This window comes from Manis pentadactyla, chromosome 2 (genome assembly GCF_030020395.1).
Source record: "Manis pentadactyla isolate mManPen7 chromosome 2, mManPen7.hap1, whole genome shotgun sequence".
NCBI classification, from domain to species: Eukaryota; Metazoa; Chordata; class Mammalia; order Pholidota; family Manidae; genus Manis; species Manis pentadactyla.
In genome coordinates this window covers 10,971,714-11,043,333 of record NC_080020.1, presented here as the reverse complement: position 1 = coordinate 11,043,333, position 71,620 = coordinate 10,971,714, and the positions used below count along the sequence as shown (strand labels likewise).

The following is a 71,620-nucleotide window of genomic DNA, read 5'->3' as shown; positions in this document are numbered from 1 at the left end:
TGCTTTTTCTGTTTGGAATGCCATACTTTTGCCATAGAGAATTTTATTTTAGCTTTTGCAATCAAAACTATTGAGTTTGTCTCTTTTTAAATTGTTTTTATGCTTAACCATTTTTCTCCTTTTCTGTCCTCTTCTTTGTTACATAAATTAGCCCATTTATTATAAGCTGGCAGTGTTTTGAGTGGTGGAGCTTCTATTGGTCTTTCAATTTCTTCAGCCATCTGTGTGTGTGTGTGTGTGTGGCAGCCTTTACAGTGATGGCCATAATGGTGTAGGTCCAGGCACCACCAGCTACCGTTTTCACATGGAAACCACACTGCCAGATCCCCACAGCCCGCCTCTGCATCTTGGTTTTGCCACAGAAAGAGCAAGTGTACTTGGCATGCTGGCTTGTTTCAATTTTCGTCACCATTCTCTGGAAGGTGTCCCATACTTACCAAAGATTCCAACCTTCTCTGTGCATTTGGTAGCATAACTGCAAACTAAGTGTGAACCCGGAGAGCAACCATTTCTAATAATACTGCATGGCACCACAGAAACTATATATACTGCTTCTATTTTCCAAAGCAAGTTGGGTGGCTCAGAGCCCTTTATTTAGATAACTAATCTTCCTATGAAAAGTAGTTCTTACGTCTTGCAACTGCTGTTATTTGTGTCATCATGGTGCAACAGGAAAACAATGGCTCGGAGAATCTAATTTACAATATTGATTCAAAGTTATAACGTGTAGGATTTATACTCAGTTCTGAGTCATCTATTCATTTATAAAACACAAAAGGATGGTGAAGTTGATATTCAAGAATCAGACAGGAGCATAAAAATTTATGATAGAATTTTACAAGGAAGAATAGTTTAATTTGGATCGAAAGTTCACCTTACTAATTGTTCAAAATGGAAATAGAGACATGTGTTCTCCTCTACAAGAATAACTAAAGAATGAAGGGATTTAGTAAGAACAGTTATTTTCATGTGCCATCCATCAATAGAGTCTATTGAGTCTATTGAGTATTGAATTTTCCAAAGGTTGTGAGTCTAAAAGGAGCTTTTTAAAAAAATGTTAATCTGTTTATAAGAGTGACACTAGAGAGTCTTTAATTTCACTTTATTTGTAGCTTAACTCATGTATAATATCTCCAGGTTAATAGCTGATAAATTACTGTATTTTTATCATACCTTATGTTCGCCTGTCTAATGAGTTTGGACCTGAGTCAATAAGACAAAATGTACTTCAGAGAAAGTATTTTTCAGAATTATTATAAGCCTATGATGAATAAGGTTTTTTTGATACCAAAATTCTCAACATATAACAAAGGGAAAGTCCAGATGAAGCAATTTAAGAGAATAATTTAGACAAAAATACAGAAAAGAGTACTTCAAAAAGAATTCACCTGTCATCACAATGTCAAAATACATCAGTGTGGCACTAAACAGCTCTGCTGAAAGGTGTTCTGAACATGTAAAGACTGTAGCACAATGCAGACCCCTAGCTACCTGGCTTTCTTTGCTTCCCCTAGAGCAAGTTCAGCCCAGCCTGTCTAGAATTTGCTTCCTGTACCAGCACAGTGCCTACCTGTGGCAGGGCCTCAGTGAATGGCAGCTGTTTTGAACACCTTTCTGGTAGGTCCATAGGGAATAGAATCAACATCACAAAAGACTACCAAGGGGGCCCAGATGCAAATCCTGGATCTTCTGTTTACCAACGGAGTGACCTTGAATATAGTTGCTTAACTTCTGAGTATCAGTTTACTCTCATTTAATATGGAAATAATAATAGCATCATAGGTTTATGTCAGGATTAAATGAGACAGGATATAAAAAATACCTGGTATACAGTAAGCATTTGGTATACTTGAGCTGTTCATACACAGAGGAAAGAAAAACACAACCAGCTAGACAATTCCTACTTTTATCATCCTATGCAAGTAAAACAAAACATATATAAGCACATCCAAGGGCCACTGAATCAGTTAGCATTAGGTTTAGCTGCAAGAAATAAATACTCCCTCCCTGCACACATACATACAAACCAGCAGTTTAGGAAAATAGAAATTAGTTATCTCTTGTGCAAAGCAAGCCAAAAGGCAGGGCTGTTCTAATGGATACGTGATTATCTAGACTGAGGTTCCTTTCTGCGCAATGCCCCTCCCTCCTTAGTGAGCTGTCCTGGAAGGCAGGTCCTGGAAGGCAGCTTGACCCCTACCATCTCATCTCCTATTCCAGACAATGGAAAGAGAGAGGAAGAAGGACCTGCTCTTACCCTGTAAAAATATTTGCCAGTAGTTGCATCAAACACTTCCATTAACAAATATTCCATAGGTCAGAACTTGGTCTCAGAGTCCCGTCAAGCCGTATACGTGGGAGGCTAGGAAATAGTCTTTATTCACAGTGGTCCTGTGCTCAGCCAATACTTGGGGGTTCTGGTACCACAAAGGAGAGAATAGGTATTAGGGTGGAATGTAGAGTTCCCTACCACACCCCAGTGGAAAACAAACTGGCCCTGAGAGAGAAACATGGCAATAATATTCAAGAGAAATGAGGGCAGCCCCAAGATTTATGTATTTGCTTATTTATCTGTTAAGGCACAATTGTCAATGGTTTATTTTATTGTGTTTTATGCTTCACTGCTAAAATAAAAAGGATTATGGTACCAGCCTTCTTGGCAACGGTTATCAGAGAACCTTTCACCTTCTGACCTCTGCAGCTTCAGAGAGAGAGAAGCACTGGGGGCGGATGTCAAAGGTAAGCCCCCAGGATGACTAACACCTCCAAACAGGAAGACCTAGGGCAGACCTTTAAGGAACAGGAATGAGTCAGATGGAGGAAGAACGTGACTAAATAATGATGTCCTGCCATATGAAGGACCCTGACACAGAGGAGATGGTGGGGAGGGCGGAGGAGGGTGCTGGCTGCTCGTCTCCACTACGGACTTAAGGGGAAGGGGAAAGGGAAACCAACACGTGACACGTAAGGAGCAGCGGTGCTGATGGTTGGCTGGTGAATCCTGCAGGTGGACGTTATTTGCTGGGATGCTTGAACGTGCTCCTCCCGAGGGCGGGGATGGAGACCAGAGGGAGAAGGCCCAGGGCGAGGGCAGGTGAACCACTTGAATTTACACAGTTTCCTTTCCTGTGCCTCCATTTCCCTCATGAAATAGCTGTTTTGGAGTTCAGCAAATACCCACTATGTTGATTTGGAAGATAAATTCTGGTTTTGCATGGGTATAAAAAAATAATAGTATCAGTACACTGCAGAATAGATCCCACAAGGAGGAATGAATTTTCTAGGATTAAGATACCACTTCTTAAATTATAAAAGTAATACAATAGTTTACCCATCAAAATGGTACAATAAGCTGCATGTCATCCACTGCAAACATTAAGCAATTCCAAAGGAATATATACAAAGAGAAAATTGAAAAGATACAGCATGGCTCAGAAATGGGATACTTACAAGGACCAGAAACAGTAAGAGCCCAGGGAGGTGGGAACTGGGACCTGGGCCATGGGTCTAAACACAGGCAGGGGGTGCTGAGAATCCGGCTCCTGTTAAGCACTCTTGAGACCAACGGCTAAAGCCTTATTTAGGCTGAAGCCAAAGCCATCAAATCTCCCCCCTCCTTGACCTTTCCCTTCTCCAAATCCCACTCCCAGGGGTAGCCGCTTGTGCACCTGAGCTCCTGTGGTGGCCACTCTGTAAGATGAGGTCGTCATGGCCTCTGCAGGCCTGTCCACTCTTCCCCTTTCCCTATTTCTGGTCAAGTCTGGGGCTGCTGTTCTCACATTTTCACTCAGTTCTATAACCGTCACTCAAGTCTCTTGTGCTTTGAGTAAGGTTCATTGTAAAACACATAACGAGACTGAATCCACAGAAAAGGAAAAGTATCCTATGTCCTTAAACCTGTGTCATGATTAAATAGAATATCTTCTGAATTCTATATATAGCTCAGAATCATGTCATACCTTAGCTTCCTACTTCAATGTTTTTCTTATACATTTGTTTTCCCCAAAATTTCTCGTTTCCTTGTGTGTGTGTGTGTGTGTGTGTGTGTGTGTGTGTGTGTGTGTGTGTGTGTGTGTGTAGTTATTGAAATGTCTTCTTTTCATCTTTAAATACTTCCAGGTTTGTAAATATTCAGTGTGTGTCGTGAAACCTATTTTTCTTCTTAGGGGCATTCCTCTTAGAGCCCCTTCACTTCCTGATTAGTTTGAACTGACAGCTTTCTAGGCCTGTTGCACAAACGACCCCCTGCAGTTTTCTCCTCTACCATTTCCTGGGCTAGTTTCCTTGGTTCTCGACTCTTGGTATTCTCTCTTTTGGATTCCTCAGTGTGGGAGGAGCACCTCCTCAATTATTTTCAGAAAGGGTATATGTAGAAATAAGCTTTGTAAGTGCTTAACATTTTAATTTTATCCTTACCTTACTTGTTTGGCTAGATACAGGATTCTAGGTTGAAATTTTTCCTTATAAATTTTGAGTCATTGGGCAAAACTGGACAGCTACATGTAAGAGAATGAAACTGGATTATTGTCTAGCCCCATATACAAAAGTAAACTCAAAATGGATCAAAGACCTGAATATAAGTCATGAAATGATAAAACTCTTAGAAGAAAACATAGGCAAAATTCTCTTGAATACAAACATGAGCAAGTTTTTCCTGAATGCATCCCCTGGGGCAAGGGAAACAAAAGCAAAAATGAACAAATGGGACTACATCATGCTAAAAAAGCTTCTGTACAGCAAAGGACAGTATCAGCAGAACAAAAAGGTATCCTACAATATGGGAGAATATATTTGTAAATGACATATCTGACAAGGGGTTGACATACAAAATATATAAAGAACTCATATGCCTCAACACCCAAAAAGCAAATAACCCTATTAAAAAATAGGCAGAAGATATGAACAGACATTCTCCAAAGAAGAAATTCAGATGGCCAACAGGCACATGAAAAGATGCTCCACATCACTAATTATCAGGGAAATGCAAATTAAAACCACAATGAGATATCACCTCATGCCAGTTAGGATGGCCAACATAGAAAAGAATAGGAACAACAAATGCTGGTGAGGATGTGGAGAAAGGGGAATCCTCCTACACTGCTGGTGGGAATGTAAACTAGTTCAACCATTGTGGAAAGCAGTATGGAGGTTCCTCAAAAAACTCAAAATAGAAATACCATTTGACCCAGGAATTCCACTCCTAGGAATTTACCCTAAGAATGCAGCAGTCCAGTTTGAAAAAGACAGATGCACCCCTATGTTTATTGCAGCACTTTTTACAATAGCCAAGAAATGGAAGCAACCTAAGTGTCCATCAGTAGATGAATGGATAAAGAAGATGTGGTACATATGCACAATGGAATATTATTCAGCCATAAGAAGAAGACAAATCCTACCATTTGCAACAACATGGATGGAGCTAGAGGGTATTATGCTCAGTGAAATAAGCCAGGCAGAGAGAGACAAGTACCAAATGATTTCACTCATCTGTGGAGTAAAGGAACAAAGCAAAAACTGAAGGAACAAAACAGCAGCAGACTCACAGAACCAAAGAATGGACTAACAGTTGCCAAAGGGAAAGGGACTGTGGGGGGTAGGTGGGAAGGGAGGGAGAAGGGGAATAAGGGGCATTACGATTAGCACACATAATGTAGCTGGGGCGGGGCACGGGGAAGGCAGTATAACACAGAGAAGACAAGTAGTGATTCTATAGCATCTTACTACACTGATGGACAGTGACTGTAATGGGGTACGTGGTGAGAACTTGATAATGGGGGGAATCTAGTAATCACAATGTTGCCCATGTAATTGTATATTAATGATACCAAAATTCAAAAAAATGAAAAGAAATTTTGAGTCATTGCTCCACTGTCATTCAGCAACTAATGTTGCTTTATGTAGAACTGATGCCACTTTATTCCTCATTTCCACATGAGAAACATATTTTCCTTCCTTTCTACCAAATGTTAGGGTTTTTCGTTTTCAGCTTGGCATTCTGAACTTCTACCAGAGTATTGTCTAAGTGTTGATATCATTGACTTTGGGGGTTAAGGCTTCAACATACGAATTTGGGGGGACACCGTTCAGCCCATAACAATAAATAGGTGCTCAAGATAACCCATCCTGTGGAAGTCTGTCTTTTTCCCTTACCACCATAGGCCTGTGTATAAAGTATGCGTGAGGCAGGGCTGGGAGCTATGCACAGCTCCATAACCTACTCTGTCATACCAAGGCTGCCTGGCTCCTGACCGAACTGAATGTTCAATCTACCAACAGCTGATCAACACTGGGACCCTGAAATGACACCATTCCCCAAGGGGACCATCCAGAGATTTGGTGGCAGGTAGATAACATTGGACAATTTTCATCAAGAAGGGGCCAGAATTAACATCAAATTGATATTTGTTCCAAGTATGGGTTTGTCTTTTCTGCTCCCAGTACTTCAGCCAATGCCTACATTCACAGACTTACAGAATGGCTTATCTGTCACTACTTTGTTGCAACTCAGTATCTCCTCCCAAAAGGAGACAATTTTCAGAGATGGTAACGTGACACGTGCCCTTGACCATGGAATTCACTGGTTTTTACCACATGCTTTATCCCCTAGAACAAGATGGCTTAATGTGGAACGCCCTGTGGGAGACAGCAGATACAGTAACAGCTGGGAGGTGGTGCCGTGCAAAGTGGGGTGCCTTCCTACAGGACGCAGTGAATGTCTCAACCCAGCATATGGTACCACCTCCCCCATAACCAGATCGCGCTGGTCTGGGACCCAAGGGATGGAGGTAGGAAGGGCCCCTCTCACTATCGCTCCAAATGACTGTGGGAAGAAGTCTTGCTTCCTGTTTGACCTTGGGTTAGCGGCCTAGGGAAAATGTTTCTGTTGGGGAACACACAGTTCTGTTCAACTGGAAGTTAACACTGAATCTGACCTTCGGCCATTTGCTCATGCTGCTTAACCAAAAGGCGGGAGAAAGAGGTTATAGTATTAGTTGGTACTATTTACTAAAGAGAAACTGGGATGTGGTTACATAATAGAAGAGACCCAGGGGATCCCCTGAGGCACCTCTAGTTCTAACAGTCAATGGAAAACGGTGGCGACCCTGGACTCAGATCCTATATGAATGAAGGTTCTGGTCACCCGACCAAGTAACACTCCCCACTCTGCCTGGCAGAAGGTAAGATGAGCAGAATGGGTGGTAAAGAAGGAAGCTGTGGTTATCAATTTGGGCTTCGTGACTTGCTATGGACACAGATTCAGTAGCAGTAACTTTTTAATGTTACTTTTTTTTATTGAAGTGTAGCTGATATACACTATTATATTGGTTTCAAGTATACAGCACAGTGATTTGATAGCTGTCTACATTATTAAATGCTCACCTTAATAAGTGCTACAATAAGTAGTTACTGTCTGCCAACACAGATATTTGGTATTATTGACTATGTTCCTATGCTGTACTTTCATCTCCATGACTAATTTACGTTACAACTGAGATTTTGTGCCTCTTTATCCCCTTCACCTATTTTACGCACCCACCCCCATGCCTTCCCCCATGGTATGTGGAATCTAAAAATTCAAAACAGAAATAGACTCATAGGCATAGAGAAGAGACTGTGGATTATTTTAACTGTTCCTCTTCCCTCCTGCTTTCTTCTAGTCCACCGCCCTATCCTGTGCCACACACACACCTGATATGAAGGGCACTGGCAATGAAATGGCTAACATTGTAGATTTCAGGTCTGACGGTGGCTGAATGGAAATCACCACGTGGCGATACACCAGTGGATAGAACCACAAAGGCATCCTATGCTGGGCAAAGATAAGGGTGCATGCTGAGGGCCACTGTACTGCATGTCCTCCCTCTCCCATCGGCTCTGAGAGACCTGGGGAGGCGGCCCTTACAGATGAAGGCCATGAGCTATCTTGCCCTCTAGGTGCTGGTTAGGTTCGGCCAATGGGAGACACGAGCAGGAGATCAAGGGGGAAGAACAGTGAAGTTGAGGTAATTATTTCCTTCGTGCCCACCATGCTGAGTCCCCATGGGCGTGTCCCTTTATCAGAAGCTCCATTCAGCCCTTTCTCTGAGTTTTCGTAAGCATTCCCTCCCTTTGCTTCCCACGGAGCCTGGTTGTTATCAACCCTGGGACGCCCCAGCATTCCATGTTGCTCTTACTAAACCTTGACTGTGCCTTTGTAATAGCCCATTTGTTAAATTGTCCCCGGGTACCCAGTTTGAGGGTGCTATTTGCTTCCTGCTAGGAACTTGACTGATACAACAGACTGCGCATTGCTCTGGAGTTACAAAGTTAAAGAATATGTAGTTCTCCACCTCAAGGAACTCATGTATCTTATAGATGAAACAACGGGCAGAAAGATAACTTGAAACTACATGTAACTGAAAAGTATAACAGGAGTGTGTGTGAGGTGCACTGTCATCACCAAGGGGAGAGTGGCCAAATATGCTTCCACAGGAAGGTTGAAATGGGGGCCATGGGAACACTGTCCCCCAAATGAAAGATTTGCACTGGGTCTTAAAGGGTGAGTAGAAAGTTAGGAATGGCTCCGTAATTAGTTGGCTCTTTGATTTTTCCAGGTGCCAAAAATATCTCCAGTATAATATCACTAAAGGAGAGGAAGTCCAGAGAAGAGAAATGCACAGTCCGCCTGAGAGAGGAGGAGGATGTTAGGAATACAGGTGTGAGGAGGTGAGGCAAAGAGCAGCTTCCATTCCTCTCCATTCCAATCTGAGTTTTCTTCTGTGCTGTCCTGCCCCACAGCAATCATCTCAATCTCCCCTGTTTATCCTAGTTCTAGCCAGAACTGGGTAACCTCAGCATGCTAACCGTTCTTGAGGGAAGCACAGCTCCAACCCATCTACCAAACAGGAATTATACCGTGGGTCATTATTAACACGGTGAGTTTATCAAACATAATCAATCTAAAAATCTACAGGAAATAAGACAGAACTGTTAAATAACACCCAAGGAGTTATAGTCAGCAAAAGCCAAACTGTGGGACTGTCTATAGGGCAAAGTGATTTCTTCCACAAATAAACCGCAAGGGGGGCAAAGGAGTTAGAAGAAATCTATAGATTAAAAGGAAGAAATCTAAAAGATATCAAAACTATCATGAGTGCTCCTTACTTGAATCTTGGTTCAAACCATTAAAAAATATAAGACAACTGGGGAAATGTGATTGATAACTGGATATTGATGATGTCAAAGGATTATTAATGTTTTTAAGTGTCAAGATGATATTTGGGTTATGTCTTTCGAAGATGCATATTGAAATATTTAGAGATAAACTGAGCTGATGATTTACTTCAGAATAATATAGAAGAGTGGAAGTGGATCCTGGTATGGATGAAATAGGATTAGCCACGAGTTGGTCATTATTGATGCTGGACCATTAGTACATGATGGCTCATTATAGTAGTCTATTTTATGTATGTTTGAAGTTTTCTATGATAAAAGAATTAAAATCTTTAACAATCAGAGTGAAAGTATGAAGCATTAGGGCTTGGAGTGGGGTTCAAAAGAGTCACCTAGGATGGGGGGTGTCTGAGTAAAGGGACAGGATAATTGCTACTTCACACTTTTGCTCAGAGTTAGATTGGAGATACTGACTTTTCCCTTTGGGAGGTGGAATGTTGACTTCCTCTCTCCCTCCCTTCCTTTCTCCCTTTCTTCTTTCTCTCACTTTCCTTGGGATACAATTGACATACAGCATTATATTAGTCTCAGGTATACAACATAGTGATTCAATGTGTGTATAATGCAATATTATCACCACAGTAAGTCGTTAACATCCCTCACTGCACATAGCTACAATTTTTTTGTGTTACTAAAACTTTTAAGATTTACTCTCTTAGCAACCTTCAAGTATATAATACAGTGTTAGTAACTATAGTCACCATTCTGTATATTACATCCCCCAGGACTAATTTATTTTATAACCGAAAGTTTATACTTTCTGATAACCTTGACCCATTTTACCTACCTTCCTTTGCCTCTGGCAACTACCAATGTGTTCTCTGTATTTGTGAGTTTATTTTTTGTTTTTGATTTTTTTTCTAGATTCCACATATAATTGAGATCATACAGCATGTCTTTTTCTGTCTTATTTCACTTAGCATAATGCCATCAAAGTCCATCATCCACGTTGTCACAAATGGCAAGATTTCCTTCTTTTTTTGTATATATATCACATTTTCTTTGTTCATTCATCCACCAATAGTTTGTTGAGTTTATCAAACATTATCTAAACATCTACAGGAAATAGGACAGAACATGTTAAATAACACCATGGAGTTATAGTCAGCAAAATCCAAACCGTGGGACAGTCTATAGGACAAACTTATCTATTCCACAAATAAACCGCAAAGGACAATCAATAGACACTTCGGTTGTTTCCATGTCTTGCTTATTATAAATAATGCTGTAATGAACATGGTGCAGATATCTTTTTGAGTTAGTGTTTTTATTTTCTTCCGATAAATACCCAGAAGTGGTATTTGCTGGATCACATGTTATTTCTATTCTTAAGTTTGTGAGGAACCTCCATACTGTTTTCCACAGTGGCTGTACCGATTTATATTCCCACCAATGGTTCACAAACATTCCCTTTTCTCCATTTATTCACCAACACTTGCTATTTCTCGTCTTTTTGATAACAGGAATGGAATTCTGACTGATGTGAGGTGGTATCTCATTGTGGTTTTGATGTTCATTTCCTTGATGATGAGTCATGCTGAGCACTTTTTCTCATACCTCCTATTTGATCATTTCTCCATGGTTGGATTTACTAAAGTGGTGAGTGGAGCTGTTTCCAGAATACATACAGCAGGAACAAGAGTCTTAAAGAGAAAGACCCTTCCCCTTCTTCTGATACAAGATGTAGTGAAATGGTACACAGGAAGGAAAGCAATTCTGACTACCCAGAGCTTCTCAAACTTTAATTCTGTTACACGTCTCCTGGGGACTTTGTCAAACTGCACGCTCTGAATCAGTATATCTGGGTGGGGGGCCAAGATTCTGAATTCTAACAACCTCCCAAGTGATGTTGTCCGTGTGCCGACTTTGAGTACAAGGCCATAGCTCTGTGGTTCACAAATCTGTTACAGTATAGAATCACCTCGGGGCTTTTAAGAAATACAAATGGCTAAGCCCTTCTCTTAGAGATTCTGATTCTATTTAACTGGGGCTTGGGTATCAGTTTTTAAGTCTTCCGTATAATGCTAACAATTCCTCAGAGGAATGGTTTTAGGACCAAGTGACATAGTCTATTATTTCCAATTCATTAATGATGCATTTTGAATAACCACTCATTCAATCATCCATTCATTTATTCAGTTTCCAACTCTAATAACTGAATGTTCTATTTTAGAGAAATTATGCCAGTGAATTCTTCATTTTCCAAATAGTTTTCAGCATTCTTCTTGAAATATAAACATTCTTTCTGCTGGATTTTCACTGGGTTACTACATAATTAAACTGAACTGAATAGCGTCCTTCCCACAAATTTCACACTGAGATACTTCTTATGGAACTAGCAACAGCAAAGGGGAACAAAATTAAATAGTCTAGACACGGAAGAAAAAAACTATTTATATTTTATTAGAGGTGACTTACCAGTCAGATGACATGTTAAAACCATCCAGAATTTTAAAATAATGAATAGTTTTACAAAAATTCTGTTTGTTCTTAAGCACTTCCCTGAGGAATTATGCATAGAAATAAAATTCTAGATGGCTTCAGCAATGAGCCATAGATGTAGACCTTTGTATCTATCCAATGCTTTCAGAAAAAAAAGGCAGAAGTACAGAATTTCATTCTTGCTATGAATGGCCTCATGGATGTCTCCTTACATGTGTGTGCAAAAGTTGTAAGGCACATGTGAAACTGCTGAGTTAAATGGTTCGTGAGTGTTCAACCATCAAGATGTTACTAAATCGTGTCCAGAATGTCTGTATGTATTCATCGTTCCACCAATGTGTAAGAGTTTCTACTGATCTTTGAGAAATGATCTTAATTTTAGCCAATTTAGCAGGTTTTATATGCTGTATCATTGTAGTCTTCATTTGTGTTTCCTTAATTACTAAGGAAGTTAGAAATTTCTCAAATGTTTATTCACCTTTTATGTTTCTTCTTCCTGTGAGACATCTGTTTCCATGTGTTTAGCCAGTTTTTCCATTGGTTGTCTGTCTTTTTCTGTTTGTTTTATAGGCGTGCTCTGAATACGACTGTCTTTGTCAGCTATATGTGTTGTGAATATCTTCTGTATTTGCAGTCTGTGGACTGTATTTGCACTTTCTCATTGGTGTCTCTTGAATAGAAGTTCTTAATTTTAACATAATTAGATGTATCAGTCTTTCCCAAAAGAGCATTTTGTGTTTTAAGTAATTTTTCCTTACAGAGGTAAAAAGACAGTCTCCTATTTCTAGATGCTTCTAGGTCTTACCTTTATACATTTACATGTTTAACCCTTTGGAATTAAGAATCATAAACTCACTTTTAAGGGCTGATTCACATGTGGAAATTATACAAATTCCTCTGAGGAAAACTTGCCTAGTTTATGAAATCCTCCCTTACACATATTTTGAGTTTGCCATGTCCTTGCAGGCCAGGAAAAGAAAGAAATGAGAACACCTACAGGCCCAGTTACTTCAGCCTAACCCGATAGAGCGAATTAGTTTCTCAGTTCCCAACCCAATAGATCTGATAAGGGCAGTAAAATACTTCTGAACAGAAAAGGGAATTATAACTTTAGAGAGTTAACACAATCCCCCCTAAAAGTGTCCATACTATGTTATTTTTGATAACCATTAAAAGGACTTTCTATGAAAATAACTCTAGCTGCTCTATATAAATAAGTCACATAACACAAAAGAACCAATTGGTGATGCTGACTTTAAAAACAACAACTATGAGCCAACCCTGCAGTCAAATCCACATCTTAATGGCAGGAACTTGACTGAAGGAGAGACACAGGAAGTCATCAGTGACACACGCTCTATTTCCAACCAGACTGAAGACTTTACAGACAGCAGTCAGGAAAAAAGGAAAACACTTCGCACTCTGAGATAACAACGTAACTAACATAACATGATACATAAACCATCACCTAACTAGTTTGGGTCTCTAAGATTTTAAAATATTGAATAACCTATAAACCTGATTTTCCAAACAAAAATAAATTTACTCCTGATTTTGCTATGTTGTTATCTAAGAATATATGTCTTGGTCTTTATGCCTATACTTATGTGAGGAAGTTGTCTATTGCCACAACTAACACAATATGGTATATTTGATTAAATACTTGTTAGGTTCTTTATTGGGGAAGCTGTACTTCTGAAATCTGATATTCTTGTTCTCTTTGCAAGTACTTTTCCTTTTAAAATCTTCTGAGTCTCCCCTTTGCCACGTTCAGTTGGATTCTTCATTCACTTATTGGTCATCTTTTTTGCTTTGTACTTCAAGCTTTTGATGGTGAGGCTGTTTTCTTTGTTCACAGCTTGCCCACACATCTCCTATGGGGACTGGAAGTATTATCATTGACATTGTACACAAATCCATTCTGGATACTGTCCAGAAACAGGCTCTTGGTGTCCTCCTGAAGCAGTGATTCCATGGATCTGTCCTCTCGGAAATATGCAAGAGGAAACAGAGCTGCTTGTAACGGTACCTCTTGGATTTGCTCCATCTCAATCCTAAGCAAAACCTAGCAGTTAGAATTAAGCCAGTTATTAATTAATGACTTACTTACCAACTTTTTTATCCCAAGTCTTCCTTATCAGGAAAAAGAAACCCATTTAGTATTTTCAACCTTATTACCCCTTGTAGTAATAGAAGAGTTTAGGCATATATGAGCCAGCAATTTTCTCCCATTTGCTTTTTATTTTGGACAGAGTTTATATGTCTTCTTGGGGTGACTGTGGCCAAACTGCAATATTTGTAGGTACCTTAGGACAGATCTTCATGGGTTCCACATTTTCACTCTTTCCTGAGATCTTAGGACAGAGGGTTGGTGCAAAGGCCCTGAGGCAGACACATTTGTGAATGTGTATAGATGGAAACAATCAGCAGCATCACAAAATGAGATGGCATTCAGGTCACAAGCAGGAAAATGTTCACCTTCTGAAAGCTTAGGTTCATGTGAAGAACAGTCCTGAGTTCAGACAACAATGTGGTATCCTCTGAGGCACATCATAACCAAGCTGACAAAAGCCCAGGAAAAGAGAGAATCCTGAAAGCAGCAAGAGAGAAGCAACTCCTCACGTAGAAGGGATTTTCAGTAAAATTAACAACTGAGTCCTCAGGAGAAATTATGGAAGCCAGAGGCAGTGGATGACATATTTGAAGTAGTGAAACAGAAAATTGTTAACCAAGAATTCTGTACCTGGAAAAACCATTCTTCAGAAATGAAGAAGAGATTAAGACATTCCCAGGTAAATAAAAACTAAGGGAATTTATCAGTAGTAGACTAGCCCTAAAATAAATGCTAACATGAGTCCTTCAGGGTGAAATGAAAGGATAATATACAGTAAGTTGCAGCCTCATGAAGAAGTAAAGAATACTAGTAAAGGTAACTATATAGATAGATACAAAAGCCATCTTTTTTTTTTGGTTTGTAACTCCTTGTTTTATTTATTAATTAAAAAACAAATGTATAAACAATAATTATATATATATGTGTTTAATCAGCACACAGTGTAGAAAGATATAATCTGTGACAATAACAACATAAAAGTGAACATAACAACATATATGAAGTTATACAGGAGCATAATTTTGTATACTATTAAAATGAACTTGGTAAATATTCAAACTAGATTCTTATAAGTAACAATGTTAATTGTAATCCCCAGAGTAATCACTAAGAAAATAACTAAAACATAGAAAGTTAAAGAAATTAGAAGAGAATCAAAACAGTACAATAGTAAAAACTTAAATACAGAAGAAGGCATGAATGAGGCAAACAGCAAAATGGACAAAGTAATGTCTTCCTTAGCAATAATTACTTTAGATTAAAATATTTTAAACTTTCCAATGAGAAGGTAGAGATTTCCAAAGTAAATTTAAAAACATGATCTAACTATATGCTGTCCATATAAAGACTACAAGACTCTTTTTGGATCCAAAGACACAAACAGGTGGAAAGTAAAATGATGGAAAAAGATTCCATGTGAAAAATAAACAAAAGAAAAGCTGAGTAGCTATGCTAATTTAGATAAAATAGACTGTAAGAAAAAAATGTTATAAAAGAAAAACACAGACATTGTATATTGATAAAAGGGTCAATCCATCAACACATGACAATTATATCTAATAAAAGAGCTTCAAATAAAAGAGCTCCAAAATATACTAGGAGCTCCAAACATAAAACTTAATAAAAGAGCTGCAAAATAGACAAAGCAACACCGGACAAAATTAAATGGGGAAATAGACAGTACTACAATTATAGTTGGAGATTTCAATACACCACTTTCAGTAATAGATAGAACAACTAGACAAAAGATCACTAAGGAAACAGAGGACTTGAACCACAGTATAAACCACTAGAGCTAACATACATAGAACACTGCATCCCCAAACAGCCAAATACACATTTTTCTCAAGTGCGTATCAAATATATTCTCCAGAAAAGACTATATGTTAAGCCACTAAACAAGTTTTAATTAATTTAAATAGACTGAAATCAAACAAAGTATCTTATCTGGTCATAATGGAATGAAACTAAAAATCAATAACAGATGAAAATCTGGAAAACTTAAAAAAAGATGAAAATTAAACAACACACTCTTAAACAACAATTGGGTTAATAAAGAAATTACAAGAAAAATCAGAGAACACTTAGAGATGGATGAAAATGAAAACACAACATACCAAAAATCTATGGAATGCAGCTAACTAGTGCTCAGAAGGAAATTCAGAGCTGTAAATGCTAAATTTAAAAAAATCTCAAATCAATAACTGACTTATGCATCTTAAGAAACTAGGCAAATAAGAGCAAACTGAATTCAAATCTAGAAGGAAGGAAATAATGATTAGAGTGGAGATAAACAAAACAGAGAATAGAAAAACAATAAAGAGAGTCAATGAAAACAAAAGTTGGTTCTCTGAAAAGATCAACAAAATTGACAAACCTTTAAGCTAGAATATCAAGAAAAAAGAGAGCAGGCTCAAATTAGTAAAATCAGAAATGGAAGTGGGGACATTACTACTGACATTACAGAAATTAAAAGTATTATAAAGGCTACTATGAACAAACTCCAACAAAGTAGAGAATCTAGATAATTACCAAAACTGACTCAAAAAGAAATAGAAAATCTTTGTCAGTTGATAGCAAGTGAAAATATTCAATGAGTATTCAAAAAATTCCCAAAAAGAAAAGTCCAGGTACGGACAGATTCACTGGTAAATTTTACCAAATATTTAAAGAATTAATACTAATCTTTTCAAAATCTTCCAAAATGGAACACTACGTAATCTATTCTCTGAGGCCATCATTTCTCTAATACCAAAGCCAGATAAAGACATCACAAGAAAAGGAAACTTAAGATAGTACTCCTTGTGAATATAGACACATAAGTCTTCAACAGAATACCAGCAAACAGAATCCTGGATTTCATTCCCAGATTGCAAGAGTGATTCAACATTTGAAAATCAATGTATAAAATAGAGCCCATTAGCAGAATGAAGGGGGAAAAAAGCACATGACCATCCAATTGACAAAGAAAAAAGATTCGACATAATTCAATACCCTTTCATGTTAAAAGCACTCAAAAAACTAGGAATAGAAGACAATTTTTTCACCATGATAAAGGACATTTTTGAAAACCCACAGCTAACATTATATGCAATGGTTAAAGTCTGAAAGCTTTCACCTTATGACCAGGAGCAAGACAAAAATGCCTACTTTTACCACCTTCTATTTAGCATTGTAGTGGGGTCCTAGCCAGAGTAGTTTAGCAAGAAAAAGAAATAAAGGCATCCAAATAGGAAAGAAGCAAATAAAACTACTCATAGACAGTATGATCTTTTATATAGTATCTCCTAAGGAATCCACAAAAAGTTTCGTGGTAATAAATGATTTTAGGACAGTTACAGAATACACTATGCACACAAAAACTAGACGTACTTCTATACATGAGCAATGAACAACCCTAAAAGGAAAGTAAGGAAACAATTTCATTTATAAAACCATCAAAAAGAATAAAATACTCAGGAATAAATTTTAACCAAGGAGGTTAAAGACTTGCACACTATAAAACAGCAACATATTGTTGAAAGAAATAAAAGAAGACCCAAATAAATGGAAAGATGCCTTGTGATCATGGATTGGAGGACTTAATATTGTTAAATGGCAATGATCTCCAAAGTGATGTACAGATTCAGTGCAATCCTTGTAAACATTCCAACTGCCTTCTTCCTAGAAATGGACAAGCTGATCCTAAAAGCCATGTGGAATTCCAAGGGATTCTAAACAACCAAAACAACCCTGAGAAAGATCAAGGTTGGAGGACTCAACATTTTCCTATTTCAGAATTTACTACAAAACCAGAGTGATCAAAATGGTGTAACACTAGTGTTAAAGGTAAACATATAGATCTGTGGAATAGAATGGGGGTCCAAAAACAGAGCCATACATCTATTGTGAACTGATTTTTGACATGAATACCAAGATCGTTAGTAGAAAAACCATCTTCTCTCTTAACAAATGGTGCTAGAACTACTGGATATCCACATGTAAGAGAATGCACTTGGACCTATACCTCATACCATAGCATATGGTAATTTCTGTAAAGTCACTAGTGATGCCCCCTCTTTCATTCCCAGTTTTAATAATTTGAGTCTTCACTATTTTTTTTCTTGGTCAGTGTTGCTAAAGGTTTAGTTTTGTCAATCTTTTCAAACACCAACTTTTGGTATCATTTATTTCCTCTGTTATTTTTCTATTTTTTATTCCATCTATTTACTCTCTATTATTTCCTTCTTTCTGCTTGTTTTGGGTTTTGCCATCTTTTCATTTCCTATATTAGAAAAGTGTAAAGTTAAGTTACTGATTTCAGATCTTCTTTTCTAATACAAGATTTACAGTAGGGTTGGGGTGGGGAAAATGGATAAAGGGGGTGAGAAGGTACAAACTTTCAGTGATAAAATAAATGTAATGAGATACAATGTATAGCATGGTGACTATAGTTACTACTGTACTGCAGATTTGAAAGCAGCTAAGAGAGTAGATCTTAAAAGGTCTCATCACAAGAAACAAAAATATGGTAACTATGTGTGATGACAGATGTTAACTAGAATCACTGTGGTGATCATTTCAGAATATATACAAATATTGACTCATATTGTACACCAGAAACTAATGTATGTCAATCATACCTCAATAAAAATTATTTTAGGAATTTACAGCTATACAAGGAGAAGACAAGCAGTGATTCTATAACATCTTACTATGCTGATGGACAGTGACTACAATGGGGTGTGGGGGGGGGACTTGATAATATGGGTGAATGTTGTAACCACAATGTTGCTTGGGTGGAACCTTAAGACTGTATATCAATGATACCTTAATAAAAAAAATTTTTTTTAAACAATGCTTACCCTACATTTATCTATGAATCAGTGCCATTACATTTTTTTATTGAGGTATAATTGGCATACATTATACTAGTTTCAGATGTACAGCATAATGAAACATAACGATTCAGATGTGGAACATGGTTCGATACAAGTATATATTGTCAAATGATCACCATAATATCTAGTTAACATTTGTCACTATACTGTAGCTAGAGAATTTCTCTTGTGATGCAAGTGGTTAAGATCTACTCTCTTGGTAACTTTCAAGCATATGATACCTTATAATCGACTATAGTTACCATGCTGCACAATGCATCCCCACGACATTTATTTTATAACTGGAACTTTGCACCTTTTAACTCATTTCATCCATTCGGACCACCTCCACTCCTCATCTCTGGCAACCATCAGTCTGTTTTCTGATCTATGAGCTTGGTGTTTTGTTTTTTGTTTCAGATTTCACATGTAAGTGAGATCATACCATATTTGTCTTTCTCTGACTTATTCCACTTAACATAATGCTGTTAAGGTCCATTCATGTTGGCATAAACGGCAAGATTTCATTCATTTTTTTTTAATAAAAAAATTTTTTAAAATAAATATTTACAGCTATAAATTTCCCTGCAAGCACTGCTTTCACTGCATCTCGTATGTTTTCATGTTATTTCATTTTTGTCCATCTCAAGGCATTTTCTAATTTCTAATATGACTGTCTTTGGTCCATTTGTAACTTATAGTGTGTCATTTAATTTCCACATATGCAATTTCCAAAATGTCCTTGTTTCTATTCTGATCTGAGAATATGTTTTGTATAGTTTCAATTATTTTAGATTTTTCCATACTTGCTTTATGGACTACTATATCATCTGTCATTGAGAATGTTCCATGTGCATTTGAGAAGATGTCTATTCTGTTAGTTGTTTAAAAGTTCTGTAGACATCAATTAGGTCCAGTTGTTTGATAGTACCATACAAGTGTTCTATATTCTTGCTAATTTTCTGTCTGGTTTTTCTATCCATTACTGAGATGGGGTATTGAAGTCTCCAGTTATTATTTTTTAATTTTCTATTTTTCCCTTTAATTACCTTCTGTTTAATCTTAACACTAACTTCACAGTGATCAATTACAAAAATAAGTCAGATTAAATCCTCTAATGCCTTCCCACTTCAGAGTATAGCCCAAAGAACATATACTACTTAAAGATACAACAAAATATGTCCCCCATGACCTCTTACGGCATGTCACACTATCCTCCTCCTCCTCTTTGATCCAGCCCATTGCTATCATCCCACCCCCAACTCTGCTTGAACACATCACTTTGTTCACAGGATCTTTGCACATGCTGTTCTCTTTGCTTGATTTGCTGTCTCAGATATCTGCATGGCTCCCTTCCTCACTTTCTTCAGATCTTTGTTCAAATGTCCTTCTCAGTGAGGTTGTCTCTGATCACTCTGTTTTAGATTGTAATGTCTCATTTCCCTTTTCCTGCTTGATTTTTTTCTCCATAGCACTTGTCTCCATTTGTCGTAATGTATATATTGTAACATAGTGCAAACAGCATATTATTTATTGTTTGTCTTTCCACACTAGAATGCAAACTTTAGGAGCACAGGGATTTTTTCTGTCTGTTCTATTTCCCTGTATCTCCAGCACAAGATCAGTGTTCTGTCACATAAGTCTTCAATAAATGTATGTTCCACGAGTGAATAACTGCTTCGATTTTGCTGAGGAAGCCAGTCAGCAGGGTAGCCAACTAAGTTGGATTCACTGTTAGTCCCAAGTGGAGCCTGAACACCAATTCATTCTGTTATCATAAGACTCTGCAATTGTGAACAGCCATTTTCTTAAAATTCCATTAATGCTATTAAAATTAACTGTATTAACACTGATTCAGTTTGGCCAGCTTGTTGCTTCCTTCCATCTCCATCTTTTCCATCTCTGCTTACAAATATTTTTGAGCATTTACTATATGCTAAGCACTGTGTATGAAGTAGTAAGCCTATTATGACTAATTCCTTACCTTTATGAAGCTCACATTATAATTTTCTGAAATTCACTGTACAAAAGTACACAACTATCTCTAGGGGCGCCCTACCCTGTTTACTCGCCAGTTTCACTTTTCTCCTAGATCAATTAAAATTAGGTAGTATTCTAGCAAATGATTTAAATTGAACCTTAAAATTTTCATGTACATAAGTCAGCTTTCAAATACTACAGAAATCAGATTTTAAGCACCAAAGATATTTGAAAATGAGCTGGAAGAAAAATTGGGAGTGGAATGGCATCTATAAAGTTTGAAAACTAAGTACAAATTAGCAGCATTAAACTAATTTCTCAAAAAGGTTCTTCACATAACATTTTATGCTTCAGCTACAAATCCCAGTGCTAAAACTTTAAAAGGCATTTTGTATCAATTATTTTGCAAAAATATTTTGGTGTCTTTGTGCTTCATTATAATGGTCAAAGTTATTGTCAGTGTTTCAACAAGTTTATTTCCAGAGTTCCTGGCATATCTGAAACTGTAGCCAGAGTAATTTTTCTAATGGCTAAAAACATTTTAGTCCTTTGTCAGCAAGTACTGTAGTTAAAATATTTTCGCCACAGGCTCTTTCTAATCCATCACAGTACAGCCCCAGCACCTGAACGATCACTTAGAGGTAGAGAAAGGACAGTGTACCAGTCAGCAGAAAATTGTGGATCCACTCACAGGACAGAAGTCCAGTTGCTCACCTATTTCATTTAACAACCAGAAAGGCTGTTTGAGAAAATGTTTGTGGGTTTCCAAGTGTCTCCAAAATACATTTTAACAAACATAACCAGTTCTCTATACAATTTTCCCATAGAATTTGATCTGTTTGACCAGTAAGTAGTTTCACTAGAAATCTAGGAACATGACAGAATAACAGTGAAGCAAAATCAACCTAATTATAGGATAAATTAAAAATTGAAGATCTTTAGTACAAGGCAATTCAGCAAAATTGTATACTGTGACTTGTCCAGAAGTCACAAAACAAAATGGGAATAATCCCATGTGTCCCTGTTCCTGAATAACTGTAAAAGCAAAATCACTATTGGAACATGGATATTTTGATCTGAGACTCACTCAAATCATATATAATAGGTGAAGTTTGCTACAAATGGTTATCTCAAGAACTTGCAGGGGTATCCCTGGCTCTCCTCTGAGTGATTCAAAGAGCACCTAGCAGGAGCAGAAGTAGGGGACCAGGACAGTGTTTGTCAACTATTTGGTGTTAGAACCACTTTACCCTTAAAAATTATTGGTGACCAATCAGAATTTCATGGGGGCTTTATCTACTGCTATTTATCATATTAGAAATTAAAGAATTTTTAGGGATATCATTAATTTATATAAAAATAATAAAAACCCCACTACATGTTAACATAACATCTTTTTATGGCAAATAACTATATTTTTTTAAATGGTATGGCATTGTTTTACACTTTTGCAATATCCTTAATGCCTAGATCAATCAAAAATGGATGGACACATATCTGTTCCTGCACTGAATCAATTGCCATGCCCTATTTGGCTGAAGTATATTAAGAAAATCCAGCTTCATAAAGATATGTTTTAAAAGGAGGGAGTATTTTAATAACTTTTCCAGGTGATTGTGGCTATTTCTTATTTGATACTACACCAACACTCAACAAGAAGCAGATTATTTTAAAAGAGTAGCTGTGAAGTGAAATTTGAAATGCTATTAGTGAAGTTTTCAGTTACATTAAAATCTACTGGTCTATCTTATACTTCAATTAATCTTTCCCCATTCCTTATTTTATGACATTATATATTGGTCATTTGAAAATATGGCTTGCTCAGTTATGCAGATAATCTAAATGTTGACACATTTAATTATAAAATATAAAACAAACTGCATTTGTTTGCATCACCAATAATCTCATCAGAAAAGTATTTAAATTGTAGGAAGCTGTCTTCCCATTTTATCACACACAATTTATTAAAAAGATATGTACTCAAGGATGGAGATTAAATAATACTTTTCACTGTATTTTTCAAGCATATTCCTAAATGAACCACCTTTTGTTTTTTTGTTTAAACCATGAGTTCATGTTGGTGAAAAATACAGTAACCAGTGAGATCTGTTACCACTGTCTTGAAACATGGAAAGGCACTAGGTTGTTTTTCCCATTACTGCTTTTGCACCATCAGAGAAATGTCAATGCAGTGAAAAGGTAAATAATGTCTAATCATTGTTATGAAAGTGGTTTTGACCTCACACACCTCTTGCAAAGGTCTCAGAGACACCCAGGGGTCCACAAACAGGGCTGTGAGAACACCTGGACTCTGAAAAGAGAAGCTGTAAAGAAGAGCAAGGGAAATGGCATGTGCCAGTGCTGTACAAAATGGAAAAGGTATTCTAGTTCATTCTCATGTGGTGCTATAAATCTAAGCCCTTCTTAAACAAGTATTTGTGCCTCCACTTCAAAGAAAAAGAAACAACATTATAGGAAGTAAAAGAACATTAGTTGGAACCACCTAATCTGTCTGACTCCAAAACTCATGTTTTTTCCCCCTATGGTGAAAGAAGATACCTTATTTCTTACTAGCTTTGATTTAGGGGCTGCTCTTACAAAACACCCTCCCCCCAATAATAAACCATATTCCCTATTCTATATGACAGCTTTGGCCTCTATCAGTGAAATTACTTTCCTAATTATCTAAATCAGAGGTGACAAAAACATGGCATGTGGAGGTCTTTTCTCCCCAGTGAGCTCCCATCAGGCATTAATAATCTCAATTTTCAGTCAACCTGGAACTGGCCTCAAGAATGTCTCAACTCAGGGCTTGGTAAGCATAATCAACCAACTGACCAACTAACCAACCAACCAATCAGGGATAACAATGGATGCGAAATTTATTTATCAGCCCTCATTTAAATCACTATGAAGCAAGTGTGTGGGATCAGAGGGTGAATCTCTTCCTTCCTTCTTTGCAAATGCAGAAAGTGAGTTTGCCACAGAGAGATGTGGATAGTTCTTTCAAGTGATGGTGTTACCTAGAAAATGAACATAATCATTAAGACTAAGGATTGGTGGCCCCAACTGACCAATTGGTCTCCTTGAATTTACTACAACAGTCTACGTGATGCTTCCTACCTACTATAAATCTCTACATCATATCCATTTCCAGTTTTCCAAATTGTGCTTTACTGTCTAAACATAACTAGGTCTTCATAAACTTCAATAGCTTCCCCAACTATTGGGTTTTGCAATATTTCCAGAATATCTCGCCTGGCTTTAATACATCTGCATATCAAGAGGTGTTCAGAGGTAGAAAGAAGTATGGCTTTAGTGCATTTGCATCATTCCTCACGGGTGGAGAGTTCATCTCCATATCAATGGGTAACTACCTAGGCAAAGAGGGATTTTCTTAATTGAGAGATTAGGGGAGGGCCGGGTTTGCTTTTGCGGGAGCAGGAAAGAGAAAGACGGCCCTGGACTGCAGTTTGTAAGCAATAAACGGGTTTTAAACTGTATTTATCCCTTTGACTGATTTCAGGTTTTTAGAGGTATTTTGCCCCGGGATTTCCTCTCCCCAGACTTATGTCTGGCGCAGTCGGTAGGATTCCTCTAAACCCAAAATCTGTCATAATGGGAGCGACCTTTGGGAGGGTCGCCCCTAGAAATGATGGGGGGAAGTGGCGCTCACGCCAAGGGATGTGTGTCTACACTCGTGTGGCCGTGCCGACCCCGGCCTGTGGTCCGAGCCTAAGGCTACTGCTTCTGCCATTGCCGCTGCTTCTGCTGCCGGCTGGAGCCTGGTCACAATCATGGACAGGAGCGGAGGTCCGGAACATCTTGATAGAGAAGCAACTGGCTGCTGTGTTTCACGCCTTGCTGGCTACAGAGCCCATCGCCGTAAAAGGTCCGACCAAGGTAATAACCACCTATCCCATCTCGGGGTGGGTGAGAGACTAGGCCCAAAGGCCATGGAGTGGCGTGGTACAGACACCTGTTATATATCATGTGACTGGCCATTTGCCTTTGGCATCCCCAGGAAATGGTGAAGCAGACACATTGGCCCAGGTGCACTGGCTAGAAGGAAAGCCTGCCTCTGATGTGACCCAATGGCTATATCAGTGTTTGTTGCACGTGGGGCAAAAGACAACGTGGGCTGTAACCCATTGGTGGGGCTTGCCATTGACCTTTGAAGAAGTCAGCCAATCCCAGAAGGAGTGCCCTGCACATTGTGCAGATCAGCAAACCACCAAAAGGGGCCTAGAGCGTCTCTTTGCAGCCTATGGCTGGTTGCCAGTGATTGAGAGCAATCAAGGTACCCACTTTATTGGACATACACTGCAAGGATGGGTGCAGTAATTAGGAATAAAATGGACGTGGCCCTGGACATTTCAACACGTGGACCGGCGATGGCTGGCTCTTCTGGCACCATGGAGAAAAGGCCTGGAAGCTGGCCTCCTGTGTATTCCTGGAATAACAGCAGTGGCCCCCCAAAATCACGGTTATTTGCTTCTATAGTCCTTGTGTCCTGGATGCGCCCCCTGGCTGCAGCTGCCGTGTAATGGCTGAAATGGAAGAGCTTTGGACTTAAATCTGCATGGAACTTTGAACCTAGCTGAATCCTCTGGCTTGAGAATTATCATGATTGTGTTGCTGCTGTCAAGAAAAAAAATGCTTAAAGACAGCTTGATTTTGCCTAATGTTTGGTAAAAGTTTTGTGAGCAATCTAGCACGGTTGTTAGGAATGAGTAAACAAGTGTAGAAACATATTTTGTGCTTAGTGAGAGATTGTGCTGTAAAGTACATTTACTTAATCTGCATAGGCTGAATCCTCTGGTTTGAGGATTATCAAGATTTTATTGCTGTTGCTATTATGTTATTAGATTGGTCTGGAGAGGGGGAACAAGTAAATTGTAAGGTGAGATTTCTGGAGGGGTGGCCTGTGGGTAAAATCGTAATATTTCCAGAATATCTTACCCAGCTTTAAACATCTGCATATCAATAGGCAGGCATTCAGAGGTGGAAAGAAGTATGGCTTTAGTGCATTTGCATCATTCCTCAGGGGTGGAGAGAAGTTCATCCCCTTATCAATGGGCAATTACCTGGACAAGGAGGGTTTTTCTGTAACCAAGAGGTGAGGGGAGGGCCGGTTTTGCTTCTGCTGGAGCAGGAAAGAGGAGAAAGATGGCTCTGGACTGCAGTTTGTAAGCAATAAACGGGTTTTAAACTTTATTTCTCCCTTTGACTGATTTCGGTTTTTAGAGGTATTTTGCCCCGGGATTTTCTCTCCCCCTACTTACACCAACTCTCATTTCAACACTTGCCTGAACACTTCTGATACCTGATTAGGTTCTGCCTCATGTTGCAGTGGTGTTAAAGTCTAGAGTTGTTGAAGGTATTTTACATGTTGGAGCAAAAATCAGGATTCAGGGACAGAAAAAGCTGGATGCAGACAATGAGGACGTGGGCTGGGGAGTTGAGGTTCAATTTGAATGTCCATCACATGGTCACAAGTCTGCTTACTCTTCACTGTTTTCAGATATACATCAAATTCTGGAAGAGCACAATCTCTGCCTTGTTTAATAAAAAACAAGATTTTATCCTGTTCTTTTTTTCTGCTTCTCAGATCTCAAATGAAAATTTTGGTGAAAGAAGATTGCTTTATGTAATTATTCACTATATGTTTCACTGTTTTCATAGTATTTCTGACCTCATTTTTAGCTATCATTAGAGTGACATTGACATTTTCCTGGTGACAAGAATTTTCATTATATACTTTCTACAGAGGAAATTCCTAATCAATTCTTACTTGAAATTGTTCTGCTAAACTACCAAGACTGCTGGCAAATCAAATGGAATTGATTGATACTCAAATGGAGATCCCAGCCAGAGCCTCATGCATAGAGAACAGATGCGTTTCCTCCTGCCATGGACATTTGGGGAAAATGTCTTCTGAAAGCCAAAATAAAACAAGACACATACTCTGTTAAAGTCACTTCACAGAAGAAGACAAAAACGGAAATTCGAGATGTGAATTTAGATTAATGACCAAAAGTTGTGGGTTTTGTTTAGTACTCAAGCTTGATACAAAATTAGGTTTGCTTCATTTTAATAAATCACATTTCTGTTCATTTGTTGACCTTATTTTCTAAAGCTATCAAATGACTTTCTCTTGCATTCGTTCTTATGCCTTTACATAAGCTAAAATACTTTCTGCCTAAAATACCCTTACTACTTGTTCTCTGGTCAAAGTGTTACACACTTAAGTTCCACCTCTGTGAAGCTTCCGTTTTGCCCAGGGGTACCTCTCCCACTCCTCTAATCTAAGTGGCATCATTCAAACCTAGGCATACTGTGCACACCCAATGTCCTTAGAATATTGTATTCACCTTTCTCTTCGTGGAGTCCTTGAGGGCAAGGATCATGTTTTATTCATTTTTTTATAGTCTCATCACTCAGTACAGTACTTGATTTAATCTAGACGCTAATAAATATTGAATGAATTTTGAGTTTTTGTACTCTCTACATTTAATTTACTTCTCATTTCTTTTTAAGTTTCAATGTTTTTCTTATTCTCTTTCCACTAATGATCTCAAAGTGGAGACAAACTGGCCATTAAAGACTCAGGAAACCACTTTGGTTTTCAGATCTGTACGGTGGAGCTATGACACAAACCTATTTTAAAAGCCTGTGGTAAAAACAAATGTCTTACTCTCGTCAGAGGAAAATGCTTAATAAATAAAATGGGGGCTCACTTTGGAAAGACATTTGTCAATTATTTATGAAGTTAGACATACACCTTATGATCAAGCAATGCTAATTCTAGGTGTTTACCCCCACAAAAGGAAAACATATTCACAAAAATATATATGGCAACTTAATTCATAGTAGTAAAAACTGTAAACAACGCAAATGTCCATCAAGAGGAAACAATCCGAATTTCCATCAAGTTGTGACATATTCAGAGTAAAATACTACTTAGCAATAAAAAAAGGGATTGAATCTCACAAACTTTAGGCTTAACAAAAAGAGCCAAACAAAAAAAGAATACATACTTTACAGTACTATTTATAATGTTTGAGAATAAACAAAACTAATCTATGGTTATAGAATTCAGAATATTGGATGGTTCTGGTGGGGGGGATCATCTGGAAAGGAGCGTCAAGGAGTTTTCCATGGGGATGGCAATGTTCTATTATCTTGCGTGGGGATACTGGTTACAAGGTTATGTGTATTAGTCAAAGGTTATCTAATTGTACACTTAAGATCTGTGCATTTTAGTGCATATATTTTAAAAATCTATCTCAGTCTCTCCCTATATATATTATACACACATATGCATATGTATATGTGCATACATATGTCTACATATAGACACACACACAAAACATACATCTGGGGTTCAACTATTTACATTAAGTCAAGAACAATATACAAAGCCTAAAATGGTGGACTGCTGCAAGAACACATTTAATTTTGGAATTCATATTGGTGCACTATTATTTTTTTAATTATGCTTTTCTTAGGATAATGGCAATATCATTTTGGTTACACTTAGCCCAGATCAACTGATAAGTGAGGTAAATAACAGAATATGCTAAAAAACAGAAAAAGTAACTTAGAATTAAATTTTTCCAATGACAAAGATTTTTTAAAAGTTAACTGAAGTAGAAAAAGAAAATGGAAGTTACTGAAAATACTTTGGTCACAAACATCTGGATTTGCTCTGTAACTTAAAATATCTTAATAAATTCCTAGATATTTAGATATACAAAGAATGTGCATATTTAGGAAACAAGATGAGAAAAAATGAGCACTTTGAAAGGCAAAGGGAACAGCATACATAAAGCTCCAGAGGCTAGAAAGTTTGTGGCAGTGGGGAAGTGGTGGGGTGGAGGGTTTATGGAACTAAACAGGGCAATGGGATCTATGGTGGTCTTAGGGAGGAACAGAGGGAACCTGAAAAAATGAGCAAGAACTGGCTTATGCAGGACCTTGTACACCAAGGTGAAGATGTTAAATTTATTCTAAGAGCAAAAGAAGGCCTTTGGAGCACTTTAGGCAAAGATGTAAGATGATCATGCTTACATTTTTTAAGATCACTCAGGCTGCTAAGGAGGAAAAAGAGTAGCAACAAGAGAGGAAAAAAGGGGCCTTCATGGGACCATTGCTAGTTCAGGTAGGAGATTCCAGTGGTGGTGGTGGAGACGGAAAGAAGTAGGCCAACTGGATACATACTTTACAAGTAGAGCTGGGACAAGATTTGGATGTGGAGGAGGTAAGGAAAAACTTTAAAAAAATCAAATCAAAGTTTCTGTCTTATGCCATTTACTGATAGGAAGTATTGGGAGTAAAAAGGTTTGGGGGTGGAAATCAAACGTTTTATTTTGTACATGTTAGCTTTGAGATGCTAAAGGGTATCCAAGAATAGATGACAGGATGAATCTAAGTGTTGAGGGCAGGCCTGAATTTAAGAAACACATCTAGTAGTAAGCAGGATAAAGATGAAATTTAAAATTATGGGTGTAAATGGGATTCTCTAGGAAGAACATGTAAAAAGAGAAGAGCAGGGGAACTAATTCCAAGGCCTCAGGAAGTCTGTAATGTAGAGGACAGGGAGAGAAGGGAAAATGAGCAAAATAGGGTGTGGTCAGAAATGGTAGTGTTTCAAGGAAGGAATGGCCAACAGAGTCCAAAGACAAGAACAGGGAATGTCTTTTGGTTCTGGAAACACTGCAAGCAGTTGATAACCTTGATTAGGTCCATCTGTTCTGCAGTTGATAACCTTGATAAGAGCAGTTTTACTGGCATGAGTGGGGCAGATTTCAGATTAAACCAAAAAGAGAAAGGGAAATGAGGAAGAGAACAGCATTCTTATATTTGGTTAAACGATAGGACATTACTGAAATCTGAGCTGCTGATGCCCAGAAACAGTAATTTCATGATTCTTTAAAAAAAAAAAGTGTGATGGAAAAAAATAGGAGCGGTAGATAGAAGGGAAGATGAGGTCAAGAAGGGCCAGCAAGGAGAGAACTGTGGGTTTAGGTAGAAAGATCAGAGCATGTTAGCATACTGATAAAAATGAAGCAGTTATCAGCTGAAAGAAAGGTGGGAGAAAGGGATGGAAATTTGATAATCAAAGAAAAAATGTGAAATAGTCTTTACAGAGAGCAGGTAAACTAACTCTGGAACTGCAGAGAAGATGCTAGACACTCCTCAGTACCCTTTCGAGAATGGCTGATGCTGAACTTGTGGCAGGGGCTGAACCCTCAGCCTTCAGGGCAAGGCAGGTAAACGACTGAAGTAGGCTGAGCAGACATGAAATCTCAAGAATACATGCCCCGTATAATGAGTAAGATAATGGCCACCTATATATTCAATGTCCAGCTAAAAATGTTGGAGACAGTAAGAGCTCCCTTTTACCTCTTTACAGTCCTCCTCCCTACCGGACATGACCACTCTTTAAAATGTGATTTTCGTTCTTTTATTTCTTGACTACTTTCACTACATATATATGAATCCCTAAGCAATACACGGTATTGTTTTACATGCCTTAAAATTGTATGTATATAAACTATTACGTACAGTCTACGTCTTCCTTTTTTTGCCTCGTATCTCCGCGTTTGGTCTTGATTTACTGCATCTATTACTCCATCGTATGAATATCCCACATATTTATTCTATTCGGGGGATGTTCCCAAATTTTTGCTTCTACTCACAATGCAATTATGTACATCCTTGTTCACATATCAAAGTGTCTAAAGGATACATACTAAGGAGTGCAAAGCTAGGATTTAATATCTGGAACTTCAGTTTTATTATTTTTGCCAAATTGCTTTCCAGTGATTTTAACGTTTAGGCACCTACCAGCAAGTGTGCAGTACGTTTTAACGCATAAAGAAACGTTTTATTGAAAGACATACAAACCGGGTAATATGCCTGGGTCATTACAACTCGACTCTTGTGCCCTCGTAATCATTCCGCGAGCAGCAATCATTAGCACTGCTAACATTTTAAACCCGCAACGACCGGCCGCTCCCGGGCGCGTGCGGACGCAGACACACGCCCACTTCCGGCGTAGGCTCTGTCGCAGGACAGACGCCAGCCACTCTCGGGCGTCGGCGTCCGATTGGACTCCCTGAAGGCCCCTTTCCGGGCTGTCTGGCAAAATCTCAGGACCAGCATTTGTTAATCCATTTCCTCCTGTTCGCAAGGAAGGAAAATGTCCTCCCAGGCTCTCCTTGGTCTCAGGGAAGATCCGCCTCCTCGGAAAAGTCGCTTTCAACTGGCGTTTCTTTCAGGCATTGCCGCGGACAGCCCGGAGGCCCTTGTAAGACGCGCCGCGCAGCGCCGCCTTCTTCTCTTCGGCCGGAACCGCCATCTTCCAGGTAGGGTCTTCACGTGGCTCCCTGCGCCGTACGTCTCGCAGACTTACGTCCTGTTTTTGCAGTATTCGAGGCTGTGTATTGGGACTCTAGAGAGACTCTCCTCTGGCGCCGCTTGGCCTGGGTGGTGAAGCTGCGTCCATCCAGATCGCGAGCGGCAGGCGGGGGACAGGACCAGACTGAGGTGTCGCTGCCCTGCAGGGGGACAGGGTTGAGGAAAACCGGGCCGGGTTATTGGGGTGGGGCGACTTGGGTTAGTCTGGAAAAGAATTTTTTTCTGTGTCTCCACGGCTTCCGCCCCGGTATCCTGGGCCTCCACGGACAGGTTCTGTGGGGCCGCGTGGCCTGATGCTTTTGCAACTTTTAAGTGCGGCAGTTTACCACCAAACCTAAAACCTAAGTTTGTAATGCTGTCGGGTAAGGATAGTAGGAACGGATTTAAAACCAGGCATCGGCTTTAATCTCCGGTGTGCATGAAAGCCTGGACTGGTGGTTGGAGAAGAGAGTGAAGTGCCCTCTGAGTTGTGGAAACAAACTTTTCGTCTTTAACGCATGATTTCCGGTTTTTAATTTTGTCCCGGATAAAGGGAAAGTACTGTAAGGTTGCCACAGAGTATTGTTAATTCTTGGGCAGCATGTTAAGGGATTACCCAATAGCCATGTCTCTGATTAAGAAGGTTAGGGGGATATTTATTGAACCACTTAGTCTTAGTTTTCTTATCTTTTTGTCTAGCTTACAGATTTTAGTAGGCCAGCTACCAGAGTTGAGCAACCTGTAGGTTGCGCCCTGTTGTGCGTCCTGTTTTTGGTACTATTAAAGAATGTAAATCATCGTTACTTTGCACTGAAGTACTTTAAAAATGCGTTCAATTCTATGTATATTGGGTCGTGATGAAAAAGAATTCCTTGGGAAAAATGGGTCTGGTTGAAGGAGTGTGGGCTCTGGAGTAACAAGTGACTTCCATTAATGATTTTGCCATTTGAGACCCATAAAGTGGTTTGGACCGGCAGAGCATCTCTCCTTATAAACTTAATACTAGGATAGAGATTTTGAGGATTACAACAGGGTATGTGGCGCTTACTAGATGCTTAGTTGCCAGTTTTAAAGCTTTGTTGGGTTAGGTGAAGCATTCTTGTGTATCTTTACCACCCAAGTTACATGAAAAAGGTGCTTTGGAGTCACTATTCTTTAAGGAGTGTTAATTAAGAGACCAATTAATTTAGAAGACTTGTCAGGTTAAGGCTGACTTAGGTGTATTTTGCCTGTAGTAGGAGTAATTGCCACAGTCGTAGGTAGTTCTGCCCTTGAATGACCTGAAGCAATAAAAACCCTTGTTTTGACCTTTTGGGAAACAAAGTGAAAAGTTCAGTTCTAAATGCTTGTAAGAGAATTTTTAGATAATGATAAATTGACTACCATTTACTATTAAGCACTTGATGATTGCTAGGAATTGCTAAATGTTTTGTAGATGTTACTTCAATTATAAAAATATTAAAACCCCATTTTACAGGTGGTGATCAGAGTTTAAATGTTGTCTCCCAGCAAGTGGCAGAACCTCTGTCAAAATTAGGCCCATGATTATAAAGCCAGTTTTCCCCTCTTCTACCTTAGATACACTTCCTAGTAAACAACTGAGTAAATAGTCATTAATGTGAAGATGGAGGTACAGTTAATAGATGCTGTGCAAAGATATTTACTGTCACAGAAAGTCATTGATATTAAAAGGTATGATCCAGCATGTAAGTATGCAAGGTGAATTTTGTCATGCTCTCCAACAATATATTCTAGTTAGTACTTGGAGTGCCCTAGGCCTTCTACACTGGGTTTTATAATTAATAGTGTGGTTAGAGGTACTGTTGGGATTTTATATTCTAATAGGAAAACTACTGGTTTGTGTTCTAAAATCCAGTTCTGCTGCTTAGGAGTTTTAATGTCAGAACTTTGCAGTTTTGGCAAAGATCTTACTTGCTAAAAGATGGTTTTCTTTTAAACCCTTTTCTAAGAAATACTGATTGATGAATCCACTTTTTAAACTGTTTTGTAATTCTGATATTGCTATTGTAATGCAAGCATTTTGAAATTTAACAGGTGATTTTTTTTTTTTTGGTTAAAGAGTAACTGGCTAAAGTAAATATCAATTTTGTGGTTGTATTTGACTGTTCTATACCTTGTGGTTTCAGTAAATCACCAAAATGACCAACACAAAGGGAAAGAGGAGAGGCACCCGCTATATGTTTTCTAGACCTTTTAGAAAACATGGTAAGTAGATTTACCCTTCTTGAGAGCAAATACGGCATACATTAAAATGTGTTGTGGTTTTCATTTAACGTGTTGGCATTAATTAAGTAGCATCTACTTATTACTAAATAAAAAGTGTGAATTTTATATAGTAGTTTCTTAAATTGTCAACTAGCAAGACTTTAAAATACACGTAACTGTCAAAGGTAGTGTGTGTTAAAAGCCAGTAAGCTTACCAGTTCTTTTACTGTAGACTTTTTAACCTTGATAATTGAAACTGATTTATTTTTATTTGGCAGGAGTTGTTCCTTTGGCCACATACATGCGAATCTACAAGAAAGGTGATATAGTAGACATCAAGGTAAATTGAAAAATTGGGGAAATAACCTACAGTTATAAGTAGCCTAATAACATTAAAAGTTTGAAAAGTTGTATTTAATCTAATATTGGAATTCACACATTAGTGTATGTTGTATTTGTTTGCTCCTTTTTTGTCTCCTAAATGGGAAAAATATATTTCCTGAATAAGTGCTCATAAGACTGTAGTGTGCAAATTTAATTTTACTTACAGAAACCAAGTTTTTAAGGTGCTATTTTACTCTAGACTTTTTAATCTTGAGACTTTTGAGTCTAAAATTTTCTCATCTGCTTGTTAACAGCTGGGGGTGGGGAAGCGAGGTGAAAACAAATAGTTGAAAATTTAAATACTGATGGAGATTAACAGTGAAACCTATGTCCTCTTTAAACATATTTTGGCACTTTGGAGCTTAATGATGATTGTCTTTTTGATTGCTTGAAGCAATGTGAAAAACACATTTCACCGGCTCTGAAAGCTCTTGATTTGCTATTTAAAAGAAAAAAAAATCTTAGTATATCTTAGTTACCTTAATAAAAGTTAGGGTTTAAAAGGCAGGGGAAATGGCTGGCATAACATTTATTTCCTTCCTTAACAGGGAATGGGCACTGTTCAAAAAGGAATGCCCCACAAATGTTACCATGGCAAAACTGGACGAGTCTATAATGTTACCCAGCATGCTGTTGGCATTGTTGTGAACAAACAAGTAAAGTAAGTAATGTTACAGTTCTTTGTGGCTAATTAGTATTCCCTCCTACCCCCTTTTCACTTTGCCAGTTGGACTTATGTCTTTATTGGCCATTCAAGTGGGGCAAAGGAACTGTCCTTTTAAAACCCAAGCAAACTGGATGTTTGTCTTGTATCCTGTCAGAGGAAACAGAGAAGTAGACTTACCAGAAAGTTCCTTGGGATTTGGTATTAAGCAGTCCTGGTTTTTAGAGTATAAAAAGTTAAATAAATCATAAGTTTTATCTCAATCTGGGTTTGGTTATTTAATATTTCAGGGTCTGTCCTCATATCAGAAGAGGGACCTTAAAAGTGGGGATGCTTGCCTCAAGGCTTCTTCCAGTTAGATTAGTAAATGGTTGTAAATCACCTTGTTGATAAGTCAACTTGTTGGTTGATTCTATCTGTGGGTACAAGGTTGATTATTTAGTGAGTGAAACTGCCAAGAGTTTTCTGAGTTGCAGTTAACAGTTTTGATGAAGCATTTATAAGAATTTCTGCTCTCTCCAGGGGCAAGATCCTTGCAAAGAGAATTAATGTACGTATCGAGCACATTAAGCACTCTAAGAGCCGAGATAGCTTTCTGAAGCGTGTGAAGGAAAATGATCAGAAAAAGAAGGAAGCCAAAGAGAAAGGAACTTGGGTTCAACTGAAGCGCCAGGTGAGTGAGTGGCATTGACAAGGTTTCTTGGTTTTCGTCTTGGGAACTATTGCTCAGTGATAATTTTCTTCTATGTGAAAGAAAGTTAATGAAATTAAAGAATTGTGTTTATGTTATTTTGTTGCTTCTGAGAGCACTTTGAAAATGATTACAGTACTTAATTATTTTGTTGGCTTTTTTTTTTTAATAGCCTGCTCCACCCAGAGAAGCACACTTTGTGAGAACAAATGGAAAGGAGCCTGAGCTGCTGGAACCCATTCCCTATGAATTCATGGCTTGATGGGTGTAATAAATAAATAAATAAAAGATCTCTGGACTGTAAGACTGTTTCTCTTAAATTGAGTAAAGTGTAGTGTCCCCTCCCCCCAAGAAATACTTAGAGCAAACTTGGTGTCCTGATAGACTGGGTGATGACTTTACTCTTCAGATGTGTTTTTTTCTTGCTAAAAGTTGTGAGCTGATTTATTGTGCAACTAAAACCAAACTCGGTTAGGAAACTGCCAGATATTATTTATAAAATACAGTAGCTTAAAAACGGTCCCCTAATTCACTCTGAAAAAAAAGAAATCTAAAAGGTTATTTGTTGGGTACAGTTAAGCTCAGGGAAAGTTGATTACTCGTAATTGTCTCATACACCAAATAGCTGTGTTTTAAGGATCAGAGACTTATTTTGAAGCCAGCTACTTAAAAATAGATGTTTTAAAGCACCCTGTTGTTTGTGAGTCACATACTAGTTCTGAGTTGCTTGAACCTTCCATGGAATAGGGCTCAAAGCAAGTCTGATAATTTGAAACTAGAGTACCTCTGTAGTTGACCCTTAAACAAGGGGCTTGAACTGTGTGGGTCTATTTATGTGCAGATTTTCAGTGAATACATTGGAAAATGGGAATTTGTACAGTTTGGAAGGATATTTTCTTAAATTTTATTGTGAGAATGTAGTATGTAATACAGAAATGTTAATCAGCCATTCATACTATTGGTAAGGCTTCCTGTCATCAATATGCTGTTAAAATTTTGGACAGTTGACAGTTACTCAGATTTTCCACTATCAGTGAGTGACCCCAACTCCTATGGTGTTCAAGGGTCGACTAGTTCAAATAAAGGTAACCATTTATATATAACATGTATAGCATTCTAAGCATCTTACCAAATTTGCTGAGAAAACTTGGAGTATACCATTAAGCCTGTTGTACATGAAGTGAGATGCAGTGTTCAAAGCTCCATCCCAGGTAGGCTGGCTCCACATGCAGGTGTGATGGGAGTGCTCTATTAGTTTATTAAGGGGAGCATTTGAAAGCTGCTTTGTATGCTTTGAGCACATTGGGTTATTCTATTGCTACTTGGTTGTGACAACTCAAATTCATTCTATCCAAAGGGAATTGAGCACTTCCCAGCCTAGCTGCTCTAGCTGTTTGAAAACTTTTTTATTGGAATTGTCCTTGTCCTAGTTCCTTTGCCTGAAAGACCTACACTTTGTCGAGTTGGTGAGTTCCTGCCTGTCTTCCACTCATCTTGAGTGTCCGGGTGAAACTTCCCTGATGCAAGTATTTGAAGGAAAGGAATGGAAATGTTGGAATCAGATTATTCCGTTTTGGGTTGATGGAATGCAATCCCCCATATGTTTGTTAGGACAGGTGTGCATGTATTTTACAGAGCTTATAATTTAAAGTCTTTCCCACTAGACCTGAGGTTAGGGACTGTCTAATTAGACTTTGCACTCCTGGGGTCTGGCACATGGTAAGCATTCAGGAAGTGTGCTCTTTAAATTAATGAGAGAAGCAGTGCTTCTTAAAAATGAATGTATTCTCTTCAATTTCTTTCCTATGGCATTAACAAACCTAGTGTTTCTCTGAATGTTGAGGGTTTAAGAACCATTTTGCCCACGAGTAATTGGGATCAAGTGCCCCACATTGTGTGGAAAGATGAAGAGACCAAACATTCCTTTGTTGGTTCTACAGAAAGTCTGTTGGTCCCTGTGTAAGTGGTGTCACCTGCATGTGTAAAGGGATGGGACCAAATGCCTCCTGACAGTCCTCAGTGCACTTGGGGCCTAAAATAACTATGTTTAACTGACCTGTAATTGCAACTTGTCGAAAAGGAAGTGGGGTTGTGAGACACCTCCATCCAGGGGGTCTGGTGAAGCTGAACATTAAGGCAGGGCTGCAGACTCCTAGCTTAGGGTTTTTAGGGCAGATTATCAGCAAATGAAGTCCCCCCATCTGATGTATAGTAACGTAAAAATAGCAATGCTATGAATGTGCATGAAACCTTTTTGTATTTTGGATTAATCCCTTAAGATACTTTTTCTCACATGGACAATACTGGGTTAAGAAGTGTTTTCCAGATTCTTGAATAATCTGATAAGTTGCTTTCCTAAAGGGTTGTACCAGTTTGCACTCCCATGAATGAGTGAAAATGCTTGTCTCAGCACTCTCCCGCATTGATTATTATAATTTAGTCTACTAGTTTGGTGGGAGAAAATGTCACATTTCTTTATCCCTGAGTTTGGCCTCAAGTTTCTGGAACGCTTTCTGATTTCCTTTTACCTCTTCTGCAGTCTTTGCTAGATCTTACTTTCATCTCCAAATACTGAAGGGCCTACACACTCACATTCAAAGCCCACCATTAAAGGTAGCCTGTGCCTCAAGTATACTGGACTCAAAAGAGTTTTTGTATTTGGTCATTTATTCTGGAATAAGGATCCCCATGGTTTGTCTATTCAGTCTGTCCTTGAATTTTACTAAGACTGCCCCTTAACATTCTATAAAAATAAACTTCTTCCTCATTCTCCATCCCTTCCCTTTTTTCTTTGAGGTACCACTACTCAGTGTCTGTTTTCTTTGGGGTGGGGGATATCAAGAGTTGTATCAACTTGTATCTATAGCTGTTAAGTTAGGGAACATTTACTGCTACCTGCCGCACCAGAGGAGGGAGGACAAACTGGAAAGGAGGTTGGTCACAATCCGGGAAGAGCAGCGAGACCTGAAGCCCCTTGTAAAACAAGGCAAAATGAGGCATCGAAGAGGTAAAGGGTGGGAGAGTTCGTGTTCAGAGCATGCTTTTGCCCTTGTTTCACTGATTATTCTAGGTTTTGTATCCTTGACCCTTTCCGTTTCTGCTTCCTTGACTTCAGCCTACGGACTTGAGAAAACCAGCCCGTTAAGGAGCTGTTCTTGTGCCCTCCTCGTCCTTTCATAACTTCCCAGCCTCCCAGAGCAGATCCGGCTTCTGTCTCTACCACTGATAAAACTGCTCTCAGATCACCACATTTGCTAGTTAAATTTGGAGACTTGTTTTCAAGTTGCTTTTATCTACCTAGTCAACAGGGCCACCAAGTTTTTTCTCTTCCAGAGGCTTCTGCCATTGTTCACCCAAGTTCTTCTACCTCTCCCATCCTTCTTTGGTGTTCCATCTCTGTCTTAATTCTTGTAAATTCTTGCTGGATGACCTAGGCCAGTAGTTCTCAAAAGTATGGTCCCCCAACTGTGGCAGCATGAACATCTGGAAACTTGTGAAAACTGCAGACCTAACTGAGTCAAATTCTGGGGTGGGACCCAGCACTCTTAAGTTCTCTGGGTGATGGAGTTGCATGCTCGTCTGAGAACCTCTGATCCTGTCTTCAGCCATCTCTATTACACTTGGGACTCAAATTTCAGATTCCACTTTCTCTGAAGCTCTAAGTGCATTTCCAACTCCCTCTTGGACAGCTCCATCTGCATGTCCTGCAAATACACAGATCAGTTAGGAAGGTTTTATTAGAGGAAAGGAACTAAATGGAAATCTCTGAGCTTTTGAGTAATGCATGAGTTGATAAATTCTTTGAAATGCAGTTCCTTTTAAATAGATTATTTTTAAATAAACAGGTCCATCACAGATTGTGCAATTATAAATTAATCCCTTACTATAGAATTCTCTTTTCTTGAAAACATTTGTCGATGAGAATGAAGAAAAATACTCTTAGTATAAAACTTTTCACCCTGCTCTTAAATCAGAGTCAGGACCATAAACGAGGCTGTGTGGCTCCTGAGCATTTAACTCTCTTCTGAACTAGCCAGTTGTCTTCTAAGGCCTTCTGTTTTGTTCAGTTGAACCCAATCCCAAAGGTTGAATAAAATACTCTTCAGTTTTCCTCTTGTGTCATAAAAGCAGTTGCGTATCTTTTTTGTATTCTCACTAGTGTGAATGAGTGTTTTCTCTATACAGAAGGAAAGAAATGCTAAAATATAAACATGCTAAAATTTAGTAAGAATTACAAAAAGGTTTTATTTTTTGAGCACGAGAAATAATATAAAACAACTTGATACTCATCTCATCTCCACTTAAAGGGGGGGAAAATTGGTAGTGTTCATACAGAAAATCTTTACAGAATCTGCTAAGTGGCTTGGTTGTGAGTAATAATGGTGAGGCAACATCTGCTGTTGCTGCGGTGGAGAAGGTGTACAGAGTGAACAAGCAGCTCAAGGTTCTGTACTGTGATTCTTTTCAAACAGCAAAAATGTGTGCTGAGGAGCAACTGGCAGTCCTTCTCACAGAGCCCCAAATAAATGGCAAAGGCACAGAGAATGAAGGCTCTCATACCTACTTTCCTAGCAAGATTGGAATTTGTGGAAATCATTGGGATCGGAAAAGAAACACAGTGGGGTACTTTTTACTATGAAAAATGAGGTGATGGCTTAGCTAAAGTGAAGATGGAATTGGATTTTTTGCTTCTCCTGAGAAAGAAGAGAGGTTCAAATTAATTGTGGGAGGAGAATAAACAGTTTGAAGATCTTCGAAAGCACAAACCATATCCTATTCTTTACATGCTGCTAGCACTGGCATCGTTCTGTAGAGTGGGGACTACCCCTCTTCAAGGACAGTGGCTTCCGTGACCTCCAGATGAGGCCTCAGCATGGCAGTCTTCTCCACCCATAGTCTGGTCCCCAACCTTTTGGGTCATCCACCGCATCCCAGTCTTTGAGACTCCGCGTAGCTCTCCGAACTTGCCAAATACCGCCTTCACAATTTTGCTTGTGTGGTTCCCTCAACTTGATTTACCATTTCCCCTGTGTTTGCACCTATTCAGCATTGTTAATACTCAGAGACCAGTCCTTTCTCCCTGTAGCGTTCCCTGGTTACCTCACTTGGGTTTGTCTCCCTGTTGCGACTCTATTGGAGTTTGTACCCTCATCTCCTTTGTCATTCTATCTGCATGACCAGTGTTCTCCAGCCTGCCCTCCATGTTGGTGCAAAGCACTAAGATTCGAAATCAGAGGGCTTAGGGTGTCCACTGCGGAATGGCTCTCTGACTTTGAATACATTAGTAAACTTGTCTAACCCTCAACTTGTAAGATATTTTACCCATTTCACAGGCTTTATTAAGGAGCAATGATATTTTGGGGATGTCTGAAGGTAGACAGGTATGTGTTACACTTTGTGGTCCTCTCAGTAAATGTTTGATAATAGCAAGTTAGCTGTTTGTGTTCTATACCAGCTCTAGACAGAGTCTTACAGAAAGTTACACTGCAGTAATTTTAAGTTGACTTGACATAAATTAGGGAGATAGCAGAGGAGAAGCATAATTCTTATTCTGGGAAAACAGGCAGAATCTCTGAGTCTCTAGTCAGCTCAGTAGCCAAGGATCTAGGATATACAGGAAAAACAGTTGATGTTAGGCAATGAATTGTGGTGGGAGGTGTTCTTGAATTAGAGGGGGACCCTTGGCAAAGTTTTGTCTGAGAGTTAAAATAAAGCTTACGCACCTGATAATGGGTTAATAATTTCCCAAGCCTAATACTTCCCTATTACCAAATTCTACACTCACTCTAAACACCCACAGGATTTGTGCATCCGTATCTGTGCCTACGCACTTCTATTATCTTTTTAAAACCACTTCTGTAGCCTGTGTTACATTGGTTGCAGTACAATTTTACATAACTCTGGACACAAACCCAAAATGAAATAGAACACAAGCAGCAACAATTCAGAAAGCCTATTTATAATTCTACAGTTGAGTAACCTATTGTCTGTGTTAAAAGGTCCTGGATTATCTGTATTTGCAAATGCAGAAGCTTTCCAGGGAGAATGAGATAATATTTTGAGCTCTCTTGAGCAAATGCAATGTAAATGCAGAATGGAACATAATTCTTATCAGAGAACAGTCTTAGGAATCTTCCTGAGTGGCCTTCAGCTAAAATGGTTTTTAGTGAATTTCCAATGATATGAATTGGTAATAAAGCAGATCTGGATCATCAAAAGTAACAGGAAGAAGGACAGCAGTTACCCCAACTTAAGGTGACATAATACAGAGGTGCCACCAAAGATTAGCATGAACGTAGATCAAGCTTTCCATGAACTTATCCAGGTTATAAGGAAATTTTAAGAGCAGGAATGTCTTCCTTTACCAGAAACAACAAGGACAGAAAAAGATAAAGTCTGCCATTGTGTCATTTTCTAAGAATCTCTTGAATTTTAGCTACCAACTGCTAAGAAAAGCCCTCCTCTCCTCTCCTCACATTTACATCATATTGGTACATTTCTAGCCTTAGACAAATGGTCACCATGGTAACCTTAGATCAAGAAGCTGGCTAATCCTTTCTGTCAACTATGTCAATTCTGACAATCTATGGTCAACTCAAAACATTTAAAGGAAACACTAAGGCTGCTTCAAAGATTATATGATTCCTTGAAAATACATATCTGTACACAAGACATTCTTTTTTAAGGGCTTATTTCATTTGAATAGGAATAAATCAGTTTTGGAATATAAACTGTTTGCCAAGCTAAAGCCATAGGTTGTGAAATAACCTCTGGAATCACATTGCCTATTGTTACTCTAAATAGAAATGGAGTATTTCTAAAATGTGAATTTTTGCCTATTTCTAAAAATTTTGATGTCAACTTTAGTTAGCCTTAAATACACTGACATGAATCCACAAAGGTGAGTATCTCTCACCTTTATTTGCTGATGCTACAGTCTTTCTTTTCCAGTGGCCAAAATAACCAAAATGCCTATTGTATTTATAGATTAAAAACTGCATATAGAGCCTTTACTATTACTCCTACTCTTAAAGATGCTAATATTCCATGTGGCCAAATATTTGGACTCATTTTGGACTTAGGTGTTTCAGTGTTCTTGGTTTTTAATTTAACTCACAGCCATGTTGAGAGTAAAATAATTTGTCTTTACAAGTATTTCTGGATAAGGGATTCAAAATAAACTTTCTGTTTATAATATAAAATATGGAACTGATCTTTCCAGGGTCAGAGATGATTAATGTTTTGCTATATACTTTTATACATTGTTTTCATACCAAACTAGCTAACAAGTATTTTTATATATTTGTAGGCAAATATGCTTTCACAGCATACCTTGTGTATATGGAGAGATAAGCATTTAATTCTCACTGTTCACTTTTAACTAACAAAGGGAAAAAAGAGTGAAAACTACAGAAACTGTGGTAGAATTTGCTGCTCTGATTCTGGTTTGTGCCCACCTTTGGCCAGTCACATACCCGCACAAGAAAGCTTCCCTGTAGAGTAAGTACAACAGGGTGAGAATCTGAAGTCACTTTGATAGCCCCTATGAGGCACTGCCTGTTTTTCAAGTAGTAACTGTAAGACTGACAGTTAGTGTAACTGTGGATGGCTTCTGATTTTGTTTTTAGTTCTGTGGATTGTGTTTAAACAGTTCAAAAATACACTCCTGATTGTGAGATACTAAATAGTACTGCAGATTTGTCACTTTATTGAATGTGTACAACAGTCCCATGAAGTTAAAAAGTGTACCCTTGTATAGCATGGCACACTAGAATTAAAATTGATCTGTTATCTTACACACACACACACACACACACACACACACACACAAACACACACAAAAAACTATGCCAATCTTACTCCTGACAAGGAATGTAAGGAAATGAGGTCAAAAGACAAGCCCAAGATTCAGCCAAGAAGGGGCTCTCTTTTCTCTTCAAAGTTCTGCATTTTAACTCCCGGGGGTATGTCTGGCAGAGTGCACTGACTGCTGCTCAGCAGTGATCCCTTTTACTTCTTGATTTTTGCTAGGGTAGCAATGTGTCCAGCTCCTGGGGAGGAGCTGCCAGTTTCTAAGCTAGTCGTGGCCATCCCAGTCACCTGCTAGATACTTGGATAAATATTTTCCCAACTTCCTATTTCTGGCCCATTGAGATAAAAGGGAGTATGCAGGGTTCTGAGAATTATCTCTTGGTAAAAAGAGATGAAGAGAGTCCTTTCCTCTCTCCCTGATCAGATGAGGACTTGATGTTTGGTGAACCAGGATCCATTTTGTGTTCAAGAAGAGCCAGGAGAATTTGAGAGATAACAGACCTCTATCACTGACCTGCTCAAGGACCTCTGGAACCTAATAGTTTCAAGGTTGTTCTGTAAATAGTAACTGTCTTTATGTTGCCTTTTCCTGTCAGGGAAGGAGGTGTCCTGCTTCAGGTCTCCCAGTTAAACTGAAGTTAAACAGACGGAGATTGCTTTGTGAACAGCAAAAGTCAGTGCATCTGAAACATGGCAGTTCATCTCAGGACGTTTCCTTGAACACTTTCTTCTGAGAGCAGGTTGCTCTCAAAACCAAAGTATTGGGATAATGGTTACATATATGACTTGTGTCTTTTACAGTTCACACAGTGAAGACACCTTTCATTCGTTTGTTCACTGAAAAAGTCAGTGAACAAACATTTATTGAGGACCTGGTAAGTTCGAGGTACCACTATGCTGTGTACTAAAGACACAAGCTAGAGTCCCTGCCCTCCTGGAGACAGACATAAAACAAATATTCCACCAGCAAGTAAGACAACTGAGATCAGTACTGCCAAGGGCACCCTGAGAATGAGTAACTGGGAGATAGGGGTGGGGATGGCAGCAGTGATCAGAGAGAGCATCCCCAAGAAGCAAGTAAACTGGTCACCATCTCTTCCCGGTCTATTTCAGGACTCTTCAACTGAGCAGTGAAGACAGCAGTAGGGATGGAGAGGAGGAGACACCAGGAAGTGTAGGCAGTAGAAATGATGGAACTTGGTGGTTAATGAATGTGGAAGGGAGAGGTTGGAGTCAAGGATGGCTCACAGGCCACTGGCTTGGGCTAGAGGGTGGATGGAGGCACATTCATTAACGTGGTCAACTGCAAAACGGGATCCCAGTCTCCTCTCCGCATCCCAGCCCTTTCAAATGTGACTTTTCAGTCCCCCCACCAAGGCCTGGAGTATATTTCTGCACCCCTTGGACTTGGGCTGGCACTGTGACTTGCTTTGGCCAACAGTGCAACAGAGGGGATGGGTCCCAGGCTAGAGCCTAGGTCACAAGAGGCATTTTCCACTTCCACTGTCTCTTGGAACCCTGCTCAGCCACCATGAAAACAAGCCTGGACCAGCCTGCTGGGTGAGGAGAGCCATGTGACTCAGTCACTGCCTCTTCCCACAGCGCAGCTGCCAGCCAGCTGCCAGCCTCCCACCTCCTGCCAGCTGTCTGCAGATGCATGAAAGAGCCTAGCCAAGATCAGCTGAGCCTGGCCTAGATTAGGACAGCACCTCGTTGACCTATTGACTTGTGAGCAGCTACAAGGGATTGTTTTAAGCCATTAAGTTTTTTGTGGTTTGTCATGAGGCAAAGCTAACTGACACAACTGAGATAGAGAAAGAGGTAAGGGTGGGGTCGTCTAAGAGATAATTATGAGACCGGGACCATGAGCTTAGTCAGAATAGGATGAGGGCCTCTGGGAAAAGCAAGGCAAGAAAGATATTTACAGTCAGAGCAATGTAACTACAGGCAAGAAAACCCCCTACCAAAACTCTGTGTTAAACATTAAGCTCTAGAGTCATTCTTCAGTGAGATCAGTTAATATTCCCCAGATAAAGAAGAGCAGCACATGTTTTTATTAAGCTAATCATTTGTAATCATGTGTAAGATTCACTGTAGCATGCTAACAGGCTCAGGCCTATGTGCTGTCTTTCCTCCTTCAGACCTGATGAGGTGATTTGCAAACTGGGCAACTAATTTAGCATGCAGGCCCAGCTGTGAACAACATAGTAAAAGACAGGAAGGATCCACCTTAAAGATAAGATTGCATTGTTAACACCCAAGAAGTTTAAGAAATAAGATTCTTAACTTATTCTTTAGCAAACAATACCTCAGCCCACCTTAGCCGCTGGGCAGGTGGCCTTGTTTGATATGCTCCCAGACCAAGACACCGGTATCTCCTTACTCGGGGAGAAATCACAGTAGGAAATTTAAGTTAATTCTAAATATTCAGGGACCACTTAACAACTCCACACCCCTAAGCCTTTTTTCACATCCCCCAAAATCCTCAAGCCTGTAAAACCCCTAGACAAGGCACCACCGTGGGCTCTCTTGTCAGGAGCTCTGTCCTCACTGTATCTCTAAATACAAGCCTCTCCCTGGCTCTCCTACCTTGGGTGTTTGCTAAATTCATTTTTCGACTCCGCAAACAAGAACCACGGCATCAATTGGATATAGGAGACTGGAACAAGTGAGGCCAGAAGTTCTAAGGTGCAAGGACTAGATCTCAAGGCTTCCCAAACCCAAGACCAGGCCATATTTCTCTTGTGACCTCTTCCACTTTCCTACCCCTACCTTAAACTCCACTTTACACCCAGCAGTAAGCACTTCACTAACGAAGCACATGCATGACTCAAGTGCACGGGACAGTATTAGTGATGGAGAAATAGTTAAGAGCAAGAGCTTTTCAGCAGAGGGAATGCTTATTAGTGTTGACTAATGCGTCAATTCCATGGCCCCAGAGCGGCTGGCGGTGGAGGCTAGGCTGCAAACTGCTGCCCCCAGGGGCCTTCACGTGTCTGGGGCAAGGCTACACCGATTCCTTGCCCAAGGTCGCAGGTCCTTTACACAGATACTAATTCAGGGCTCTTTCCCCCTCCCTTCCTTTTCCCCTGTTAATGTCACCTTCAGCACCTCTTGAAAACAGAGCTGCCTTCGACAGGAATCTATCCCTCCCATTGCTGCAGAAACATCCCGCTGAATGTTTCTTCTTTCTTTGGCCCATAGCTCTTAATCTGATGCCAGGTTCGCCCACTGGGGGCTCTGGTAAGGCAGGCTCGCCTCCGCGGGGTGCAGGGGGCCACCAGGGCTACGCAGGCACAGCCTGACGAGAGCCTCCCGCGCGCTCGGGGCGCTGGCCGCGTTCCCGGGCCCGGAGCCACGCGGGTCCCGGCAGCGCGCGTCAAGCGGCGAGGCGCTGCGCAAGCCGGCGGTGACAGTCCCTACGCGTCCGGCCCCTGCCTACTCCCGGGGCTGCAGGAAGGGGCGGGGAGAGGAGGGGCGTCCGCGGGCCGAGCGCTTTAAAAGCCGCCGCCGTGACAGCTGGGCCAGCACCGCGGTCCCCGCCCCTCGGTTTCCCACGTTCCCTGCTCGCGGGCCGCGGCGAGACGGTGCGGCCCGGCGGGAGGCTTGCGCTCAGCGGCGGGACGCGCCAGACCCGGCGCTCTCCATGCGGCCGCCCACCATGGCCGGGCACTTTCTGCTCGCGCCCATCCCCGAGTCCTCCTCCGACTACCTCCTGCCCAAGGACATCAAACTGGCCGTGCTGGGCGCCGGCCGCGTGGGCAAGAGCGGTGAGTGTCCCGGGGACTGAGCGGGGCGGCCGCCCAGCCCCGGCCCGGCCGGGACAGCCGGGGACTGGGAGATGAGCTGGAGCTCTGGGCCGGTGGGGAAGGGCAGGGCGCCGGGAAGAACCTGCACCCCGCCCGCCGAGTTCCCGGCTGCTCCCCGGGAGCGCTCTCGCCGGCGCTGGCACCTGTTGGCTCATGGGGGCTGGTACGGCTGGTAGAATGCCTCCAGTCATACCTGCCGTGAGACCTGCGGGAGGCTCCGACGGTGGCCCCTTGGTTTTGCAGAGCCTTGAGATGCGGGCAATCTCTGCGGTTCTGCGTTTCACCGCCTCCTGCATTTCCGCGAGGGTCCCGATTTGACTGTCTTGCCCCAGTCCTTCCGTTGATTTTCCTGTTTCCTTTTCAGCAATGATTGTGCGCTTCCTGACCAAGAGATTCATTGGCGATTATGAACCGAATACAGGTTAGAAAGATTTCGTGCGCTCTGCTCGTGTGGTTGCATGCTCCAGTTTTCTTTTTCGCGATGAGAGTGCAAGCATTTAAAAGCAAACTCTCCTTCATTCTCCAGGCAAGTTGTATTCACGGCTTGTCTATGTTGAGGGAGACCAGCTATCCTTGCAGATCCAGGACACTCCCGGGGTCATCCAGGTGAGCACTGCCAGGAGCCAGCAGCTCCCCCTTCCACACCCAGGGCCTCCGAACCTGAGCAAGATGTCTGCACACGCCCGCTATGCATTTAGATGGAGGAGTGGGCTGTCCTCAGATGGGGCCAGTCCTTGGGGTTAGAAACCCTCCAAGTGGGGGGTGGAGGGTGATGGTCAGAGGCAGCTACCTCCTGTCCTCTATCTCCAAAAGGGCGAGAGAACTTATAGTGGGGTGGGGTTCTGCAGAGGGTCTTCTTCCCTAGCAGGGACTGGGAAGTGCTTCTGTTTCTAGCTGTTCCCTGAGTCGGTAATTGCAGTTCCGATAATTGCAGTTCCGTGACCCCTTGGCCAGCTGTCAGGAATGTAACTTGATTAACAAGTTATTAATTGCTCTCCCTTCTAGGGAGGTAATAAAGTCTTGTAGAAAAACAGAAAGAAGGAATGTGTTTCTGTAACATTCTCAAGAAGGACATGCTAAAGATGTTTTTTTGTGGGCTTGGGAATCAGTATTTATCTTGGCTTATGTTCAATATTTTGTTTATCCTGAGTTAGTTTCCTAAAAATTGCACCATTCTGATTCGGAAGTTCTCATGGAAGTCATTCTTCAGTCAGCCATAGTTAACCACAGCCTATCTTGCCAAGCAAGGTTTTAAAAAATAAAGCATTGTTAACAGCTAATAAAATAACCCAGGCAGTGAAAATGCACTCCTTCCCTATCAAAATCCTCCTGCAGAAGCTGGGTAGAATGTGAAAACTATGTTTAGTGATTTCTTTTTCAAACGTTTTTTTCAAGGGTTACTTTGATGTTATTTTGAATCATGTCCCACCGAGGGCTTTCTTGATCCAGTCTTATTTTGATCTTTCCCAGGTCCAACACAGCCTCACCCAGATGGTTGATTCCCTGTCCAAATGCATGCAGTGGGCAGAAGGCTTCCTGCTAGTCTACTCCATCACAGACTACGACAGCTACCAGTCTATCCGCCCCCTTTACCAGCACATCCGAAAGGTCCACCCTGACTCTAAGGCCCCAGTCATCATTGTGGGCAACAAGGGGGACCTTCTGCATGCCCGGCAGGTGCAAACACATGATGGCATTCAACTAGCCAATGAGCTGGGCAGCCTGTTCCTTGAAATTTCCACCAGTGAAAACTATGAAGACGTCTGTGATGTGTTTCAGCATCTCTGCAAAGAAGTGAGCAAACTGCACAGCATCGGTGGGGAGAGAAGGAAAGCCTCCGTCATTCCCCGGCCCCGCTCCCCAAACATGCAAGATCTGAAGAGACGTTTCAAGCAGGCTCTGTCTTCCAAAGCCAAAGCCCCCTCAGCACTGGGGTAAACCCAGCTCGGACTCAGCTCTTTTTCCTCATGCAGCTGAAAAGACTGGAGGGGGTGGGGGGGGGGGTCTCCCTTTTTAGTCACACGTTCAGAGTTTATTTTTATACAAACTATTGTTTTTCAAGTGTATGTGTATTTCTGAAAATTCAAACAATGATTGCCTCGAGGTTGGATAGAGTTTTTTTTTAATAAAAGATTTTTTTTTTTACCGTTACTGCTAGTCACTTTTCCATTAAAGGCAAAATGGCAACATTGCTCCTTGTTTTTAAAATGTCTTTTTATAGAAATCATACTTGCACCAGAGCCCAGAAGTACTCCATGCTTGCCCTCAGCCTGAACTCTGGTGTCTTGCGGTAGGGAGGGGTTGATGCAGAGGGAATCTAGTGGGAGAAAGGAAAAGTATGTGGAGGAGGAAAGGGACTTGAATAACAACAGGACGTCTTTAAGTGGGGCCCTTTGCCACAGGCGTGATACCATGATACCCTTTCAAGGAAAGGGGTTCACTGTGCTGATGCAAAAAAATTATAAACATGAATAACGTTATTTACTGGTGCAAGTGGAAGTTTATCCTGTCAACCCCAATTAAAAAGCAAAAAAAAAACAACCCACCACCTTTCCCAGCATTCCTTGTGTCAGCAAATGTGTGGTACTGGGAGTTGCCTAAAAATCCTCCTTCCCTCTCTGTCTGGCTGAGCCACACAACCAGTAGGGCCCGTGATCTGCCAGTTCTCTCCTTTTATTCTCTGAAGCATTTTTCTGTCTCATCCCAGGCCTTTACAGCTGTTGTCTGGATTGGCAAGCAGGAGTGTAAGGAAATACTGGTTTCCTGACTTCCGGCTTTCCCTCTGTTTCTTCACACCAGAACATCTTCCTAAAACCAACCCTAACAGCTCCCCCTTCCACACCCGGAGCCTCGGAACCTGAGCAAGATGTCTGCACACGCCTGCTTTGCGTTTAGATGGAGGAGTGGGCTGTCCTCAGACGGGGCCAGTCCTTGGGGTTAGAAACCCTCCAAGTGGCGGGTGGAGGGTGGATGGTCAGAGGCAATAACCTCCTGTCCTCCATCTCCAAAAGTTTATTTTACTTATTCCCATGATTGAAAAACTCCTTTATCTACTGAATAAATATAAATGAGGCTTGGCATCAAGGTTATTCACCACTTTCCGGCCTCCTCACCCCCTCGTACGGAAACACACGCACAGCTGCGAGCCCGTGCCAGGGGAGCAGCCTGCCTTTCTCAGTGTACAGCAGACTCTTCATGCCTTCCTGCCTCAGCACGAACTCTCTCTCCCCTGTGTCTGGAATGTCTTCCTCTTCTCCACCTAAAGGATCAACAACGCATCTTTGAAGCCCCAAGTCCCAAGCTGTATTCAGCTCCAGGATGCCTTCCTGAGTCCACTTGTATTCCTGTAGCATTTTTGTTACAGCCCGACCACGTACTGTTCTTTTGATCACCTCCGCCTTCGCCCCTTGGAAGGAGCAATGCTTGAGAGCAGTAACTGCGTGTTATGACTGTGAGCCAAGATTCTAGTCCAGGGCTTGCACACGGAGAGGTAGGTTTTCAGTAAACATTTGCTGAATAAGTGAATGAATGCATTACTTTTTGGTGCCAAGATACAATACTGGGAGAATACAATGAAATGGCTTGTCACCTGCAGAACAAGGACAGGAGCTGTTCTAGGTAGTCTAGGTTCTTTATTAGCAGCGACACAGGAAGCTGCAGGTTCTGGCCATTGCGTACCATTCCCCTTCCTTCCAAGGCTACCTGTCTCCAGATCTGTCATGCTAGCACCATGAATGAGGGGCATCTACTTTCACAAAATTGCATGAAGGATTAAGAAAACTAGATAGTTCATGTCCAAAGGAGTGTCCAAATAATTGAGAAAAATTATTATTTTGGATTCCATTACCTTTTAAGAAATGCCCAATTCCCATTGCTCATTTGCACACCCTCAGAACAAAAGGAGTTGCTCCTCCCATCAGCCGTTCCTGCTTCCTACCATCCATCTTAACATTGTAGGTGAGGCCACAAGAGCAATCACTGTCACGCCTACAGTGTGCCCAGATTGCCCCCCAGTTGCCAGGGGCTCCTCTGCCTTTAAGGAACTGCGATCAAACATCCCATGGGGGAAATCATAATGTAATAGCTAAAGACCAATACAGAGATGTCCTAAGGCAGCCTATGATTGAGTTCCAAATGATCACATGGTAGGGACAGGAAGTACCCTGGGCTCTCCAGGGAGAGCACAGTATGGGCTGCAGGGGTCAAAAGATGAGGAGCAGGGCAGTCCAAAGGGAGTAACAGCCTAGGCAGGCTGGAGGGCCAAGCAGAAAGGGCTCTACCCGGTATTCTTCCTGCCCTCAGCATCCTAGGGAACATCTCCAGGGCCTCGTAGCTTCCTTTAGTCTCTGGTGCCCAGAACTGGCCCAGTACATGATCCAGCTCCCTGGGCTCAGAGGGACCTCCGTGCCTGCTGTTTCTCTTCCCAGGGCCTCATGCTGGTGCCAGTGGTGTCTCTTGGGGGTCAGGTGCTTGGAGTATATCTGAAAGGCCCTGGGGGATCTGAGGTTTGGGGCTTGTCTGACACCCAGGAGGCCTTTGGAAAGGGAGCTGAGTTCTGAGCCAACCTCAGGATTGGAGAAGGCAGAGCTGGTGGAGCCCTGGGGGTTCTTTGCATTCCGGGTAGGGGCAGGACTTCTGAAACATTGGGCAGAGCATTGCAAACTTGGGGGGTGTGGACAGGCCAGTGTCTATACATTCGTATCTGGTGGTTTGGCCATACCGTGAGGTATCGTCATGCCTGTGGGGATCAATCCCTGGCCCCTCTTCACCCCAGCCACACCTCTTTGGCATCCTCCGGCCTCCCCTGCCAATGCTCATTCTCCTTCTGGTCAAAGCTTGGTTCTAATTCTGCTCTAAAACTGCAGAATGATTTAATTAACATGCCCACCAGTGTGATCCTGGAGAAATGGACGGAATCCAAACGGCTAAATTGTACATCCTGCAAACGTTCTGTACTCCATATGTGACTCATGAAAAACAAGCTGGAATGATGGAAAAATAAATCTATCATAGCATAAGAAAACTAATTTGTTTTGCTTGTATTGAGGTGCAGGGCACAATGGAAGTTCTGAAGTTTATTAATATCTGTTTGGAGAAATGGATGAAAATAATCAGCTGTGGAAGACAGTGGTGAACAAAAGAGCAAAATAGGAAGGACAAGATGACTGTTAAATCTTGCATTTGGGGTTCAAATAACGTTTTTGTTCCTTGTATGTGTTGTAATTTCAACTTCTCATTACTCAAAGTTAACCAATTCATATTAACAGTGCAAAGAGATTTGACATGATTAAGAATTCATTCTTACCATTTGATCTATCTCCAAAAGATGGAATATTTTGAAAGACTTTGTTAAAATTAGTCTTAAGCTACTTTGACACTTGATAAGAAAAATGTGATATAGGAAAAAGAAAGCCAAAGCAATTTTTATAAGAACAGTTTATAGCACATAGAGTAGGAATTTGCCAATCCTAGATAAAACACAGTCAGCCTTCGTGTTTGCATGCCCCCGTGTACTTCTGTCCCATTTGAATATAGGCTCCATAGGGACAGACAGGTTCCCATTCATCTTTAGCTCCAAGGTCCCTGTTAGAGTGTCCAGTACAAAACAGACTCCTCAAAAATATTGCTAAGCTGAGTCATCAGAAAAATTAAGGAGTCCCTAACGTTACTTTTGGTGTAGCTCATGAGTACAGTGGTGTATGTCTATCTATATTCTGGGTTCCCTCGGTCAAATTGTCAGAGATGGCACCTCCCTACTCTCCAGGGCAGGCCTGCTTGTGCAAAGCAGGGGTCATTGCTTCCCATTTTCCTCTTATCTCTGTAAAGACCCCTGCAATAATGATTTGCATGGCTTCAAATCACATTTATTGAGACCTGCTTCATGCAAAGCCTGTGCTAAATGTTGTGGTCAAGTGATCTAGACAGCCCTCCTTTCCAGGAACTCAGTCCAGTGGGAGTTCTGGAGGCTGGGCCTTGAGGGTGAGATTTTGTGGGGTGAAAGGTAAAATAAGACTCCGACCTACATATGAAGGTGTTGACAAAATTAGTGGAGACAGCTGAGCAGGGAGTGGAGGCAAATACCCTAAAGAGTGGGAAAGCACCCTTACTCAGAAAATGACATTTCTTACTCTACAAAGAGCGTTATTTCCTTTGAGCCATTATTTTGCTCAGTTGAGGATTAATGAGCTAACATTGTAAAATACTTGCTGCCATTTCTTCTTGGCATTCTCTGTTTAAATGAGAAGAACAATGTGACCAGCAAGGCTTACTGATATACAGATTTTGCCTGGAAATACTAACGTGGATTTATAACTCTGGAAATACAAGAAAATTTTAGGAGTTCCTGCTCACAAGGCAGTTACTAATCTGCTTTATGGAGGCAGTATGGGGAAGGTTCCAGAGTGAGAGGTTCAGATCCTGCGTTGCCACTGATGGACCCGTGGCCTTGGGCAAGGTGTGACGTGAGTTTCCTTACCTTCAATTGGAGACAATACTACCCCTCAGGCAGCGAGCCTGGTACAGGTAAGGTGCTCAGTAAGTTGCACTTGTCTTGCTATTTTTTTTAAAGGTACATAGGTACATGATGAAGCTGCTTATGTGCTCAGAAAAGCATAGTACTTGCTTTGAAAGATGTGATTTTGCCCATTTCACATCTGGGAAAAAGAAGGTTTGCAGGGGAGCAGTTATTCCTGCACTATTAATACCTGACTATTAGGGATCCTTTACTATGTGCTGGACACTTTTATTTTCTCAATAATCCTTTGAAGTAGAATGATTACCACTCCCATCTTTCAGATGAGGAAACTGCGGCTCAAAGAGGCCACACAATGGCCAAGAGTCACACAAGCAAGGAAACCAGGAGGTCTGGCTGCAGGAAAGAAAAAGGATCCCCTTCAGCTCAGGTCTGTTCCCCAGCCAGGTCTGTGTGAGTGCCAATGTCTTTTGGAGAACTTGTTAAAAATGAAGATTCTGGGGCCCAGGCCCGGAGGTGCTGTTGCTGTGTATTGGAGCTGCGTTTTGATGAGCTCCCCAAGTGGTACTGTGGCCGGATGTCTCATGCTTGGAGCTTTCAAACAAGACCACAGTCTGGATTCTCCCCACACTTCCTGTTTATCCAGGGGAAAGTCGGAGAAGGCAGGAAGGTTGCCCAGGGAAGGGGTGGGGGCTCCTGCCTGGGTCCGGAGTTGGGGTGCTGGAGGGGCCACTCCCCTGAGCTCCACCCCATCTCCTCAGCCCCACCTGGCAGAGCGCATCCTCCTGGGGAGGCTCTCCCTGAGTCGTGGCTTTGAAAGCCATTGTGGGGTGGGGGCAGAGAGCAGCAGATGGGGGTGTGGGCACCATTTAGGTCAGCGTGCCCGTGGATGCCATCCCTGCTGTCCCTCTCTCCTTGCGGACTCTTCTCTGACCCCAGGAAGCAGCCTCCACAGCAGTTCCCAGAGTCATTCACTTTCTTTTCTCTGGAGGCAGGAGGTCAGCACCTTGAGGGGAGCAGGGGGCATAGCTGAATGTCAGCAACCCAGGGGACTGTGGGGGTGTATGGTTTACTACAGGGAGGGCAGGTGCCAGAAGCAGGAATTCACAGGCACACCCGGGGGCTAAGAGTGTCTCCTCACCCCAACTCCATCTGGTCCAGGACATCTCCAGGAATTGCATGACAGTGTGTGCCTGTGTGTGTATAGGAGCATGTGTGTGCCTGGAAAGGGGTGGGGGCAACAGAGAGGGAACAGGAAAGTCAGTGAATTTCTCCAGAGGGGAAAAATATGAGGCTGTTGCAGCATTTGAGGGGCCTCAGATGGGGGCCGTCTGCTGATTACACCGTTTGTAGTATACTAAAACTAACAACTACTAGCTGTCATAATTTCTGAAAATGCACTATAGTTCCATGTATTATGGTGTATTAGTCAGGGTTCTCCAGAGAAATAGAACCAAGCAGAGATTTATCTCTAAAGAGATTTATCGTAGCAATTGGCTCACGTGATCACAGAGGCTGAGAAGTCCCAGGATCTGCGGTTGGCAAGCTGGAGGCCCATGGAGCTGATGCAGGTCTGAAAGCCGGCAGGATCAAGGACCAAGCGCCAACGTTTCAGTTTGACTCCAAAGGCGGGAGAAGATGGATGTCCCAGCTCAAGGCCCGGAGGAGCTCCCTCTGACTCAAGGGAAGTGAGCCTTTCTGTTCCAGTCAAGCCTTCAGTGGGCTGGATGAGGCCCACGTTGGGGAGGGTGTCTGCTCTACTTAGTTTACTGATTTGCATGTTCATCTCACGTGGAAACACCCTCACAGACACACCCAGAATAATGTTTGACCAAATATGTGGGTGCCCTATGGCCCAGGCAAGTTGACATAAAAGTCACCATCATATATAGTAAGCGTTTTAAGTGTACACTCTCATTTAATCTTCCCAACAATTCCACTAAGTAGCTTAGTATTATCATCACCATTCAACAGATGAAGAAAATGAGGTTCAGAGAGGTTAACTTTCTAACAATCTCTCAGCTAGGAAGGGACACAGTTGAGATTTAAACCCAAGCCATTCAATACCAAAAGAAGATAGGTTGAACTATTAACCCCCAGTCCCTCACCATGTGACTTCATTAGGAAGTAGGGCTTTTGGAAGGAGAGAGCCTGTAGTTAAAATGAGGTCATTAGGGTGGGCCTTGATCCAATAGGAGTGGTGGCCTTATGAAAAGGGGAAAAAGTCACAGAGACAGACGTGTGCAGAGGGAGGATGACATGAAGACAAAGGCAGGAATTGGGATGATGCACTCACAAGCCAGGGACACCCAGAAGCCACAGAGAGGCCTGGAGCAGGTCCTTCCCAAGAGCCTTCACGGGTGCGGCCCCGTCAGCCCCTTGGTCTGCACACTTTCAGCCTCCAGGCCGGGAGACAGTACGCCTATGTTGTTTAAGCCCCTGGTTGTGGTGCTTTGTTAGGGCAGCTGAGCTGATAAGTGCAGTCAGTAAACGGCTAGATCTGTGTGAACCCAAAGCCCGGCTCTACACATGGCCCACCCGGCTGCCAGGCATGCAGCCCCAGAGCAGAAGGAAATGTGACTCTGAATTCCGTTCTTGAATTTTGTCTCAGGGCATGGGTTCAGCTGACAGGAAACCTAAGTGGTCTAATTAGAGATAATGTTTCTCCTATACACCGTTTAAGCTGATCATGGGGCTCTGCTCCCAGAATCCACAGGGACCCAGTCTCTGCCTCTCTGTCACTTGCTTTTCCTAGGTGTCACTCTCATTCCAAGGTCTAAGCTGGCTCTCAGCCAGTCCACGCTGCAGAGCAGAAAGTGCTGGGAAACACCAGGCGAGGGCAGGCTCCTTCCCTTTAAGGCCAAGGCCCTAAAGTTGAACACATCCCCCTGTCACATTCCATCATGACTGAGAAACGCAGTCTCCAGCTAGGCAGCTGTGGGTAAAATTGTAGTATTTCTAGAATATCTCACCTGGCTTTAGTGTATCTGCATATCAATAGGCATTCAGGGGTGGAGGGAAGTATGGCTTTAGTGTATTTTGCATATCCTCAGGGGTGGAGAGAAATTTATCTCCATATCAATGGGTGATTAATTACCTGGGCAACGGGCTGGTTTTGCTTCTGGTGGAGCAGGAGAGAGAGACGGCCCCAGACTGCAGTTTGTAAGCAATAGACAGGTTTTAAACTTTGGTTCTTCCTTTGACTAATTTCGGTTTTAGAGATATTTTGCCCCAGGATTTCCTCTCCCCTGATGTACAGCAGCCTGTGCCCAACAAAAATTTCTATTGTCATTTATTTATCAAAGGATGAGAGACCGTGGCAGACTCCATCGTTTAGACAGCTTCTCTGGCTTTTCTGCTACAGATTAGTAGAGGATGAGGAAGGGAAGGGAAGATTTTCGTTCAAGTCTGGCCGAAAAAACACAGGGAAGTTTGTCCCTCAATGGCCTGGCCCAGTGTCCTGTCCATGGCCTGTTGCTCCTGGTAGCTGAGAAGCCTGGAGACTCTGGGGCACCCCTCTTGTCTTCTCCCAGGTCACCCACTCAAAGCACAGCAAGGTCTGCCTTGCTCGGTGAGACTGAAGGAAAGCCCCACGGTCAAGGACAAGCTTATTCATGATCTTGAGGAGCTTAGCATGGAGCAAATGAAGGAAGCAGTGATCTGTGGGCTCTGGTTCAACAGCTGCGGATGGAAACGGAGTTGGGCGTGGAGGCCAAGGCTGGGCTTCCTGTCTAGGCCAGTTCTGGGGGCCCTGGTCCCCACTGGGCCGCCACCAGGTAAAAGCCCCAAGTGGGGAAGCATCTGAAAGTCCAACTCAGCTGGTGCTGCCTGGGCTTGTCAAGCCCACAAATGCTCAAAGGCAGACTCGATAGTGGCTTGTGCAAGTCCTCTTTGAACTTGGGAATGTCACTCACCTCCCTGGTCCTCAAGTGCCTCCTTCATAAAACGAGAGGTTTGGGTGACATCAGTGAGCCACGAAGCCCAGTGTGCAGTGGAATTACATTGGGGGCGCTTGTTTAAAATGCAGACTCCTGGACCCACCCGAGGCCCTGATGCAGCAGTTCCAGGTGGGGCCCACAAAAAACAGTACCTAAAATCTACTGAGTGTAAGGCCGGAGGTACTGGAGGAAGGGACGGGTCTCACTGGAGGAACCCGACCTGAGCCAAGTAAGGAAGAGAATGAAGAATGTCACTCAAATGATTCAAGGGAAGGTCCCTAAGCCACAGGTCCCGCCTAGAGCACGCATTGCAGTTCTCTCTCCCCAGTAACCCAGCATGGCCAATCATCGGTGATTACGACACCCACACCGGTCACTTAGTTCTGTCCACGATACCCTCAGCGCTCTCCCAGCTCCCTTGATAAGCCTGTCGCCCCTCCTGCTGGGCACGACCTCCCTGGCCTATGCGCGGACCAGTGAACCTCGCCCGGTATTGCGCTAATAAATTTCATTTGGCTTCTTTGTTGCTGCTTGCCTGGTCTGGTTTCGTTTACCTTACACTGAGTGCTTGGCTTGTGCCGGACACCATTCTAAGGAGTTTTTGTGGATGAGCGCATTGTATCCTGCCATGACCCCTGTGAGGTACATACTGTCTGTCATCATCCCCGTGTGCAGATGTACAGGCTGAGGCACACAGCAGCTGAGAGGCTTCTTCTAGGTCACGCAGCTCCGGGGAGGCAGAGCTGAGATCCCGCCAGCAGACCTCGGCGACAGACCAGGTTCTCAGTGGGGGCCTTAACAGGAGGTTGGTGTCAGTTACAGGCCAGCGTTCTGCCGCTGCTGCCCTCAAGGAAGTCATTCTTTAGTAAAGAGGCTAAGACACCCAGAGCACAGAGTTCAAGGCAGACGCAGACGAAGTCGCGAGGAGCGGAAGGATGCGCCCTGTAGTCTGGGGACAGAACGGGTGGGGGGGAGGGAATTCCAGCCTTTCTACAGCAGGGGTTAAAGTCAGCATCGGAGAGGAGGGGGCCTTTAAAGCAGAAGCTCGTCAAGGGAGGAGGAGGCAGGCAGCAGCTTCCAGTCTGAGGAAGGGACCTGGGCGCAGAGGTCCCGGAGCCCCGGTGACCACCTTCTCCTCGGGGCAGGTCCTCTGGTTTGACCGGTGCATGGGGTCCGTGTGCGAGGGCCTGGGGAGGTGCGGCGGGTCTGTGAGCAGACGGTGAAGAGCTTGATGGCCCGTAGCCTGGGAAGGGGCAGGCTCCCTTCTGCAGGTGGTAGGAGTGCCCGCGGGGAGCCGAGGGAGCTCCTGAGGAGCAGCTGGGCATTCCCACTTCCAGTCCCGAGGCCCAGGCAGCGGTGGTGGCGGTGGGGACAGTAGGCGGCGGGGGCGGGAGGAGTGGCTCAAAGGCAGAGTTCACAGAAGGAGGTGGCTGGAGGTTTACAGTGTTTATAGTGAAGGCAACAGGCTGTGGCAGGTGACCCAGCCTGGTCAGCAAGGAAGAACTGGAGGAGAAGAAACAGTCTTACCAAGGAGGGCCCCCCAGCAGAGGGCTGGGTTCAGGGAGGCCGGATGGAGGAGACAGGGAGATGCCCTCAGCTCCAGTGTAACTCAGGACAGAGGATAGACCCAGGAGGGACAGTCCCCACTCACTGCCTGGTTGAGTGCTGCTTTTGCACAGGACAGGTGGCACGTTCCTTACACTTAAGGGGCAAGCGGTGACGCTGGTGGCTTAGAATTTAATGCTAATCTTTTTCTGCATAAAAATTGTAAGAAAACTTACAAGAAGGGGAAGCTAGGTTGTTAAGACTGGACCCTTCTCAACCTAAGGAATAGGTACACACATAAAGTAGTGTTTTTGAAAAAATCTAAACCATTTCTGTTTATGAAGTGCCCCTGGTGGGGCTTTCTGTAACAAGTGTTTAACACATTGTCTGGTTTGTAACGGCTCAACCTGTCTTGCAAGGAGTTTGCAGATCGCTGTGACCAGTGGGCTGCCTCTCCTTTAAAACTGGTGAGTCACCAGCCGTGTGGGTTCCCTCTAGGCACTGCCTCCTGGAAATGGCTGGGGGGCTTTCTCCGGTGTCTCTGTCCAGCTCTATGTGAGGAGGAGGGGCAGGACACCCCAGGGCCTGTCACACTGGGACTGCCCAAGTGGCCTTGTCTCCTTATTTTTGGTAAATCTTAGTCTCTTAAAAAAATTTTTTTTAAGAAATTAAATTTAGATTTACAGATGCATTACAAAGATGGTGGTGAAGCTTCCTATATGCCCTTGACCCGCTTCTCCTGCAGCTGACACCTCACATCACCACCGCTTGCCTTTATCAGACAGTGCAATTGTTGCAGTTCTTGTGGCCGCTGTGACAAATCACCCAGACTTGGAGCTTTCGAACAACAAGATGCAATCTTGTACAGAAGTCGGAAGTGCTCTCACGGGGCTCAAATCCAGGTGTTGGCCAGGCTGTGTTTCTTTTGGAGGCTGTAGGAGAGAACCTATTTCTTGTCTTTTCTAGCTTCCAGAGGCTGCCTGGATTCCCTGGCTTGGAGCCTCCCTTTCTCTTTTTTTTTTTAAATAGGCTTAATTCTAGAGAAGTTTTTGATTCACTGTAAAATTGATTGGAAAGCATAGAGAATTCCTATATACCCCCATCCCCACATGTGAGCAGTGTCTCCTACTATCCCCATCCTGTACCAAGGTGGTACATTTGTTATAATTGATAAATCTATGTGGACATATCTCCCAGAGTCTAGTTTACATGAGGTTCACTCTGTGTGCAGTACATTCTATGGCATTTGACAAATGTTTAGGGATGTGTATCTATCTGTGCAGTACATTAACGGAATAGTTCCACTGCCCTGAAAATCCCCTTATACTCCTCCTATTCATGCCTCCCTCCCTGCTAACCCCTGGAAACCACTGATCTTTTTACTGTCTCCTTAGTTTTCCTTTTCCAGATGTCATATAGTTGGACTCATACAGTATGTAGCCTTTTCAGATTGGCTTCTTTCACTTAACAATACACATTTAAGATTCCTCGGTGTCTTTTATTAAGGTATCATTGATACACACTCTTATGAAGGTAGGTTTCACAAGAAAAACAATGTGGTTATTACATTCACCTTATTATCGAGTCCCCCCCATACCCCAATGCAGTCACTGTCCATCAGTGTAGTCAGATGCCACAGAGTCCCTATTTGTCTTCTCTGAGCTATGCTGTCTTCCCTGTGACCCCACACACACCATGTGCACCAATCATGATACCCATAATCCCCTTCTCCCTCCCTCCCCACCTGCTCTCCCCACCCCTCCCCTTTGGTAACCACTAGTCCCTTCTTGGAGTCTGTGAGTCTGCTGCTGTTTTGTTCCTTCAGTTTTGCTTCCTTGTTATACTCCACAAATAAGGGAAATCATTTGGTACTTGTCTTTCTCTGCCTGACTTATTTCACTGAGCATAATTCCCTCTAGCTCCATCCATGTTGTTGCAAATGGAAGGATTTGTTTCTTTCTTATGACTGAATACCTCCTTGGTGTCTTTTAATGGCCTGATAGTTCATCATTTATACCACATTGTATGTATCCATTTGTCAGTTGATGGACATTTGGGTTATTTCCACTTTGGAGTTATTCCCACTTTGGGGTTATTATGAATAGTGCTGCTATGAACACACAGATACAAGTTTTTGTGTGGACATATGTCTTCACTTCTCCCAGGTATGTATCTCTATATATCTATATTTCTGAATTATGTGGTAGCTCTGCTTAACCCTTTGAAGAACTGCCAGGTCATTTTCCAAAGCAGTTGCACCATCTTACATTCCCACCAGCAACGTGTATGGGCTCCAATGTCTCCACTCCCTCATCAATACCTGTTGTTACCTGTCCAGTTATAGCCATCCTAGTGGGTGTGAGGGGGTATCTCAGTGTGATTTTGATAAAGGTCTTGCATTCACTAATGTTCTTTATGGCTTTTTTTCCTCTCTAGCAGAAGATCCAATTATATAATGTATTCAATTTTCATGTCATTTTAGTCTCCTTTATCTAGCTCTAATATTTTTAGATTCCTTTCCTCCAAAGCTCAGCATGTATTGGCAATGGCATTTTTAGAAACTACTTTACTTCAAGTAGCATTTTGAATTCTCAACACAACCTACCTGCCCAGCATCACCAGATCTTTCTAATGAGATAGGGTCTCGCTCACTCCTCTGGTACAAAGCAGCCACCACCCTTTTAATACTCGAGAAGGAAAACAACAGACACTTCACAGGTTTCCCTTTACTGCTTCTTAGATTCACTGAAAACTCTGAGTCCCATAAAACAAGCAAGAAGGAGACACCTGATTGACAGTGTGGGACAAGAAGGCCTCTGCTTGCTTCAGTGATCCAGCTGATGGAGCAGTTAGGACTGGCTGCCTGGAGAAGGAGGCACCTGACTGACAGTGTGGGACAAGAAGGCCTCTGCTTGCTTCAATGATCCAGCTGATGGAGCAGTTAGGACTGGCTGCTGGACCCCAGCAGTCTCCTCAAACTCCCCACAGACAACATGGATGGAGCTAGAGGGTATTGTGCTCAGTGAAATAAGCCAGGTGGAGAAAGACAAGTACCAAATGATTTCACTCATCTGTGGAGTATAACAACAAAGCAAAAACTGAAGGAACAAAACAGCAGCAGACTCACAGAACCCAAAAATGGACTAACAGTTGCCAAAGGGAAGGGGCTGGTGAGGATGGGTGGGAAGGGAGGGATAAGGGGAATAAGGGGCATTATGATTAGCACACATAATGTGTTGGGGGGGGCACATGGGGAAGGTGGTACAGTACAGAGAAGACAAGTAGTGACTCTACAGCATCTTGCTCCACTGATGGACAGTGACTGTAATGGGGTTTGTGGTGGGGACTTGATAATGGGGGGAATCTAGTAATGACAATGTTGCTCATGTCACTGCATATTAATGATACCAAAAAAAAAAAACTCCCCACAGCAAGGACAGTTGGGCAGGGCTCAGATCCCGCTCTTCATTGTCCCCACTCCCAGCAAACTTTAGGAAGCCATTGTGTTCACTAGTGATTCTCTGTTAGGGGCCCTCGGGTGGGGTTCTTGCCACGGGCACTGTCTCCAGTCTCAGAGGTCAGTTGCAGGCCCCGGCCTAGGCTCCTCTTGGTGCCCACTCACCTGCGCTTTGCAAGGAAGCTTCTGCAGGAGCAGCAGGGCGCATCCTGGGAGTGGTATGCAAACAAAGTAATTCAATGGGAAACAGATTTAGATGCTCAAACATAGGGAATCAAGCCAATTTTCCCACACTGCTGTGCAAATCTGAAAGCCCCCAAGACTGGTCAGAAGGCAGTGACAGCACATTGACCCAGAAGAGAACTTGTGCTGTTCATAAAGTGAAAATGGCTTGTAATCGTCACTGCTTGCTTCCTCTGTCTATCCTTTCCCCGGAAGGGAGAATGGTCGGCCTCCCTCCCTCCAGTTATTCTGCCCCTTCTCCTTGATCTCTGCAAGCTGACTTCCAGCCTGTGGGAGGTGAAGGGCCCATGGCAAGGTGAAGTCCTACCTGTCAGGCACAGTCCAATCTCACCTACCTGTCCAGACTGGCAGCCCACATTTCCCTGGTACAATCTCCTCTTGGTTCCTACAAGACCTTGTCTATGTACTGACACCCTAAATATGGTCTGTCTTTCCTGTTTCCTGGCCTTTATTCATGTGTCCCTTCTGCCAGGAATTCCTTCATCCCATTGTTGGGGGAGGGTTGTGTATTTTCCTTGGTTCTTGTCCCCACCACAACAAAGAACTGAAGGGCAGAGACACAGGAGTGGGGCAGAATAAACGTTTTATTTAAAGAGAGAAAAAGTACAGACCACCTCAGCAAGGAGAGGCACCCAGAAAGGTTGGAGAGAGAAAGTTTAAAGTTAAAAGTTTCCGCACTTTGCAAGTGCAGGCAACCTCAGAGAGAGGGGTGCCCTGAAAGGTTGGGGGTTCCCCCCTTTAAGGATTCTTCAGGAATGTGACTAGGGCCTGGGGGTGCATACCTGTTAAGTGGTCTTTGAATACTTAGAATTAACTTAACACAAGGAACTTCCTGCTCTGATTTCTCCCTGGATACCTGGTGTTCTAGTCTGGGAGCAAATCAAACAAGACCACCTGCCCAGCCCCAAGGTGGGCTGAGTTATTGTCTGTTGGCTAAAGAGTAAGTTATGAATCTTACTTCTTAACTTCCTCGGTATTAAAATACAACCTGTAAGATGGAATCCTTCCTGCCTTTCACTATGTTGTTTAGGGCTGGGCCTGCATGCTAACTGAGTTGCCTAGGTTATAAACTACTTGATTAGGGCCAGTAGGAGATAAAAAAGCATATAGGTAAAGTTAAAAAATAAGCTGGGCCTGCATGATTAACAGACTAAGACATGGGCTATGCTTGAGGTATCCTCCTTTATTTAGGGAATATTCAAACATTTCAGGCCAAGTTGCTCCTGGCTTTATGAGTTTTAATTGATTAACTGTGTCTTTTCAGTGGACTTTTCCTGGCCTTTTTCTCCTTCCACTCTGCTCATATTAATTTTCCTGCCTAACACCATCAAGATCTCAGCTTGTGGGCAAGGGCAGACCCAGATGCCACGTCCTCCATGAGGCCTCTCGGACCTCTGCACGCCCCACCCTGAACACCCAGCAGGTGGAGGGCGTGTGGTCAATACCTGTAGAGCCAGTGGGTAAATGAAGGCAAGAACAAAATGCTCATTGACTCTGTCGCTCTTAACGACACTGATTAGTCACAGAATATCACAGCACAAGTGGTCTCAGGGGACATCCAGCCCACAAGACAGCTGAGGGTTGTCAGACCTCGGACTAAATTAATTTGAATTTTCCATGTTCTTATTCTTATTCCTGCTGGGAAGCAGGAGGCAGGGGTATGCTGCCTAAGGCCACTTGGCCCTGATCCTCCTGTGTTATGCAGATGAGAATGTGGTCTTGCTGAACCTGAGTTTGTTCAGGAACCAGAAGTCTTATTTGTAAACATTCCTTTAAGTGGAAGCAGAGGTCGTTTGTGTACGTTCTTCCTGAAGCCGGTTGAGAGCCTAGGGATCACGTGACTGGGGCAGAGGGCAAAGCCAAGCTTCTCGGACCTGTCCTGCCTTGCCTGGTAAGTGTCCCTGGAACCATGCCCACCTCGTGTCCCTGCTCCTGTCCTCCTCCCCTGGGGGAGGCCTTGGGGGCCCAGAAAAGTTACACTGGGTTATGGCCATGAGGGTGCTAAGTGTCTGTAGCTGTGCGTCATCATACTGGACACTTACACGGGGTTGGTTGTGTTCTCCAGAAATGATGCCCTCGGGTATGGGCTGACTTGTGTCCCCTCCAGATTCATACATTGCCATCTTAAAGCCCCCTCCCCCGACCCCTCAGAATGTGACTGTGTTTGGAGATAGGGCCTTTAAAGAGGTAATTAAGTTCAATGAGGTCATTGGTGGATCCTAGTCCCATCTGACTGGTGTCTTCATAAGAACAGGAAATTTGGGTGCAAACAGCCAAGGAGGGAAGACCCTGTGATGGCATGCAGGGAACCGGCCATCTGCAAGCCGAAGCAAGGGGCCTCCGGGGAGCCTGACCCTGCCTGCTGACCCTGCCAGCGCCTTGCTCCCAGACTTCCAGTCTCCAGAGCTGTGGGAAAGTGATGTCTGTAGTTTAAGCCGCCTAGTCTGTGGTGCAGCCGGAGCAGACTAATCCCCTGCTGTTGGGTGTCCCGGCAGAGCCGCACACAAGCTCATCTTCTCAGCAAGACAGGCAGGCAGTCAGTCCACTGTCCTCTGCCCTGTGTTCCTCTTCATAATCAGGAAGATCTCATGTTATGTGAAAGCAGCCTATTAGCTGGGAAGGGTTGTACAGACCCAGTTCACACTCCTGTCGACACCAGGGGCCACGTCTACTCTTCTTTGTAATACTCTTAGCCCCTCCTAGTGGTGAGGCTCACAGAGAAGCGGTTAACCGTGAGTGGAACGTTCAGCACTCATTTCCTGTGCGGCCTGGGTGCCCTGGTTGTGTGGGACAATCCACCTCCTTCCTGGGTGTGGCCAACTGACGCGTCCTTAGCTGGGGTCTTGGATGGTGTCTTGTCCTCAGCTGGGGACAGAATTCCTTCCCCAGCAGAGCCGGGGAGGGGTGGGGGGAGAGTGCTGCAGCTCAGTCCCTGCATTTCTGCGGGCAAATCACCTGGCCGACCTATTTCCTCACCTGCAAAATGAGGACGTTGGGTTAGATGGTCTCTAAAATTTCTTTCTGCTCTAGAATTTATGATTCTCCCCTTGAACCTATTAGCATGCATTTGGCTAAAACTTGACTCTGGCTGCCTTGGACCGTAGAAACACTTACAATCTCACGTAACAGCAATTGCAGAGGGTCCTTCTCTTGCTTCCTTCTGTCTTTGGCATCAACTTCCGTCTAAGGCTGGTTCTTTTTTGGGAGCAAGATGATGACCCAAGGCTGTTGGGACGTCATGTTAATCAGGAAAGAGTGAAAATCTTCCCCACACCATGGAACATATGTTTTCTCTCTGATGGGGCCAGTAGAGGACACATACCAGGCCCCTGAAGTGTATTAAATGTCAAGGGCTGCCCATCTGATTGACTTGGCTGAGTGTCTGGAATGTGCATGTGGGACACAGTTACCACTGCTGCTTCCGCCTCCCTTGACAGAGGCATTACAGCTGTCAATTTATAGTTGGAGAAAGCGAAGTTGGCTTTTCTTTAAGCAGTGAGTGTTAGTCAGGGCCGAGGATTAAAGACACCGGGGCTGGCATCCCGTCCCACAGCACTAGGCTCCCTGGCATGGAAGAGAGGCATGTGAGCTCATGCCACCTGCTCTCTGGCAGCTCGGGGATGCAGTGCCCCAGAGCTGTTACTCAGAGTCCAAGCGCAAGGCCAGGTGGGCCCAGCTCACTTGGCTCCAACACAGCCTCGCGGTGCCATCCTGTAGAGAAGGCCTGGCTGTGCCACCCCCTGGCTCGTCTCTGGCCCCTCTCCTCTTCATGCATACAGCTCCACCCCCTCCTTACTGTTCTTGGCACATGCCAGATGCACTCCTACCTCAGGGCCTCTACCTTAGCTGTTCCCTTGGCCTGAATGCTCTTCCCAGCAGTGCCTTTGATTAACTCTCAAGTCTCACTTTCTCAGTGAAGCCCATCCTGACCACCCCATTTACCAGTGAAACCTTCTCTCCGGCATCCCTGTCACACCCACTTCTGCCTTATATCTACTTTTCATAGCATCTTTGCCTTCTGACACGCTGTAAAACTCATTCACTGACCGTGCTGATTGCTTATTGGCTGTCTGCCCCATAGAATCTAACCACCAATGTACTCTGCGCCTTAACACAGCACCTGCCTGAGCAAATACGGAGTGACTGTTGGGTAGCGGTCCTCAGAGGAGTACATAGTGGCCACATTCTTTCCTTACTGGAAGGATACAACATATTCAGCCCAAAGGACTGTTCTTACTGAGAAAAGCTGTAAGATTTTGCCTTTAAATTTTTAATAATGGTAATGTGTCTTCCTTATGCATCTTTATATTCGCTTATACCTTTTTTCAGCTGGAAATGATACATGCATGACTCTCCAGCACCCACGATCCTAGCTGATTAAATGCTCTCTGCCGTCCATGGTCTTCATTGGTTCGACCATGTGCTCCAACACATGCACCCATTTCATGTGAGACAGGGGGGTGTGGAGGCTGACAGAGACTCCAGGGTCATTGACCACCCGCCCACGTGGGCGGTCCCTAGATGCAAGAGGAGTTTTGGATTGGTAACGGCTCTGGTTCTGTGTATTGGGGTAGCTTTCAAGATTTTCAGACATTTTTCACGGATACTACCTCATTCAGTCATCACAGGAGACCTGTGAATTAGGCAGAGCAAAGCTATTATTTTCATTTTTAGGAGGAAACTGAGGGTCAGAAAGATTATGTGTCTGCCCAGGGTCACATAACGAGGATGTGGTGGTACAGGGACCAGAGCCTTCTTTTAATCTCCACCCCGATGCTCTGTCCACACCCACACTGCTTTGTGCCATCAGCTGTTCCGTCCCCAGCACTCAACTGGCTGATCTGGTGACATAACTGTTTGCTAAACTTTTGTGCAGTGTACTTATATGTCATGTAGAACTAGGCACTGTTATAAGCAATGCTTTACATGGCCCAACACCCCACACCCTTATGAGGTAAGTCCTGTTATTACTCCCATTTTACAGATGAGAAGACTGAGGTACAGAGAAGTTAAGTAGCTTGTCCAAGGTTGCATGGCTGGTAAGAGGCAGACCCAGAATCCAGACCCAGGCTGTCTGGCTCCAGACTACTCTCTTGGCTACCAAGCTATACTGCCTCTCATGAAGAGCTCTTGTCTGTGGTCTGGGACATACGCAGGCCAGGAAGGTCACTGCTTGCCACCCCTGTCTACTTGTTGTTGGGGAGAGGGCATCACAGGGTGCTGGGGAAGGAGGGGGTGCTCTGTGGCCAGACTCAGGGGCTGGGACGCCTGCCGTCCCTCCCACTAGCCTAGGCTGTCCTCGTGTCCCTCCATCTGGCATGGCTGAGTGTTCCTACCACAGCGGTCAGCAATGGCCAGAGTGGGGGCCTGGGCCTCCTGCTTCCCTCAGCTCCCCCAACGATCTGCTCTCGTGATGAGACAGAATCTTCTGGTGCTGCTGAAAGGCTCAGCTGGAAAAGATGATGATTCAGGCTGATTTTTTTGCAGTTTAGAACAGGCTGCATGCAGTTAATGGTTCTGCCTGCTTCTTTGTGTGTGTCAGGCTGTAGATCCGCGGAAGAGGTTTTATCAAGCTCGCAGCAAGAGTTAGTCGTAGTAACGGTTGTTCTCTGCCCAGATTTGCACTCACCAGAGGGGATAGGTCTCCGTGTGGCTGTGAACAGGGCTCTTCAGAGGAGAGTGGGAGCCTGGGGATGGCCAGGAAAGCTTCTGTTATGGGAATTGCCATTGTGGGTGGAAGCAACCAGCAGAGAGAAGGGGCTTGGATGGGGAATTAAAAAGTCATGTTTCATGCCCTTACCTCCCTAGGGCAGGACCTTGTCAATAGTAATAACAATAGTGTTTGTGGATGCCGCATCATGGGTTGGGCCCTGCGCCAAGCAATTTACATATATTATCTCATTCAGTCCTCACAGCAGCCCTGAGTGGGTGCCTCATTTTACAGATGAGGACACTGGGCACTTAGAGGCAGGGCAGCTAAGTCATTTGCCCAAGGTCAAACAGCTGGCTTTTGAGTCAAGGTTATTTCTTTCTTTGTTCCCTCTTTCCCCTGTTCCCTTCCACCCTCTCTACAGCTCTCTCCTTTCCTCCTTCTCTTTTTTCCTCTCAAAAAACATTCATAGGTGTAGGTGCTCTATAAGCTGCTGGAGACACAGTGCTTAGAATACATGGATTCCTGCCTTGCTTTGACCCACACTGTGCTATCTCCTGAGGCATCTAAGTCTGTCCTTGTACAGCCCCACACAGACAGAGATTCCTCCCTGAGGCACCCCCAGATTTTTTCTTTGGCTTTTGGATATATTCAGACCGGGCATGTTGAGACTGAGAAGCCTGATGGGCACATGAGCTGAGAAACTGGGACACTTGGTTTCACCTGTTGGAGCTTGGGGAGAGATTTGAGAGTGAGCGCCTTTGTCCAAAATGAGGTGTGCCTGTGGGAACAAGGGGGAGGATGACCAAGGGTGGAATGGGGATCAGTGGCAGAGCTGGGGGGGGTGGGGATTGATGAATGGGTGAAGCAGAGAAGCCCTGCAGGGCCAGGGAGGAACACTAGGGGGCTACGGAGAGCCAGAGGCGTGTACGTCCTGGAAGGCAAGGAAGGCTAGAGAGCCAAATCCTAGAGGGTGGCACCGGCAGTACCAGTCGGCAACCCTTCAGCCATTCTCCAACAGCTGTTTTTGGCTTGTTTGATTTTTTTACTAGTACACATATTTCCTCCTCCTATTTCTTTTGAAGTCATTTTCCTTTTTGATACAAAGTGAAAGGTAAATCTGTCTCTTGGCTCTGATTCTCTAGTCACCTGGACTCATTCCCCTGAAGCCAACCCCTTTAACACAAAAATACCCAAAATTCTACTTTTTGTGATTTTTTGCATCATTCTTCATGTACTGTTTTAAATATTGCAAGTTTTGTATTATTTCCAACCCAGAATAAGGTTGGGAGTTTGAAACAGTATGTTTTTCCCCCACCCCCAAGAGCTGCCAGTAAACTGCTCTTGTTACCAGGGGCAGCCTTCATTCACAGTCCATATGCTGAATGAGAGGACTGACACCTGAAAACCAATGAAAATCTAGGTAATAGCTCTGCCTCTTTCTGATGAACACAAGGAGCACTCATTCACATTCTTTTTCCAGGAAAATATCCTTTTTATGATGGCAGCCTTCAATACTTAATATTTGAACCTATGAACACTTAACAGGCATGGCTTTGCTGACCCTCATATCATGGCAAGCCCTCTTGGTGCTGCCATTTCCACTGCAGGGCCCTCTCCCGCCATGTCTCTTCCTCACTGGGACCTATTCCAGAACTTTCTGCAGGGAGGGCAAAAGACAATATACCTGAGGTAGTACATTTTAAGTTTTATTTTCTAGAATATATATCTTTTCATTTGGTTCAGAAATTTTTTTTTTTAATATGGAAAGGCATGTAGTGAAAAATCTTCCTTTCCTCTTGCCTTCGCCCACCAGTGCGCACATGCTCCCCACCCCGCTGTACCTCAAGGTAACCACTTGTACTGGTTTCCAGTTATTTCGAATGTATTTGAAAGTGGCCTTCAGACTATGCTTGGTTTGAGTCTTCTTCTGGAATACAGATTCATTTGACAATGTCAAATAGTTTAGTGAGAAAAACACACCCGTTGGCTTTGAATTTAAACCAAAGAGCTTATTATAAACACTATGAATAGTGTTTTTTTGTATAGTTATAGAACTGGATTCCTCTTTTTTTACTCTCTTGAGAAGTCAGTTCCAAAATGTTCAAGTGTTCATAACGTTTCAAACACCTTTTGGACAACCTAAATTCACCCAAGCAATAGTCATACCTCTTGAATCAGTACCTTGAGGGCTTTGACCCAATACATAATCTTCCCATTGGATTAGATTACAATTCGCCTTTTGCCAAAGGGCATTTTGTGGGGGATGTTAGGATTCAATAAAGGGCAGATGAGATATTGTGCATGAATTCCCAGCTGGTTTAAGTCAGGGTGTCACTGTTCCAGTACAAAACCAAAATAACAAGACTCACAGTGATATTCAGGGCTGGTAGGAAGAATATCTGCCTTGGCCCAGATCAATGCCTGGGGCAGGAGCTTTCAAGTAATGTAATTTGTGTCATATTGTTTGATATGGGAGGCATTACTCTCAGATTACTGGCTTGCTTTCTTAAGTAAACACTTCAAGACTCCTAGGTCTGAGTGAGTTTTGTCCTTCAAAGTACTCAGAAATAACATACTTTTCCCAAAGATGCTAGAATTCTCTAAAGTGTTTTTAAAACTTTTCTTTTATAGTTGCTCTCTGAGCCAGTTTGCAAACAATGTAATAAAGTTAAGTCTTGTTACTTTATATTTATGTCAGATTAACAAATCAAAATGGCATTTCCTTATCTGGGAAGAAAATCAAAGTTATATTTCTGTTCATTTCTTACACCAAGAGACAAAATAAATGGGTAAAACATTAAACATTAGAAAGAAGAAACCATAAAAAGTGTGAAAAGAAATTATAAGAGAAAATTGTTTTAAGAATCCCAGAATGGGGAAGTCTTCTAAGTATGACACAAAATGTATGTTTTAGTCAGGGTTCTCCAGAGAAACACAACTGGTAAGAGATATATATTTACACACACACACACACACACACACATACATACACATATTCATATGTTATATGTACATAATGTACATGCACAGTATATATAATATAAATGTAATATCTATTGTGTGTGTGTGTGTGTGTGTGAGAGAGAGAGGTATTTGTTTTAAGGAACTGGCTTATTTTAAGGATTGCACAGCCAGCAAGTCCAAGCCCAAAATCTGTAGGACAAGCCAGCAGTCTAGATACTCAAGTAAGAGATGACGTGGTCTGAGTCAGTGGCTGGGAGTTCAAGCAGGGGTTCCATATTGCAGTTCTGAGGAGAACTCCTTCGTCTTTGGGCAACCCCAGGTTTTGCTCTGGACCTTCAACTAGCTGGGTGAGGCTCCCTGAGTGATGGAGAGTAATCTGACTTACTCAGAAGCTACTGATTGTATGTTAATCACACTTAAAAAATATCTTCACAGCAACATCTAGACGAGTGTTTGACTAGACAATGGGGCACCACAGCCTGGCCAAGCTGACACATAAAATCAGCCATGACAGCACAGAAGATGTAAAAGGAAAGCCTGATGAGTGTGACTGAAGGTAGGAGAGTGACAGCAGTCCTGCTCTCCCAGGCCTGGGTCCCTGTGGGGTTGCTCTGGGAGCTTCTGCCGGGACAGCCTTTTGTACCCTTCCAAGTGGCTGTTTGAAATGAGCCAAAAATGTGGAAAATGACACTTTTTTCCCAAAGGCGTCATTAAAGAGGTGTGTAAAAAGGGAATCCTCAGGTTGGGAAGG

General features: G+C 42.6%; 2 protein-coding genes and 2 non-coding genes across 5 annotated transcripts; all 4 read left to right on the top strand.

Moving 5' to 3' along the window:
• The first annotated feature begins 30,961 nt into the window (after window positions 1–30,961).
• On the top strand, window positions 30,962–35,280 carry RPL21 (ribosomal protein L21). 2 transcript variants are annotated; one of them, XM_036917368.2, is made up of 6 exons: window positions 30,962–30,980; window positions 33,159–33,237; window positions 33,516–33,577; window positions 34,170–34,282; window positions 34,808–34,958; window positions 35,149–35,280. In XM_036917368.2, the coding sequence occupies exons 2-6, from the start codon at window positions 33,171–33,173 to the stop codon at window positions 35,236–35,238; spliced, it is 483 nt and encodes a 160-aa protein (XP_036773263.1). In that variant the 5' UTR covers window positions 30,962–30,980; window positions 33,159–33,170; the 3' UTR covers window positions 35,239–35,280. The 2 variants fall into 2 exon arrangements, with proteins under 2 accessions (XP_036773263.1, XP_057346083.1); XM_057490100.1 differs by lacking the exon at window positions 30,962–30,980 and adding an exon at window positions 31,035–31,161.
• On the top strand, window positions 33,981–34,051 carry LOC118928350 (small nucleolar RNA SNORD102). Its single transcript, XR_005031197.1, has one exon. It is a non-coding gene; the product is annotated as a small nucleolar RNA SNORD102 (small nucleolar RNA).
• Window positions 34,327–34,453, top strand: LOC118928351 (small nucleolar RNA SNORA27). The gene has a single exon (XR_005031198.1). It is a non-coding gene; the product is annotated as a small nucleolar RNA SNORA27 (small nucleolar RNA).
• A 10,916-nt stretch (window positions 35,281–46,196) lies between the features above and the next one.
• On the top strand, window positions 46,197–48,789 carry RASL11A (RAS like family 11 member A). Its single transcript, XM_036917367.2, has 4 exons — window positions 46,197–46,558; window positions 46,962–47,018; window positions 47,124–47,203; window positions 48,068–48,789. Exons 1-4 carry the CDS (start codon window positions 46,435–46,437, stop codon window positions 48,533–48,535), a joined length of 729 nt encoding a protein of 242 aa, XP_036773262.1. The 5' UTR covers window positions 46,197–46,434; the 3' UTR covers window positions 48,536–48,789.
• Window positions 48,790–71,620: the final 22,831 nt, after the last annotated feature.

Bases quoted from the DNA above. Each gene is read 5' to 3' on its own strand.
- RPL21 (XM_036917368.2), top strand. From the start codon at position 33,171: ATGACCAACACAAAGGGAAAGAGGAGAGGCACCCGCTATATGTTTTCT. The intron at 33,238-33,515 runs GTAAGTAGATTT...TTTATTTGGCAG, and splicing joins TAGACCTTTTAGAAAACATG to GAGTTGTTCCTTTGGCCACA. The intron at 33,578-34,169 runs GTAAATTGAAAA...CTTCCTTAACAG, and splicing joins GTGATATAGTAGACATCAAG to GGAATGGGCACTGTTCAAAA.
- RASL11A (XM_036917367.2), top strand. From the start codon at position 46,435: ATGCGGCCGCCCACCATGGCCGGGCACTTTCTGCTCGCGCCCATCCCC. The intron at 46,559-46,961 runs GTGAGTGTCCCG...TTTCCTTTTCAG, and splicing joins CGGCCGCGTGGGCAAGAGCG to CAATGATTGTGCGCTTCCTG. The intron at 47,204-48,067 runs GTGAGCACTGCC...GATCTTTCCCAG, and splicing joins ACACTCCCGGGGTCATCCAG to GTCCAACACAGCCTCACCCA.